The sequence below is a fragment of the Gopherus flavomarginatus genome, chromosome 17 (assembly GCF_025201925.1).
Source record: "Gopherus flavomarginatus isolate rGopFla2 chromosome 17, rGopFla2.mat.asm, whole genome shotgun sequence".
Lineage (NCBI taxonomy): Eukaryota > Metazoa > Chordata > Testudines > Testudinidae > Gopherus > Gopherus flavomarginatus.
The window spans coordinates 15738687-15809437 of NC_066633.1; the positions used below are offsets into that span (position 1 = coordinate 15738687).

The following is a 70751-nucleotide window of genomic DNA, read 5'->3' on the forward strand; positions in this document are numbered from 1 at the left end:
AGCGGCATGGAGGGAAGCAAGATCTAGAGAGGAGGAAACTTCTGCCCACAGCCAGGGCTGCTCCACAGAGTCTATTTCAGTCCAGTGGCTGCCTATGCAGGGCACTTACCCAGGCAGAAGGTGGGATGTTACATCGTTTCATGGTGGAACTGCACTAGTTCCACTGCAGAGGAGCCCTCCACAGCCATGGAGGAAGGGGTGAGTCTGCCTCAATGGGTCTCTAACAATGGGACATTCCCTCAGCGTCTGGGAGCAACAGTGAGCTCCAGGCCTCTCTCCGTCCCAGCACCTAGCCCTGGGAGGTGCAGGTTCGGAACCCAGTTGGTGCTGATAATTTCCTTTGAGGGTCTGAACTCTCCAGTTAAGTGGCATTGTCATTCTCGGTTTCCATCTGGGACTGGGGGCCAGATTCTCTGGCCCAGCCATGCTGGGCTCCTGGCCTCCTCCAGAGTGAGACAGACAGACAGACAAGCAAGACACACCAGTTGACACTAACCGTCAGGTTAGCTGAAGCATGCTGATGGCCTGACAGGCCGGTTTTACTGACCCAAGCCAAAGCAGTAGGGCAAAACCCGCTGGCCATATTCCCAAGAAGAGAAGAGGGGGAGAACTTGGTGGAGGGAGGAAGGTTTATCAATGGATTGTTTTGAAATACGTATGGCATTAATGAGGCCATTTAGAAACTGAATAATATGGTGGGGGTTTCTTAGGTGGGCAGTTACTGCCCTCGAAAAGTTCAAGCTTTACCCTCAGATCCTCCTGGGCCACAATCTTAAAAGCACACAGAAGCCTCTCACTCAGAGCCAAATCCCACTCGCTGTCACAGCAGTGTAAATCTAGTCACTCGTCTGCAGTCAGTGGAAGCAGTAGGATTACTCCAGATTTACACCACTTTAAGTGACAGCAGAATGTAGTCTGACACAATCACCCACTAACACATTCAGTTAAGGAGCCAGGACCCCCTAGGGACACCCATGCCCCAAAAGGGGACAGTGGGTTGGCTTAGTGCACAAGAAGGGGTAATTTGAAGGGACAGAAAAGCATTCCCATGGAACTGATCCTGGAACCTCAATCACAGAGGGTCAGACAACAGAGATTCCAAGAGAAGGAAAGGGCTGATTTCAGGGGCTCTGACCTTCAGCCACAAACATGACAGCTTTGGGAGAAAGTGAGAAGCAACAGTGGGAGAGTGGAGTTGAGGAGCAAAAAGTGCTGTGCTCGAGGAATGTAGCCCTCAGGCAGAGACATCCGAACATTCAGTCTGGGATCATGGAGCAGGAGCAGCAGATAGACCTCAGAGCCGGTATCTGAGCACCTCACAGTCAATAGCTTTCCTCCTCCCAGCACCCCTGGAAGGTCCGATTCCCAGTGGGGAACCGACGTGTAGGGGGAGATTTTGGCAAACCAGTAAAGTGCCTGAAACCACTATTGCCTATTGCTAGAAGCAGCCAAGTCAGCAGGCCGTAAGGTGGCCATGCAGCAGGTTTAGCTTAACCAAGGAAGGAGGGGAGTGGGTTTTGGTGCCACAGAAAGGGCAGCTTTACCCCACGTCCTTCCTGATAAGAATTGTGTTGAAATTGCTGATACATGCATTTTAGAAGAGCAGGAATGTCTATTGGGGCCTCAACGCCGCAAATTCTGGGAAAACCCCACACTTGGTTAATCAATATTCAGAAGGAAGCCTCTTGCTTGACCATTGAAACTGCTTGCGTAACAAGTTTTCTTTAAGGGACATGGCATTCTGTTATTAATATATAAATAACGGGGAAACGTTTGAGGTAGTTGGACTCTTCAGGACTGGACTCTCCCTCTGGATGCATCTTGTGTTCCCCAGTGACAGATGGGCTGCACTGTGCCCCTCGAGAGTCACACTCAGCTTCGGTAATTATCGAGGGTTGGGGATGTGTTACTAACCTGTTGCGGACGTGTGTAAGTGCTTGAGCCTAAGGTTTAGCTTTAAGTGAAAACACTCTTGTCCTGTTTGTGCCAGCCATCTATCGGTCATATGACCATGTCTCCTCTCATTTATTTCCTGACACCACCTAGCACAGAGTAAAAGTTACCAAGAGAGTTGGGTAGAAAGAACTCCGGGTAACAGAGGCACAGGGGTCATTTGCCCAAGGTCACACAGGAAGGCCGTGACAGAGCTGCAAATTGAACCGTGTGAAGTTCCTCAGAGTACCAGTCAGCACCCTCTCCACTAGGCCATCCATCTCCTTCTATGACAGGGCCATTAGCCCTCATTCCATCCAGCCCTGAGCAGCCCTGCAGCTTGACAATACAGAGACCTGACTTTCCAGGGGATTCACACCAGAGAGGCTGCCATTCCAGCCCCACTCCAGCAGGCATCAAGACGCCACCCAGCTGCCCTGCTTGTGTCCATTCCAGGGTAATAAGCGAGGCGATGCGCAACCACTGGCCCCTTGTGGTTACATGAAGCTGAATATCCAGATAACAGAAAAATCACCTGCACTTATTACAGTCTAATCAGGCCTGCTCTATTGTCCTCCGGCTAATGTATGCAGCAGTGAGTCTAAGGGATCTTTGAAGGAATGAATTGTCAGCTCGCGGAAGCGAACGATGACAGAGGAATTATTGTTAATCCCATGCTGGGGCCGGACTACTCCAGAAGACTTAACGAATGGTGGTGGTGAGGTTTAATAAAAAGGAGACGATCTTCTTTTCTTAAGCGCCGGTGCAGATTCGTTTTCCTCTCCTGGCTGGCATTGCACCAAACAGTGACCAGGGCTCTGAAAAGAATGAAAAGAGGAACAGGGGGAAAACAACAAAGAGAAAAGATAAGGACGGGCAATTAGACTTGCACTGAGGGTCCATGTTACCCGCTCCGGGAGTGTTGGCGCCAGTTAAATCTTCATCTCCCCACAATACGCCATTGTTATTTACCTAGTACTCAAGATATTAAGATAAGCGACCATGCCATTACCAGCTGGAGTCACCAAGAACAGAAAAGAGAGAGACAGCTTGTGACTGGCACTTGATCATGTAACAGCTGGATCTTATTCGAAGGCCCAGTGGCTGTGGTTATGGGGCCAGCCCCTTCATTGGTGTAAATGAGCAGAGTTACACTGAAATGAATACCACTACTCTCATTCGCACCAGCTGACGTGCTGGCCCCTGGTCTGTAATTAATGGCTTCAGAGCAACATTAGCAGAAGGGGAAAAAACAAAAGAAAACAAAATTCTCCTTCTGGGTCCACAACCAAGATGTTGCTGATGGAAAGACAGGAGCAGCCACTTTGTGTTCTGGTTTCCATAGCCCCTTCAAACACCCACCTTGGTAGTTTCTGGAGCGTCCCAGGACTTGCCTCCTTTGGCACATCAAGCAAAAAGGGATAGGAGCAGAGGCTAGCGTGTAGCTACTCCTGTAGCAGGAATTCATCCCAGCTGAAATGTACCCGTGGGCAGAGGCCCTGCACAAGATCTGTGTGCCACTTAATCTCTAATTCGAGGTCATAAGTGGCACCTAGGCCCTTTTCCTGAATTTCACCCCTTTCGCACCGTGACAATGTAGGGTAAATGGAGTAGGCCTGATGCCCTTCATGTGTGGGCTCGAGTCAGAAAAGCACTTAAGCGTGTGCCTATGTTTAAGCACATCAGCAGTCCCATTGGAGTCACTTGGGGAAAATCATGTGCTTAAAACTTAGGCACGTGCTTAATTACCTTGCTGAATCGTGGCCTACAGGAAATGGGTGCAGTATGGCAGCAGTGGAGCAAAGTTTCCACAAACTCTCGTGCCAATGTGCCTAAGCCCAGACCTGGGGAGACCAGCGCTAAGAGAAGAGGGGGAGTTTGGTCTTCTGCCCTCTGTGCCAAGCCCACAAGCAGGTACTGAGCGATAGGCGCTGTGGAAATGTAATGCCACCGGTGCCAGGCAGTGCTAATGGTTATTATGTCCTATGTGATGCGCAGACTAGGCCTCGTGCTACCGGCCTCTGGAAAGCTTTCCTATGGTGTCTTTCTTTTCCCCGAATACTTTGTGAATATGGCTTGATGCTGGAACCTGGATCATACCACTGGGAACACCGGCTTAGGGAGCAGGAGGTCAGCGGAGGGCGGGAAGGATGCAGGAACATATTCTGTTCTTGGGGCTGTTTATGCTGAAGTGGGGTTTGGCTTGAATGAGCAGCTGCCCATCCCCAGTGGGTTTTAGAACTTTGTATAATTATACAGCTGTACCTAGAGTTTGGGCTGGTGCACCTTACAGAAATGGGAATAATTGACTGTACTTCAACTGAGTTCTATAAGTATCATTGAGTTCTGTCCTTCTAAACGGGCCTGTTGATACCGCTGTGAGAAACCAAAAGCTGAACATGCCTCAGGTGGCAAAGGGTGCACACGCCTGGCAATGCACAAGAGGTACCCGCTGGGGTGGGATGCCTTTGCCCTTCAGTACCCGGACTCTCCAGAGGATGCTGCTTGTCATTTGATTCCAGCCACCAGCCTGGCAAAGCGAGGCCTGACAGAGATCCTGAACGACACCATCTCCAGCATCTTCCATGTCGGCAGAAATGGTCTTGTAACTGGACGGCTCCCACCACGCCTCAGGGATCGAACGGACACCCAGCTTGGGTTCAGGGCAACATCAAGTTCCCGAAGGTGGAATCTGCTGAGAATGGAGGTGTCATGGAGTCACCGGGCGATGCTCTGGAACTGCTCCCCACCAAGCCAGTCAGGACTTTGGGGAGCCTCCTCTCCCTTGGAGCAGACTTGTTCAGGGCAAGAAGCTCACACAGCTTCACCTCCTGGGTCTCTCCTTGGAGCATTCAGCATCCTCTGCCCCTCCGTGCGCTTCCCACAGCGAGTCCACCCCAGCGGGGTCCTGGGGAAGCCACCGGGTTCTGGACCCCCACTTTGCAGTCAGACGTGACCCTCAGCCAGCCAGTAAAACAGAGGTTTATTCGATGACAGGGTCTAAAACAGAGCTTGTAGATACAGCGAACCGGACCCCTCAGCCGGGTCCATTCTGGGGGGCAGTGAGCCAGACCCCCAGGTCTGCCCTCCACCCTTGACCCCAGCCAGCTCCAGACCAAAAACCCCTCCCAGCCCCTCCTCTCTCCTCAGCTCCTTTCCCGGGCCAGGAGGTCACCTGATCCCTTTGTCTCCAACACCTTCAGCTGGCACCTTTGCAGAGGAGGGGCCCAGGCCATCAGTTGCTAGGAGACAGAGGGTCAGGCATTTAGGTGCACTGGCCCTTTGCTCTGCCAGATACTTAAGAACTGCCATGGGGACACTGAGGCACCAACACAGTACTCAGAGAAAACATTAAGAACTTTCCCAGTTCGTCACATCTCTCCCCCCTTTGAGACCGAACTGAGCGAGGTCACTCCAGCCAGTGACCTGGGGAAGTTCGAACCCACCAACGTTCCCATGGATGCCCCAGCATCTCTCCCATTCCTTGGTGTGAGTTACACCAGGACAGTCCAGTCTCAAGCCCTCCCTTAGATCAGGTGTGCTTGATGGCACTTGCAGGCCACATGTGGGAAGGTTTATGCGGCTTGAACCCTTTTGCTACCCCAATACCCCTGGGGTTCAAACTGGGACGGGGTCTTCTCCCCGCACGCTGGGCTGCGATTCGGGCTCTCTTGCTTAAGAGCCCCCATCTTGGCCTTGGCCAGCTCTGGGCTTGGGCAGCTGCTTTCCACTTCGTGGCCCAGATACAACACCTCTGCCATCCCCAACTTACACTTTCCAGCTTTTACCGTCAGTCCCACCTCCTTGAGGCAGCCCATCCCCCTTTTCACCTGGGACACCTGTTCCTCCCAGGTCTGGCTAAAGATGCACATGTTATCAGTGTCTGCCAGGGCCAAGTTCTCCATCTCCCTCTGCTTGTTTAGAATCTCCCCAGGCCTAGGCATGGCGTCGGCATCGGACACTGTGATGGCTTTAAGCTTCTGATAGCCCCCATAAAACCAGATCATCCTGTCTCCCTTGGGGATCAGCCCCACGGGTGAGGCCCATGGGCTGTAAAATGGCTGGATCCCATCTAAAGGCAGCATGTCCCTGACCTCTCTCTCCAGGTTCTGGGCTGCTTTCCCAGTGACTCTGAACGGGGAACACTTGATGGGGAGATTGGCTCCCATCTCAGGGAAGAGATCCCCCAGGGGGTCTTCCCCCTTCTCCATCCAATCCTCCCCCTTCAGGTCCAGGGGTCCCCTCACTCTCCTCCCATCCAGCAGCTCAAATGGGAAGAGCCCTGTGGATTCCTGGAGCACCACCAGCTGCCTCCCGATTCCCCCCAGTTCTACTTCCCCTTGGGGAGCCCATTCCCGGTACAGGAATCCCTTCTCCTGCAGGACTCTGTCCCTGCAGCCTTCCCCAAGGGGGTTTGCAGCGCTGTGGCCAGCAAGTTCTCTCAGCTTCTCCAAGGAGGGATCCTTCTGCAGCTCAGTCTGGGATTCAGCGGCTGGGGCAAGGAGTGGGACCTGCTCCCTCTCACTGGCTGGGCCTGGGGTCACAGCCCCCCTGAGCCCTGTCCCTGGTAGCTCCCTCCCTGCTGTGTAATCACTTCCCAGCAGCACGTCTGGACCAGGCAAACCTGTTTGGCAGCCGACCTGCCTTTCCTGGGTATGTCCCCACCCAGTTGGGGTCTCAGCTCCCCCCGTGCTCAGCGCTGCCCTTGCTGTCCCAGTGGGGCAAGGCAGCGAGCTCTTTGCTCTGGTCACAGCATCAGAGCCAGTGTGAGCCCCGTCTCCGGTGTGCAGGGGGGCGGGGAGCATCTTTCCCTCCCACTCAGCCCCAGGGGGCTGGTTACAGGTAGGCAGGTATCCTGAGCCCTGCAGCCCCTCCTCCGTGCCAGCCAGGTCATTTGCATTTTCACTGACCATTTCCATCCTAGCCAATTGGTTCCCTGGATTTGAATTCAAACCCTCGGCCATTACAGGAGCGGGGCCTGGATCCTGTCCCATGGGGAGACAGTCAGCCCCCAACACGGCCTCCCAGCCGATATCCTGGAGAACCCCAACGACCAGCCAGCCTGACCCCTTCTGGGTCTGCACAGGGATCTGGGCCATAGGCAGGGCGAGGGGCTTCACCCCAGGGAACTTCACCCATGTCCCACAGTCCCTCTGCATCTGGGGCTGCACCACCACAGTTCTCTCTGTCCCAGGGTCTCGCCCCGGCAGGCGTGTTTCCCCACTGACCCCTGGGCAGCCCCCTATGTCTCTCTGCTCCACCATCACCAGTCCACGCTGCTGCTGCTTCTCATGCAGCTTTTCCTCAGGCTCTTGCTTTCTCTCACGGTCCTCTCGCTCTCTCAGGCTCTGCTCCCATCCCATCCGTCTCCAATCTCCCGATGAGGAACCCAATCGTGAAGATCCTCGTCTGATTGGGGACCAGACTCCCAGGGATGCCTGGCTGATGCTCCAGCTGCTCTCAGATCCTCTTGTAGCCTCATCTGGGCCAGGAATCTGCTCCTCAGAGCGGTGCTTTTCCTCCAACTGCACGATTAACTGTGCCTTGGTGAATTTCCCCATGTGTAACCCTCTCTTTGTGCACAGGATCACAATGTCCTTCTCAAGGAGATGGTGATAGGCCATCACTTCACTGTTCCCAAGTGGCTCTGGACTCACAGGCCTGTGTGCTCTTGGCTCCCCCATGGTTTCCAGGAAGAATCCCTGGTGTGCCAGCCCTTCTCGTGATCACCACCTCTTTGCCAGGGTCGAGCTGCAGACTCCTCCGCCCCTGGGACCGCTCCTGCAATCCCCAGGGGAACCCTGCTACTGCAAAAATCCTTCTCTCTCCCAGGGTCGAGTGGCAAGCTCCTCCGCCCCGAGACTGCTCGCTGCAGTCCTCAGAGGGACCCTGTTACTCCAACAGTCCTTCTCGCTGGTCACACACTCCCAGAGGTTAACCGCCCCCTGAAACCGTCCCACTCTGAGCCTTCAGCACGCCTGGTCCTCATTATCCCTCTTTGTTTTACTGCTCCCCAGTCACTTACTGCAAGCAGCGCCATTCAGGGGGTGCAGTATATCCCACCTCTGCCACCAGTTGTCATGGAGTCACCGGGCGATGCTCTGGAACTGCTCCCCACCAAGCCAGTCAGGACTTTGGGGAGCCTCCTCTCCCTTGGAGCAGACTTGTTCAGGGCAAGAAGCTCACACAGCTTCACCTCCTGGGTCTCTCCTTGGAGCATTCAGCATCCTCTGCCCCTCCGTGCGCTTCCCACAGCGAGTCCACCCCAGCGGGGTCCTGGGGAAGCCACCGGGTTCTGGACCCCCACTTTGCAGTCAGACGTGACCCTCAGCCAGCCAGTAAAACAGAGGTTTATTCGATGACAGGGTCTAAAACAGAGCTTGTAGATACAGCGAACCGGACCCCTCAGCCGGGTCCATTCTGGGGGGCAGTGAGCCAGACCCCCAGGTCTGCCCTCCACCCTTGACCCCAGCCAGCTCCAGACCAAAAACCCCTCCCAGCCCCTCCTCTCTCCTCAGCTCCTTTCCCGGGCCAGGAGGTCACCTGATCCCTTTGTCTCCAACACCTTCAGCTGGCACCTTTGCAGAGGAGGGGCCCAGGCCATCAGTTGCTAGGAGACAGAGGGTCAGGCATTTAGGTGCACTGGCCCTTTGCTCTGCCAGATACTTAAGAACTGCCATGGGGACACTGAGGCACCAACACAGTACTCAGAGAAAACATTAAGAACTTTCCCAGTTCGTCACAGGAGGCACAAATGTGAAGCTGTGGATGCTGCTTCTGCTTCTCTAATGAGCGTGAGCGATCCGAATGAGAGACAGATGAAATCATTCTGATTGCCGTTTCCAAGGTCAGACGTAACAGGAGTGGGGGCTGTTCGGAACATGTGTGAGGTTTTTTGCAATGAACACAGCGTGGACTGCACACATAAGTGAGCTTCGGGACAAGAGTTTCATTTGCATTTAAATAGATTTAAAGGGTGACTCGGTCTCTCTCTCTTTCCATTCACCACGTGGATAGGAGCAGGCTGATTAATGCAGGTAATGAAAAATAGCCCAGGCTAATCTATTCTGCTGTAACTGCTGATATTGATGGAGAGAAACATGCAAACAACCATATTATTTTATACTGTTTAGGACTGGAATTTATAAAGGGCAGGGCCTGCTGAGACAGACATTCCAATGCCAGCCACTACTAGCAGGACTCAGCATAGGGAATGGGGTAGGAGCACTAAGTGAAAAGTTCTTCGCTCCTGAAAACTCAGCCATGTAGACACAGTGGGACGGGCTTCAGCATGGGCTGTACAAGCTGGACGGGGACCTTAGGTACGTACTTGCTTTACTAGCCCACGCTGCTGCAGCTACATGGCTGTTTTTAGTAATGCGGATGGAGGTATGTTTATCTATGCAGCAATCACGCCTCGGATTGCAATGTCAACGTACCCTAAGAGGAGACCTCTGAAAAGAGACTTGTGCAGGGACTGTTGCCTGGAAGGTGCTCACACAAAATCCAGGATTCAGATAAAGCAGCAGCCTGCTTAATGTTTTAAACAGCATTTCAGCCACTCCGATTAACCATAACAAAACAGGAATGAAAAACATGGGCTTAGATGCAGTTTCATCCATATACTGGGTTCAGTAGCACATCAGCCCTCTGCCTAGGGGTGATTTCAGGCTTGGGGCAGGAGGGTCCAGGTTCTTTTCGCTACCGGTGGCTGTGGTGTCAGCATTCATGCAGCCACAGAATCGTTACATTTACACTGGCTCCCACTTAAATCCCACAATTATTCTGTAAGTTCTTCATTTGATCTTCATGACCCTTGATGAGCCATCCCATCGTATCTGAGTTTCTTTTCCTTGTGCGATCCCCGTGGATTGCTGTGGTCTGAGATGGCACGCTATCGAATTTGTCCTACATACAACCTTGGGCAGTGGGAGCCAGGGGTGGTTAGTAACCAGCCCCCTGCTGTAGAACATACTTTCCTGCCGTTAGTCATAGTTGTCAGCCCGTGTTAGGCTATCAAGCACGTTAAAAAATTGCACATTCGCTGCTGCATTCCATTGCTTTCAGCCATGGACCGTTTATATCGACTCACTGTGCTTGCTCCAGGATTTTTTGCAAAGGGCGCTGTATAGGGTCCATTTGGGGGTTGTGCCTGATAAATGGGTTTGTGCCCTTCATGTGATTTGTCACCCAACTCCAGCTTCAGAGGGTTACATTTCAGAAAGTGTCAGTCACTCCCAAGAAACCAGCTTTCCTTTGCAAACCAAGGCTGATGGTATGATGCTGGCAGACCAGGTGCCAGCTCGGGCCATGGGCCCCAGCTCTCCACTGGATACTAACAAGTTCATACCTGAACTCAGTCTGGCTCTCCTGGTATTGTTAAAATAGGCATTAGAACGATAAGAATGTGCTTAGTGTTTAGACTGTATGGAACACCTTGTAAATTGGTGCATGTACTAATCTCACTTATAACATCTGAATCCCATATTACAAGGTGATATTTGAGGGTTTGCCTTGTAAGCCTCTGTAGTTGTGTCAATCACCAGACAGGAAAGAGACATTAACTAGTGTGAAATGCTGGTCTCCAACAGAAGGTGGCATGTCCTGCCTGACAAGGAAGGCCCATTGCCAGCAGCTGGACTAGAGTAAAACATTAAAGAGGACAAAATACTTTGCTGGTTACTCTCCCCCACCCCATGAAGATGAGTCTTGCAAGTGAATTCCTCCCATCTGCTGAGTTTGCAGCTCACAGCAGAAGGGGAGAAGGGTATAAGCCCCTTTCCCTGACCTAAAGATAGAGTTCCTCTTTGTTATGTGGCTTGAACTAATCTAAGCAGACTAAGATTACTAGGCATAAGCAAAAGATCTCTAGTGTTTCGATTGGGTTAGCCCTCAAGGACATATAGAGCTTGCTCATTATAGAAGCTTCTGTTACTTTTTGAAACTTAAGATCAGAACTCATTTGTGTACGTATGTTTACCTGCTTGAACCTTGTAAATAACTCGCATTTCCTTTTCCTATTAATAAATCTGTAAATAGTTTATTATAGGATTGGCTACAAGCATTTGGTGTGAGATCTAAGCTGCAGCTGACCTTGAGTAAGTGACTGGGTCTTTGGGACTAGGAGTAACCTGAATATTGCGGCAATTTGTGGTGTAAGGGACCATCTATCACTAAGATAAGCTTACCCAGGTGACGAGACAGATTGGATACCCTAGGGACTGTCTCTGACGCCTTGTTCAGGCTGTTATAGTGTCCGAGGAGTTTACACTTGATAATTGGGTGCTGAAATGTAAGTATCGAATTCACACCCAATTTGGAGTTTGTGTCCTGCTTCTTAACAGACTGCCCAGAGGGTTGTCCTCATGCTCCGGAGCCACAGCAGGACAGCCTGACAGGTAGGCTTTGCTATGGCACTGGAAATTCAAAGGATAAATCTGCAAGAAGGACCATTCGCCCTGCACTGCTCCTGCAGCCAGCCAGAGCCAAGGCTGGTCTCAAGGCAATGGGATTCTTATTGTGTAACTTCTCTCCTACAGCCTGGCGATCACAAATATTTCATGATGCCAAGGGCCTGGCTCAAATCGGAGATCTTACTAGAGAAATCACCTTCCCAGTGATGATTAGAACATAAGAACGGCCATACTGGGTCAGACCAAAGGTCCATCTAGCCCAGTATCCTGTCTACCGACAGTGGCCAATGCCAGGTGCCCCAGAGGGAATGAACAGAACAGGTAATGATCAAGTGATCCATCCCCTGTCACTCATTCCCAGCTTCTGGCAAACACAGGCTAGCAACACCACCCCTGCCCATCCTGGCTAATAGCCATTGATGAACCTATCCTCCATGAATTTATCTTTTTTGAACCCTGTTATAGTCTTGTCCTTCACAACATCCTCTGGCAAAGAATTCCACAGGTTTACTGTGCGCTGTTGATTGGCACAGCCTGAGCAGGCCTTAGCATTTTGGGGGGTCACCCCTGCCAAACTATTTTTTGCCACTTCCTTTGGATACATGAGCAATACACCTTTAGGAGACACCCAAATTTCCGTGTGTGTGTGTGTGTGTGTGTGTGTGTGTGTGTGTGTGTGTGTGTGTGTGTGTGTGTGTGTGTGTGTGTGTGTGTGTGTGTGAGAGAGAGAACTCTACCATGCAAACAGTGGCTTTGCCGGTCCACAGTAGGTATGTGCGCTGGTCCAGATACAAATCCCCAATGGATATGAGACCTAAGAACCTAGGTTCAATGGGAAACACTATCGGAACTCAGCGCCTGACTCTGTACCCACTGATGTAAATGATAACACTCCTGTTGCCTTCAAGGGTCCATGGTCAGCTCTGTAGCCAGCTCATCACCAGTTACTTGCACCATCTAGCAAAGGGATGGGCAGCCTTTCCTGCCCAAGTGCCACAAGCACAAAATACTTTCCAAGTGAGGGGACAGGCACTGCAGGGCTAGCAGGACTGTCTTCTTCTCCATTCTTATGAGATGCACCAGGAGTGTAGGCAAAGCTGGAGCTGCTCTGGGAGAAGGAAAGCAAAATTAACTCATCCTTGTTGTGGCTTCAGCAGGGACCCCAGGCCCTTCTGGCTGCTTGCCTGGAAAAGGGTACAGGGAGGAAAAAGAGAGGCTCCCCAGCATAGCCAATTACCCAGTAGTTAGGAGACTCACCCAGGATGTAGGAGACCCACGTTTGGACCCTGCTGTACTTGATTCCTGACCAGCTCTACTTTGTATGCTATTCCCTGGCCCACACACTGTAGGTTGGTTAATGCATTTGCAATGGATCAGCTGCAAACCTTTGCTTGCTGTCAGGAGTCTCTCCAGGGAAGCTCATGTCACAGCCAGACTGGCTCCTTGACCTAACAGCACTGGTATTCCCCATAAAAAAGACCCTGTGATCCCCCAGAATTGATATTCACTCCAGCCACTGAGAAGCAGCTACCATACACCCGGGTCTACTGTCTCCTCCACTCTCTGCCGCACAGGAAATGAATTTGCCACGTTCTCAGAAGCCCAGCACTACTGAAGCCATGTGATAGTACAGACAGCAGTCACGTTTCCTGAGAGAGGACAGACAATTTTCCAACTTGCAAAAACAAAATAAAATGAAAAAAAAAAATCAAACAACCCCTCAAACTTGTGTGTGACACTGTCTCGAATGCTCAGAAAGCTCTGGTGAGCCGCAGCCTGTCTCTAGCCCCTAGCCTTTTCGGTCTGCTTACCCCTTCCAGAAGCCTTCACACACGCTCGCAGCCAGCAGGACAATCTAACTGGGGTATCCTAGGGCCACGTCCATAGCTGAGTCTGTGTGGGTGATGCCACGTGACTGGAGGAGAGGGGAGTGGCGGTCAACCGGCCTGCCTTTAAATTGACGATCTGGGAGGTTCTGACAACCACATCCCCAGCAACTATTCTGCCAAACTTAGCTCGATATCCAATAAATTCTCACCGTCGAAACAGCACGTCTGTCCTACACCCTTATTATCATTCCCTGGACCACTTGCAGGCTTTCAGAAACCCATCATTACAATTATAATCAAGAATCATAGGACACTGTGATTTGAACCTGCCATACATTTACACTGTGAATTGTTTGTAGAGGAGACACAGAGAGAGGGAGAGAGACCTGCAGCTTCAGTGCCGTTCCATTCAGGTGCAGTAACTCCCACGCCATTTGATTTACCCCCTTTCATTTTCTAATTTAAATTGTAGCTGCTGAAAACCAGACTCATATTTACTTTGTCCTCTGCGCTCTTCTTTAGCCTCGAACTGAGGAACCTTGAGAAATGCCTTTGTTCGCTGCACCTTGAAATTTATCCTCTGTGCAGAACCCCTCCTCTGGCTTCCCGTGCCTCCCCCCATGGCGAGGAGGCAGGTTTGTTTGACAAGGTGCAGTGCTCCCGGGCTGTCGGTCATGCCTGAAGTAAGAGACACAGCACTCTGGAAATGACTGCAACAGTACTTAGCAAATGCAAAACGGAGACAAATTCCCTGCAGGATGCAAATGCAGTGCCAGTCCAGTTTTATTAGTGTCTTTTGCACACAGTCCCTCTCTTGAAACACAAAGACACTGTCATTTGTTACCAGGGCCGCCCAAAGGATTCAGGGGCCTGGGGCAAAGCAATTTTGGGGGCCTTTTCCATAAAAAAAAAGTTGCAATATTATAGAATACTATATTCTCATGGGGGCCATCGTGGGGCCTGTGGCAAATTGCCCCACGTGCCCTGCCCCGGGCCGCCCTGTTTGTTACAGGCCGAGGCTCGGCTACAGCATTATATTAAACGTCAAAGCTGCTCCCACTGAACAAAAGACAGAACTTCCCAAACAAGGATCCACCTCGTATAACTTAACAGTGGAACATTGGACAGTGATTCCTATAGCGATGTGTCAACAGCCCACTTCATCCCTCCGGCTCCCAAAGCCAAATTCAGAACTGGGCTGAGCAGCGACATGGATGGCAGAGAGCTCACTTCCTGCCCCAGTCACACCTCCGCTGCCCCAGCATACCGGGGAGGAGAGGGTGTATCAAGACCAGGTAGAGCAGAACTCTGCTATTTTTGATCTTCCACTGGGGTAAGGCCCATTACACCAGCGGTGGAAGTAAGAGCAGGCCCCCTGAGGCCCTTCCTTCTGCTGAGGCCAAGTGGCTTGGACAGAGAGCTACCGCCAACGCTCTGCAGCTGCCACTCTTGGAGAATCAGGGCCAATCCCTTAAAAAAGAGCATATTTGGCCAGTGCCCATGACACTGTGAGTGGACAGTAGCTCAGGACTGAGTCTCAGGCAAGAGCACCCCTTAGGAAAGCACTACCACCGCGCTGTTGCCTCTCATCCCAAGGCCAGACCAGCTTCGAATGGCTGCAGCCACAGATGGCCGTCGGGCCAGTCTGTCCACGTGGAAGCATCCCAGCTATACCTGACACCTTGGTTCGCAAGCTCTCCCTTACAGGAGGCTGCTGAACAAAGGGCCTAGAGCAGGGGAAGGCAAACTATGGCCTAGGGGCCCTTCAGATGTTTTAATCCAGCCCTCAAGCTCCTGCTGGAGAGCGGGGTCAGGGGCTTGCTCCACAAAGCTCCCAGGAGCAGCGGCACGTCCTCACTCTGGCTCCAACGCTTAGGGGCAACCACGGGGCTCCGCACGCTGCCTCTGCCCCAAGAGCTGCCCCCGCAGCTCCCATTGGACAGTAAATGAGGTGAATGGGGGCGGCGTCTGCAGATGAGGCAGCATGCAGAGCTGCCTGGCCGCGCCTCCACGTAGGAGCCAGAGGGAGGACATGCCACTGCTTCCAAGAGCTGCTTGAAGTAAGTGCTGCCTGGAGCCTGCACCCCAACCCTCTCCTGTGCCCCAAACCCTTCCCCAACCCTGATCCCCTTCCCACCCTCTGAACCCCTCGGTTCCACCCTGCTGCACCCCAGGGCTCACCTCCACACCCGCACCCCTACCCCAGCCAGGAGCCCCTTCCTGCACCCTGAACTCCTCATTTCTGGTACCACCCCAGAACCCACATCCCCCAGCCAGAGCTCTCATCCCCAGCCATACCCCAACCCCCAATTTCGTGAGCATTCATGGCCCACCATACAATTTCCATACCCAGATGTGGCCCTCGGGCCAAAACGTTTGTCCACCCCTGGCCTAGAGTTTTGCTGGTTCCCCACTCTCGTATTTCAGGAGAATTAAATTCCTCCAGCTCCAAAGGAAACAACTCCTGGAGACCCAGCTCCTCAACCCCAGTTTTCAGTCAGGGCCAGGCAGAGAGAGCAAGGAACTGGGAAGCACCATCATAGTTTGTTCCCATTAGTTTCCTCCCCTTCCTGGTTCTGTTTTGCCATCTAGCAAGGCTGTTCTCAGCTGCCTCCAGAAGAGGTGCCTGCTTATTTCCCTGTCCTTCCACTCAAGGTAGGTGTTCCTCTTCAGGTAGCGGGACAGCCCCAGCTTGTGTCTCAGCAGCGCCTTATCCACATCCTCTAGGACAATCAGGATGATGCCAGCTCTGCCCTCCACGAACTGCCAGGACTGGGCAATCTCAAACTCAAAGCTGCACCACTTGCTCTCCATGAAGTGGTTGGAGATGACGGCAATGACTTTCCTGCTGCTCAGGAACCCTTCATGGATGATGTTGGAGGCAACGGGCACCCCTGGTGTGAAGTCCCGGTAATGGAGGCAGAGTTGGAAGGGGGGCACACCCTTCTCCAAGGTCTCGACCAGTTCCTCTCTCACCCACTCAATGTCCTTGCTGGAGTGGATGACAAAGGCGTCGTAGATGTCGTCCCTGTCTGCGTACCGCCTGCACCCGCTGAGCAGCACCAGCCCATAGTACAGGTTGAAGTAGTATTTGTAAATGAGGAACAAGAACACAACTCCAGCGAGGGCCGTGCCCACATAGACGGCCACCAGAATGGCACTGAGTTGACAGGAGGAGAGGTCAAAGTTCAGCATACTCACGTTCTTCAGGTGCTCAGGGCTGTTGCAGACCATCAGCTCAGTGCTCCAGAGCAGCTCCCCATGCTCCTTAGCCCACTTCAGGAAACTCAGGTGGTTGCAGGAGCAGTCCAACAGGTTGTAAGAGAGGTCCAGGTGGACCAAGCTGCTCGGCAGGCTCTCCAGAGCCTTTTCTGTCAAGACAGTCAGCTGGTTGCTGCTAAAGTCCAGGACAGTGAGGGCCTGGAGAGGCTTGTAGGCTGAGTGGTCAAAGGTCAGCAGCCTGTTGTGGCTGATGTTTAGCTTTTGCAATTTACCAAGGGAAGAGAATGTGCTCAGAGACACCTGTATCAATTTACAGCTGGAAACATCCAGGGTGAGCAGCTGGGTCAGTTTCATGAAGCTGTCACCCAGGTTGTTGTCCTTAAAGGAGTTGCCAGCCATCTTGAGCACTTGCAGGGAGTCTAAGCCACAGAACGCATACTGGGACTCGACATGAGTGTTGGTGTAGGAAATATCAAGGTAGAGGAGTTTCCCAAGGGACAGAAAGACAGGGACGGTGCCAAGACTATTCAGCTTCGAGTGCTGAAAGTCCAGAGACACCAGCTCATTGAGAGGCAAGCCTCCGGACATGCTGATTACGGAGTTGAAGCTCAAGTTCAAGTGCTTCAACTTTGGAGTCTCATCCAGGTAAAAGGAGCAGCACTGAATGAAGCTGAGCCGGTTCTCACTCAGATCCAGGACCTCCAGGTTAGGCAGATCCATAAATTTTTGCCGGAAGCCAGTGAGGTATTTGCTCTTGGTGATCCGAAGCACTCTCAGTTCTTTGAAGGAGGACAGCTTCAGGGCAGGCACCTCACTAAACTTGCAGATCCTGCATTCCAGCTGGTGTATTCTGGAGGCAGTCGGGACCGCTGACACCTGGTTGAGGTAGATATCCACCAGCCGAACAGTGGAGGTGTTGACCAGGCAGTCGAAGAGAGTGTCTGTGCAATTCTCAAACCTCTGGAAGCAAATGAACACAAACTCCTGCAGCTGAACCTGACACAGTCCATCCAGGAGCCCATTACTAAAGTCCTCCACTCTCGCAATGTTTCTGAACTCTCCAAGGACTAGTCTGTTGACCTGTAAGCCAGCAAGGCCTTGGATGCAAGCCTTCATAACACTGGTGTTCTCAAAACAAGCCCTCAGAGACAGCTCATGAAGATGAATCCCCTCAAAGGAGCCCAGCTGAATGTATTTTATATCATTCATAGACAGCACTAATGTTAGGTTGCGCCCCTTCTCTCCTTGCAAAACATCCAGGTCTCCTATGAAGATAGATGAGATCTTGTTTGATTTAAGGCTCAGGAACTGGAGAAAAGTCAGGTTGGAGAAATATTTGGGGAGCTTCAAAGAGTCTACATTGTTCTTGGCCACATTCAGCTCCTGCAGAGTTTGTAAGTGTCCTATGGGCAGGTCAGCTAGTGAGGATATGTTGTCTTCCACAGCTACCAGCTTCTGCAGAGATGTCAAACTATAGAAGGCTTTTGATCCCAAATGCCAGAGGGGATTTGCAGTCAAAATCAAAGTGAGCAAGTTATGAAGATCCTCAAAAGCATAGTCTTCAATTGTCTGGATGTGACACCTGTTATGCAAGAAAAGAGAACAATATACATGAAGCATTTTTGTCACTTCTGTCACACACACGCACATGCGCATGGGTACTACGTTACTGCACTGGGGACAGACGCCGTGTCATTATGCCAGGTGCAGGTGGGTATGGAGCATTACCAAGCTAGGCAGCTTTGCAGTAGGGTGACCAGACATCCCGATAAAGTCGGGACCATCCCGATATTTAGGCATTTGTCCCGCGTCCCGACCGATGTTTGGGCAGGACGCAATTTGTCTCGAGATATGCGGTACTCAGGTTTTTTCCTTTTTTGTGCTCCACCGCCTGCACTCCCCCCCCCTTTTTTTTTTGCTCTGCCAGCAACCCCCTCCCCCCCCATGTGTCCCAATATTTTCTTCCTCTAATCTAGTCACCCTACTTTTCAGACACAACATTATCAAACCCAGGGCAATATTATCATACCAGATCTATGTGTGAACACAGCATTATCGCCAGAGATGCAGACCTGCCCAACCAGGCAAAATGAAATCAGCTTAGCGGAAAGGAAATGAATGCTGACATACAGAAGACGTCTCTCATATCTCTTCTGCCCTGCCTAAATCTGGAATCAAATTTGAAAGCAAGGGATTTTCAGAGCTGGCTACTGTGAGGCAGAGTACAGGCTTCCTTTACCGCCTCTCAGTCCTAATCAAAAGCACCCATTGACATTCCAGGGTTTCGTCACCACCAAAAGGTCTTAAAACAGAGGCTGAGCTTGTACAGGGCCCCCAGGAGATCTGGGTACCTCATTCCATTTCATTTTCATGGGAACTGGACTCATTTTCCGCAGGCAGCTCTGACAATCTCAGCCTTCATTTCTGGAATGAAAGGAAACCTTAAACTCAGAAGAGTGCCACAGAGTTACCAACAATCCATGGGAAGACCCTCAATCTACATCATGGTGCATAATGTTGTTTGTGACTGAATCTGCTTGGGGCAGTCTCCAGGATTTGAACCCAGAACCTTCAGTGCTAAAAGCATGAGCCTCTATCGCTTAAACTAACAAATTTAAAAAAAGCGCAGCTGGCAGCAACAGCAGACTCATAAACCTCTTATGTGATTCAGGCATGAAATGTGGAAAATAATCCGCATATTCCTAGTATGGGTTACATGCTAACCTCCCCTATGGAACCTCATCCTGAATGTCTATGGTCTAGTGGGGTTCAAACCCCATGTTGGACACCCATTCTATAAGAATAATACTATCTTGCTCTCCTATAGTGTTTTACATCTACGGATCTATCTCAAAGCACTTTACAAAGGAGGACGGTATCATTATCTCCATTTTACAGAGGGGAACACTGAGGCACAAAGTGGTGACGTGACTTGCCTTTGGTCTCCCAGCAGGCCAGTGCCAAAGCTGGAAATAGAACCCTGGTCTCCTGAGTCCTAGTCTAACGCTTCATTCACTAGGCAACACTGCCTCCATCACTAAATCTCGTATATGACCCATACATTCTATAACCAATCCCACTTGGTTCAGCAGCTGGGTTTAAGCCTGGGAGCTTCAGCACCATACACATGAACCTCTAGCATTTGGCCTAAGGGGTTCAGGTCTGGACTGAGCAGTCCATCCCTATTCAGCAAAGGTAAGCACAGACTTAGTGCTTTGCTGGATAGGAGGTGTACTTAGGCATATGCTAAAAAAAAAATGTTGCTGAATTGGAGCTTTAGCCCTTCAGTTCCAGCAGCAGAGGCTCATAAGGAGTCGGGTGCATGTATTGTAGTCTGAGGTGAAAGCTGAGCTCCGATTGCTAGTCTAAAGGAAACTGACCCTAGAACAACTTAGAACACAGCTTCAGCTCCTAGCATCCGGAGAGGAAGGAGAGGCCGACTGCTCCTCCAGGCAATGAGAGTTAGTGAGGGATTAGCATGTAGGGATACAGGGTTCTACCCTGAACCTCAAAACCTTCATGCTGTGGCTCTGTCTACACTTAAAATGCTCCCCCGCTCCGTGTAGACACTCACTATACAACGGGAGGGGTTCTCCTGTCGCTGTAGTTCATGTGCCTCACCAGCTGGCAGTAGCTATGGACTCGTCTACGTTATGAATTAGATTGACCCAGCTACGTCACTCAGGGGTCTGAAACATCCACTCCCTGAGCACCGCAGTTCGGCTGACCTCAGACAGCGGTGGGTCGACGGAAGAATTCTCCCGTTGACATAGCTACCAGCCCTTGGGGAAGTGGATTAATTACGCTGACAGGAGAACCCCTCCCATTGACGCAGACAGTGTCAACCCTTGAACCGCTGCAATGTCATGCCTGTGCTGCAGGAGAGCTCAAGAGGAGACAAGCCCTGGGCTGATGGAAGGATTTTTCCGTTGACCTAGCGCTGTCCACCCCGGGGGTCAGCTGGGATCTATGTTTCACACAGGGGTGGATCTTCCACTCCCCTGAGAGACGTAGCAATGTCCAGGTAAGTTATCAGCAGAGATCGGCCCTGAAACAGCTCATTGGGCTGGAGGGAGATGGGCCCGGGGCTCTGGAACAATTTTTTGTAGTGGGAGTGCTGAGAGTCATTGAACCAAACTACAAACCCTGTATGTAATGGAAACCACTTCAAGCCAGGGGGTGTAGCGGCACTCCCCAGCACCTCTAGTTCCAGCCCCTGTGGACCCAGTGACAGATTTCTCTTATGCTCAGAGCGGAATTCATCCCAGAGCAGATCTCCCTCATGCGAGGGCAAAGACGCCACTTGAAACTACAGCTCAGATCTCCTGTGAGCCTCTACTGGGTGGAGAGTCTGAAATGGGCCATCGCAGCTGGAGAGAATTCCCTCATCAGAGGAGATGTGCCAGTAAGTGCATGGTCTTAATTACCGTGCAAGCTCTGTGAGGTGGGGAGCTTTCCTTCTGATGTGTCTGTAGAGTGCTGCAGGTATCCACGCCTCTATGTAAATAATAGTCATCATTATTATTAACAGAATTCACCACTCCCATTGAATCTATAAAGTGCATTTCAGCTCTATAGGAGTGGTGTCCCTGAGGCTCCACATTTACTGTCTCCGGGTGATCTCCAGGTGAAATGTGCCCTATTTGCTTCTAAAAAGATGCCTATTTCTTCACTTGCAGTCCACAAAATGCCACGTGCAACTCACACTCTATCTTGTGCATTGTCACCCAGAATGCAGGCTGTGTAAGACAAATACAGGCTTCACTTACTTGTGAAACACACCTCCAGATTATGTCCTCAGTGACACCCGTGCAACTACTTTACTGCCCATGTGCTGTCAAAACAAGGGGCAGCTGATTGGAACTCAGGAAACAACTCTGCTGCTGATGCACAAGAAGGAATGGACTCCGGCCCATCATCTCTTAGCGGAGTTGTCTCTGACAGTCTAACAGAAGTAGTAAAGCAGAACGCACCCAGGGAGCAGATCCTTTTAGCAAGAAGCTGCTACTTTCTGCACAGTCAACGCTTCAGAGCTTCTGCCTGGGCATCTCCCAGAAATGAACGCAAGTGAAATGAAGAGCAGGAGCTGCACCTTAGAACAGCGTCACTGTGATAGCACTGGACATGAGCCTAAATTATGGAGCAGGATTAGACCCCTTTTTAGCCAGAACCACCCTTTGAGCCACACAGACACAAGAGCAAAAATAACAGTGCCTGTCCCTATGTCAGTGCACTGGCGAGTCTGAAACAGGATCAATCAATGTGACGCAAAAGCCCTGTCTGCATCCAGTAGGACAACACCAATGTGAAAGGTTCCATACCTAGTGAGGTCCAGAAACCTCAATGCAGGGACTGCTGAGAAATAATTTGAGGTCAGTGACTCCAGCGGGTTGAAACTCAGATCCAAGTTCTGGGTGGAAGGTGGGATTTCAGCTGGAACTCCAGAGAGGTTCAACTCCATGCATCTGTAAGTTATGTTGGTGATCTCCTGCAATATCCACAGAGCCAATCCACAGATCAACATCTAGATTCCCCAAAGTGCTGGAAAGTTAAACAGCTGGCAGGCTAAATATCTCTGTAACAGACAGATCCTCCGGGCCGCACTGAGCAACAGGAGGCAACATCATGTACCGTCCAAGCATCTGCATCTATTCTTGTAACAGCATTTCTGCTTCCCAAACCAGTAACCAAGATAATTGCAAGTGTAATCGGGTGCAAGTGCTCTGGGATTGTGCCTATTTATGTCAGAGGCAAATCTGGACCAAACCTTTTAAAAACCAGATTCTTTGTGATGCTGGTAATACACCAGGGAACAGATATACTCTCAGACTGTAATAATCCAAAATCAGCATTAAACTTAATTCTTAAAGAACATTGAATGTATTTCTTATAGAGCTCATTTATTTATAAAGGTGACATCTAGAAACAAACAACCAATTTAGCAACAAGTTGCTGACCAGTGGCTGCAAAAACAATTCTGCAACATATTACAGTAATCACTTAAAATATCACAACTTGCAGTAGTAACACTACAGGGTCTGAGGGCTGGTCTGCACTACAGAGTTAGGTTGACCCAAGACAGCTTACATCAACCTAACTATGGAAGTGTTCACACTTCAATTTCACTCCCACCAACACACCTGCACTGCTAAGCCGACTTTATAACTCCATGTCTGCGAGCAGCGTAGAATCAAGGTTGATGTAGCTGGGTCGACACAGCGTCAGTGTAGACACCGTGTTGCTTATGTCGACTGTTACTGGCTTTCAGCAGTCATCTCACAATGCCCTACACTGACTGCACAATCAATACAAGTGCTCCTGGTGAGGACTTGCACCGCTGACACAGGGAACAAAGGGCAAACAGGCACGAGCAATGTAATTACTGTGGTAGCTGTATGCTGACATAAGTTAGGTCGACTTAATTTTGTAGCATAGGCATGGCCTGAGTCTATTGCTGTAGGAGAATGGGATTTGTTGGCTTCTCCTGGGGTTAATAACTGCCCCTTAGCAATACCAAGCATATGGAAACAAAGCTACAATAGGTCAAAGCTACTTTTTCTGGTGCTGGGAGTTGGTTTAGACCAGGATTTCCATGGTGGCGTATGCTTTCTGCAAAGCTGCAAAATACTGCTGGCAAAAGACAACACACTCCACAGGAAGATGAGCACCCAGCACATCAGAGACAAATTTGAATAGGCTGGGGAAAGCTGCTCTTGAGAAAAAAAAAGATTTGGTTATTTAGAGATCACGTACCTCCACACAGGGGTTGAGGCTGCTGGCCATTAACTGCGACAGGAAAAGCGTGGCCAGAGACTGCACAAAACAGGTTGGAAAGGAGAGACCTTCTCTCCCGAACATCTTCAGGAGGTGACCATCCGATGGAAAGAACCATACGTGAAAATGAAAGACTCTAGCAGGACTCTCACTCCACCATCAGTGCCCAGAACCTTTTCCCAACAGCAAAGCGAGGAGGGGGAAGTGAAACTGAAAACAAGTCAGCTCTGAGACATGCTCTGAGAACAACACTCTTCCGTTCCATTGCTTTTAAAGAAGAGGAAGTTACAGGAATGCATGACCTCATGGGCAAGAAGCCCAGAGGCGCCTGGGTCCCATCAGAGCAATCATTTGATGCCTCAGCTTAACACAAAGTAAAAGGGAACCCACCCCTTTGGAACTCATCTTTCCTGGGGGAGAAAAGGCATCCATCCCACACACTAATACATTCGAATGCACTAGGTGCATCCAGTGCTGGCACTGGGTTTCCCCTCACAACCTCTGCCTGCCCGTCGCACCATACAGACTGGGGAGAGGGGTTATACCGGCCATACACAATGCTCCCAACTCAAGCAGAGCAGAGGTCTTCCAGAAATGAGTATGATGGTGCCAGACATGTATAGGGAGCAAAACACGCTGGGTAGGGTGGGAAGTGACCCAGTCGTAAGGAGACTGCTGGTGTGGATTCACACAAAGGAGATTTCACCTGGCTGGGATGGTCCTTAGGGCACAAAGCATCGGGCTTATCCTTTGTTAAACCCTGCTGCTTGTTCAGATGTATCTACAGCTGTTGGCCAAACTGAGGGCTCTTCATCTCATGCTTTCTGCCCCCAGGATGTTAGAGGTCTTTTCTCCTTCTTCCATTCCCCCAATTCTGGACAGCCCTACAGATGTGATTTGTACCAGGATAAAGCAGCTCTGGCCAAACCAGCATTAAGACGCTGTGCCTTCTCGGATGCTGATTCTTGGGAAGAGTCGAAAGTCAGGCCTGGCAGTGCTGGATTCAGACCATTTCCTCCTATCTTGATAAACATATACCCTGTCCGAGGACTCCACTGACAGATTTCAAAGCACTTTGTAAATATTAACTAAAGGTTTTTCTACCCGGGGACATCCAGAAACATTAATCCAAATTATCTAAAGGTGTGAATTTGAAATGAATTAGTTAAACCGCATTCCACCCCATTAAAAAATTGAACTAAACAAAATTAAGTCCACATTAATTCTGAATGAGGTTGTTCACAAAGGAGTTTAATGTGGTTTAACTAATCCACTTCAAATTCACAGTTTAGGTTAATTTCTTGGAGGCCCCCATGTAGATGAGCCAAAATGGTCACAAAACCCCCTGTGAAAGAGAGAAGTGTTATTGTTCCCACGTTTGTTGATGGCTTGTCTACACTCAAATGCTACACAACTTCAAAAAGATCTCACAAAACTAAGTGATTGGGCAACAAAATGGCAAATTAAATTTAATGTGGATAAATGTAAAGTAATGCACACTGGAAAAAATAACCCCAACTATATATACACAATATGATGGGGGCTAATTTAGCTACGAGTCAGAAAAAAGATCTTGGCGTCATCTTGGATAGTTCTCTGAAGATGTCCACGCAGTGCGCAGAGGTGGTCAAAAAAGCAAACAGGATGTTAGGAATCATTAAAAAGGGGATAAAGAATAAGACTGAGAATATATTATTGCCCTTATATAAATCCATGGTACCCCCACATCTTGAATACTGTGTACAGATGTGGTCTCCTCACCTCAAAAAAGATATTCTAGCACTAGAAAAGGTTCAGAAAAGGACAACTAAAATGATTAGGGGTTTGGAGAGGGTCCCAGATGAGGAAAGATTAAAATGGCTAGGCCTCTTCAGCTTGGAAAAGAGGAAACTAAGGGGGGATATGATAGAGGTATATAAAATCATGAGTGATGTGGAGAAAGTGGATAAGGAAAAGTTATTTACTTATTCCCATAATACAAGAACTAGGGGTCACCAAATGAAATTAATAGGTAGCAGGTTTAAAACAAATAAAAGGAAGTTCTTCTTAACACAGTGCACAGTCAACTTGTGAAACTCCTTACATGAGGAGGTTGTGAAGGCTGGGACTATAATAATGTTTAAAAGGGAACTGGATAAATTCATGGTGGCTAAGTCCATAAATGGCTATTAGCCAGGAAGGGTAAAGAATGGTATCCCTAGCCTCTGTTCATCAGAGGATGAAGCTGGATGGCAGGAGGGAGATCACTTGATCATTACCTGTTAGGTTCACTCCCTCTGGGACACCTGGCATTGGCCACTGTCAGTAGACAGATACAGGGCTAGATGGACCTTTGGTCTGACCCGGTACGGCCATTCTTATGTTAACTGCTGTACTGGCATGGATAGAGTGTCTGAGCCCTCAAGGCAGAGCTTAGCCAGCAAAACGAATTATTTTGCCAGCACAGTTAAACTACTCCCCCAAATGACAAACGATGCCACACGAGGTCTCATTCCATGGTCACCAGGACATTTGCCGGTATAGCTATCACAGTTGGGTATGTGTGATTTCCCCCCCACCCCACCCACACACTCTTGGCTGACACAGCTGAGCTGCCAAAACTTTGGCGTTTAGATCAAAGGGGAGAGGGATAGCTCAGTGGTTTGAGCATTGGCCTGCTAAACCCAGGGTTGTGAGTTCAATCCTTGAGGGGGCCATTTAGGGATCTGGGGCAAAAATCTGTCTGGGAACTAGTCCTGCTTTAAGCAGGGGGTTGGACTAGATGACCTCCTGAGGTCCCTTCCAACCCTGATATTCTATGATCAAGGCTCAGAGGTTACTCAGAACATCAGTGGCAGAGCTAGGAACAGGAGTCCTCGCTGAGCACTGCATGTGCTAACCACTAGCCCACGCTCTTCCAGATCCTGCATTGTCTCTCAGTGGCTGCACAGGCAAGGCCTTTTCCTCCTTGAGAACACTTATCACCTCACCTGTTCTTGGGGTCTGAGACGAGAATGAACAATCCTGCCACCTGGAGGCCAAACGACACAGCGCTCCTTGTGACAGGAGCAGTGCAGCAACACCTCCCTTTGAGATTGTTCAGTCGTGTGTTTCAGGGTTTTCCTTCAAATGGTGTTCCTCCATCAGGTCCCCACAGTGTTGGGCATTGTGCCGCGCAGCAGGCCGGGCCAGCCCTACAAAGCTTACAATCTAAATAGCCAGGGCACACACAAGGCAGAGCAAGAGGGCTAACGCCCAAGCAGAGGAAACAAGGCCATGGTTTTGGTGCATGTGTGGTTTGAATTGGGAGGGGATCAGAAGAGCGAAGGGACATGGTGGGGAAGGGAGAAAGAGAGGCAGGTGTGGAATGAAGCTGAGGGGAACAGACAGTGCGGGAGGGAGAGGATTGGAGCAAAGAGCCAGTCAGCAGAGATCAGAGCAAGTCCAGTTCAAACTCGACAACATGGTCTGAATGGCCAAAGGTCTCTGCCTTGGCTGCTTCTGAGCTGCTCTGACCGGCTGGAACATCTGGCTGACCCCTCAATGCACTTCTTCCCCATGTCGAGGGCCGAGTGGGAGGGAAGGCACCACCTGGGTCACAGTGACCTCGGGGGGGAAGAGGGGTCTCCCCTGTACGGTTCTGGTCTATTATGACAGTGTTGGGGGGCTGGGTGTTCTGGCAAGGCCCCAGAGCAGCAGACCATGCTGTGTTTCTGCAGTGCTCAGTTGCGGAGGTGAGTGGCTCTACAGAGGACGTGGAGATGGAGAAAGAAGTCTGCCCAGGCACAGTGAATTATAAATACCTCTGTACACAGCACTAAGTGCGACACTCCGTTCTCCAGGGAAATCACCGCGGGCAGGAAAGCAACAGGGGAGAAAACCACTCTGGGCATCCCGCAGGCAAAGGTGAGCTTGGCTCCAGTCTTCTTGGTCTTTGGTATAGCTATGCCCTGCTTGGCAGTCTTGGGGGGTGGCGGGGAATAAACAGGCTCCGCTGCACAGTGGGGACTGGCCCAGGAGCTCCGGAGGAAGATTCAGCCCTGCACCGGAACTCAGGCTCGCGCAGGGACAGAGGAGAGGCTGCTCGTGCCTTCTCTGTGCCTCTGCTGCTGGCGACCACGTTTCGAGGTGAATTTCTTCCCTAGGGTCTGATCCAGAGCCAATGGAAGTCAGTGGAAATATTCTCATTGACTTTTGTGGGCTTTGAATCTGGCCTCTAGCAAGGAATATTACAAGGGATTTGACCTGTGACCTACTGATACGAAGACAGTAGCACTAAGTTAGAGGAGAATCGTCCTACGTCAGATGTATTTGCCCTATTCCTGGCCTCCAACAATGACCATCATATGTTTTCCTGGATTCTACCCTCTCCCTGACAGTGGGAACTGCTCAGCTATGGCAGGAAATCCTGGCTCATCCCTGGCTATGTTTCATAGGGAGGTTACCTCCCTAGTGGTGCTTATTCAAATAAAGCCCTTCTGCTGTTTACCTAGTCCCCACTGTGCAATAAGCCAGGTACAAGCAGAGAGTTATAAGCCACGGGGGAGTGGCCCATGGACAGAGCCGCTGTGGACATGCCGCTTCATTGGGTAGAGGGGGAGCACAGAAGCATGGTGGGAGGAGTTGTTGCCCAGGGAAGAGGACGCACAGAGATCTCATCTCGAATAAAGGCGAGATGAGTTCCTGTTTTGCACCTTTGTTTCTGGGGGCCTTCACAGCAAGCCAGACCTGGAGCCAATGCTTAAACCGATCAAAATAAAACACATCCTGTCATTTGCTGACAGATCCTTACCTCTCCAGCTCCGGCGCTGGCAGCTTGACTCAGCTCCGCCAGCGTGCATTCGTGTTTTTGTAGGAGTCCGAATCCTCCGCTTAGCAATGCTTGGCCTGTTCCATCTGCCTACCAGCGACTTCTTCCCCAAACCCAGCTTAGCAGCCAACCTCTCAGGCTCTTCCCCCTCGCCTCCGACCCAGGGCACCTTTCCCCCTGTTGGTTTTGTTTTGAATCGTACCAACTCACCGGGGTGACACATTTCAGTTCGATGTATACGGGGTACACGGCTGTACACAGCGGCTTGGCTCACAGAGGATAAGTAGGACCAAAAGAAAGGAAGTTAACGCTGGACAACGCAAGATGCAGAGACATGCCGGGGGAAGATGGAGCAGAGTCAAAGCCAAGGAAGTTACCAAGGCGAAAGGGAGTGTAGATAGCCACACACAGAGTGCTGCACACAAGCTGCAGGGAGGGGCTGGAGGAGGCTAAAGGCTTGTCTACCGGTTAGATATCTTTATCCAACTACAAGTGTCCACCCTGGCAGTTACTGGGATCACTGTATCAGTTTAAACGCACCCCTTAGGACAGGTTACACCAAGAAACCTTACCCACACAGGCAAGGCCTTCTAGTGAGGCCAGGTCGGGGGACTGGGGGGGGGGGGAGAGCTGGAGAAAGGTGAGCGAGCAGGGTGTGGTAGCTGTACTGGGCATGGGGAAAGGTGAGTCCAGCAATGAGTGGGGCTGGGGAAAGGTGAAAATGGCAGTGAGGGAGCACGGGAAAAGTGGGGAGGAGGTGGTGGAGGCCTGGAGGGGAGGTTGAAAGGGTAAGTGGGGGGCTGAGAGCCAGTAGGTGGGATTTTGGTGTCCGAGCCAGTCATGGGCTAACACTGCACAGGAGTTTTACAGGTGAGATATGAAGCAAGGAGGAATTCTAGCAAAAAATGATAGCGGGATTGCAACTTCCCAGCTCTGGCAGGGTGAGCAATGGGACAGGGGCTGGCTATGCAGTCATGGCAGGTTGAGAGGGGCAAGCAAAGCCATCAAGAGTGTGCAGAGAAGAGGGGAAGTAACTGTAGATCCAGGAGCAGCAAAGTGTTTGTAGCGACACTGCGTACGTTGATCCACGTTAGTCCCCACCAGACAACCCCTCCCTACAGCCCTGGTGCCAATCAGAGACACTCCCAGGCCTGCTTACAACCAGTTGTCTTTATTTCCAAACAAACAAAAAAAAAAAACTTGTCAGCATGGTCCCACTGCCAGTAACTTTCCCCAGCGTTTCAAAGATCACCTGAGACACCAGATCCTCTGAGGGTTCAGCAGAGTCCTTCTCCAAGCCAGTGGGACCAGCTCCTTCTCACTTGAGGCTCTGAAGAAAGGGGCTGAGAACTGTAAAGAACCTGGTTTAAGATTATCCCTCAGTGCCCCAGTGGGGGGCCTTAACCTCTCAACTCAAGGGTTAATACAAGTGACTAGCAGGCAAAGCAGGGAGGGCTGTTTCCAAAAGGTGTGGGAAGCATGATATGACACACTTCCTTCTCCACCAAGGAAGCCATGGATCAGTGATTAGAGGTGAAGGTCGCAGGCCATCATGGCAAAGGCCCTGCAGTCAAACGCCAAAGGACCATGGCTCATTGCCCACCAGATACAGGACAGGATAACGCCGCCCTGTCCGATACAGTTCAGAACAACAACAAAGAACAAATGCCAATGGTGGCCCAACACTGGTGCATGGAGCAACGGCTCCTGGAACATCATGCAGCGTCACCCCAACTCAGGGGCCCTAGGACCAGGAGGAAGGACGCAACAAGTCGGAAATCATCCCCTGCTCCATCATTTTCAGCAGCCACGCCTGCTCCGCACTGATGTCGTGCATCACAAACTGCAGAGAGAAGTACTGTTGGTACAGATCATTTCTTACAGCACCCAGAATTGTGTGCTGAACATCGCCCAGCACAGACAGAAAGCAGGCTGGACCCACGGCTGGTGTAAATCAGTCTCAGTGGAGCGACTCCAATTGAGACCAGCTGGGGATCTGACCAAAGATCCCTACCCCATGAAATTTACAGGCTAACATCAGTATGGTGCCATGCTTCGAGCACTGGACTGGGAGCCAGGTGATACTGGGTTCTATTCCCAGTACTGCCAGTGACTCACTGCATAGCCTTGGGAAAGTCACTTCATCTCTGTTTTTCGTCTCTCCATCCTGTCTGTAAGCTCTTTGGGGCAGGGAATGTCTCTTGCAGTGTGTGTACACTGCCCACACAAGACGGGCCCCTTCTCAGTTGCAGACTTTAGGTCGGTGGTTCTCAAAGTCGGTCCGCTGCTTGTTCAGGGAAAGCCCCTGGCAGGCCAGGCTGCTGTGTTTACCTGCCTGGTCCACAGGTTCAGCCGATCACGGTTCCCAGTGGCCGCAGTTCTCTGCTCCAGGCCAATGGGAGCTGCTGGAAACAGCAGCCAGCACATCCCTCGGCCCACGCCATATCCTGCAGCTCCCAGTGGGAGCCGCCATCGGCAGAACCTGCAGACACAGCAGGTAAACAAGCCGGCCTGGCCCGCCAGGGGCTTTCCCTGCACAAGCGACGGACTGGCTTTGAGAACCACTGCTCTAGGTGCCATTGCTATTAATGATATAACTTTAATAAAAGGGGGTAAAAAGTCAGGAGGGAAGGGAGAGGGTCAGGAATGGCAAGGGTTAACAGCACTACGGTAATGCAATCATGCAGCACGGCGGGGTAAGGGTGGTTGGGTTTCTGTATTTTAAACAAATGAATGGCTCATCTGGCTAATTTCTTGCAGGTGGCATGGAAAAAGTGAGACTTAAGCAGGGATTTGCATGAGGTCAGGAAGGTGCTTTGCAGGCCCCGGTGCATGAGCATGAAGATGGGCACCAGGGAAGAGCAGACAAATGAGACAGTGAAGGCAACAGGAGGGGAAACCAGCTCTCAGAGGCAGTAGCAAGACTCCCGTTGATTTCAATGGGCATTGAATTGGACCCATATTACCATTCCAAATGCTGTACTGGAGTATACAGAGTCTGTACCTGAAGCCCTCTCAAAGAGCTCCCAGCAGCTACTCCAGACCCAGCCTCTCCCAGCCTGCGTCGTCACAAGGAACAAGTTAACATAACGAGGATAATCTTACCATACCCTGGCTGAGATGCTCTGTGTCATAGTAGTGTACTGGCGTGGTATTGTCACCATTGTTAGGGTACCCAAACCCTATAATGTTAACCTCATGGCAGATATGGAGGGCTAAGTTCAGAGCGATGATTCCAGTGGTGGAATATTTCTGGAGAAAAGGATATGACAGATTTTCAAATTACATTATGCATTTTGATCTCAACTTTTACCATAGCAGCCCCAAGCAACCTGGCTTCATTTGGGCCAAACTGCCCTCTCCACCCCCCACTTAGCAGAAAAATACCAAGACAGACAGAAGGGCAGAGTTTACAGGCCTTACCGTTTCTCTGACAAAACCACAAGGTACATCTTTTTAAAGTGATGCTGTGCAGAACAGGGCGGCCTGTAGCGAGACCAGGCCCTTTGGAAAAGTCAAATGTTAATCACAGTGGAGATCTGTGAGCTTTTGGAAGGAATCCAGCAGCCACTGCAGGTCTGCACATGCTATGCGCACGCATTTAATCTGCCCCTATCGGACTCCTGGGTATGCCCAGTCTGGGTACGTACTATCTCTGCTTGGCATGTTAGTGTTGTACTAAATTTGAACCCGTGCATTAAATTCCAGCCTAAAAGTTACAAAAGTGCAGCCAGTCATTTGAAGGCAACATCGGCCTTCACAAACGAACACCTGCCCTTAAAAAAATAAGTGAGGCCAAGCAGAACAGCCACGATGCTCAGCTCAGGAGAAAACGTACCATCCGTTCTCCGGTCTCTAAGTACACACTTAGCACTTCCCGCACGGACAGTAGAACTTGCCACGCGGATACATTGTAGCACACGGGTTTGGGGATCCGGAGACTTGGGTCCCAGTCCCAATCCCAACCCTGGCCTGACCTTGGGCAAGTCATTTAGACACTCTTCCACCCCCCAAAAATGGCGATTACAATGCTTCCCTTCCCTTCCCAGTGGTGGCTGAATTAATTAATGGCTGCCAAGCGTTTTGAGGATCAGGACGAAAGACAAAGAATGAGGATACTTATTAACTGGATAATCCTCAGTGCCCCAATGAGTGGGGAAACTAATGCTAGAGGAGTTGGCATCAGAGCCAGGATTACACTTGAGCTCTCCTGCACACCTCGCTGCTTTAACGGATACAAACCTAAATTCCTCTCTTCTTGCAGAGGGCCCATCTGATGGGGAAAGAGAACCGAATACACACAGTTTGGCTAAGCACTGACCGAGCTGGGGAGAGACACTGTTCAGCCTGGCATGGCAAGGAATGGTGGGATGAAATTAAAAAGGGAAATTTAGGCTGAATGTCAGTAATATCTGGACACAGACCCAGTGGATGGGGTAGAAACCCCCATCGCCCATTTAGAGCGAGGCCGGCCATGGCAACAGAAATCCTGCTAAAGGCATGCACCCGGCTCTGGCAGGCAGATGGACTGGACGATCAAAGGGGTCTTTCCCCTCCACTCCTCCATCTCCTTCTGCGATTCTGCTTTGGGCAGTACTGTATTGCGGTGAATAGGAAGGCACAGAGTTAAAGGGAGCAAGTACACACTGGAGCTTTCTCCCTGCCAGACGGTCAGGGCCATACCCTGCCCGTCTTCTCCAGCTGAAGCAATTTGTATGTTGCTTCGTAGGTGACGTAAGGGTGCAGAATCCGCAGGTGAGAGGCTTTCCACTTCCATTCACTGGGAGGCCTACGCCAAAACCCCTCTACAGTCTGTAGGGGAGAGAGAGCGGGAGAGAGAGATTTGGATCCAGCTGCAATATCCCAGCCTGTTGACTCATTAAGAAGCTGCAGAGCGTAGGAAGGCAGGTAGTTAGTACATAACGACGGCTACAGGAATTAGCACAGAGAGATCACATACAGATAGCAGACATAAGTAACCTGACAAGACAGGCCAGTACCAACAGGTAACAGGGCAAGTGGTTAGTAACTAAGGGAAAGATTTTCAATGGTGCAATTGAGAGTGAGGCATCCCACTGCCACTGAATTTCAGTGGGAATTGGGTGTCCGACTATAGAAATCCCAGCCTGAATCTACCCTGGTGCTGTCCAGACTCTGCCACCCATGTTCACATTGAGTAACAGTTTGCTACAGGGTTAGAATCACCCGGACTCTCTGCTGAGTACGGATGGCAAATTCTGGTTCCTTCTCCTGCTCCCAACGCCACCAGCCTTCTAGGATTAGGTCCCATGTAGACAGTCTTCCCATTTCATGATAGATGAGTTGAGAGCCAGACTGGACCAGAAGCTTGGGGTCACCCCACTGCACGTGGCAGGTTGCTTATGTGCACCCCGTGATATGGAAGAGCACAGAGCCCTGAAACCTCTTCACTCCCCCTCATCTCATGCCACCTGGCCAAGCATCTCCTGATAGCCCTTTGAGATGCCTCACCTTATTCCTTGTCTGCAGCAGCATCTCCTTCACCCAGGTAAAATCCAGGCTCTTGAATGCAATAAGCACCATCAGCGTTTCATTGTCGTTGTTATCCAGAGGGTTGGGCAGCGCAGACTCGGGGAAGAAAAGACGGATGCTGGTTTTCTCACCCACATCTTCCTTGTGCTCTTTTACTGGAGCATTGTTTAACCTGAGGGGTGAAAGGCAGAGCACTCAGAACATGCCAGATATACAGGTCGTCATGGAACAGGTCATGTGCCACTGCCGGACGGAACCCAGGGCCAGACTTGTTCACGTGTGGGGGTTTATTTTATTTTACTACTTCGTTATTTTCAACACCTCACAGCCTCAATTGGTATCATGGCTCCAGTGTGCTAGGCACTGCACGCACATGTAGCAAGAAATGGTCCATGATCCGAAAAGCTACATAAAGACAGACAAAGGGTGGCGGAAGGCAGTATGATTTTAGCCCCATTTTGCAGATGGGGAATGGATGCACAGAGAAATTAAGTGACTTTCACTCAGGAAATGGATGGCATTGCCAGAAATTCAACCCAGATCTCCTGAATCCCAAAGGAAGGCCTTGACCACAAGACCATTCTCCCTTCTACTGACTGAGCAAATGGAAGAGGTCAAAGGATTCATCTACATTGCAATAAAAGACCTGAGGCAGGGGCGTGGCTGGCCCAGGTCAGCTGACTCAGGTTTGCGGGACTCAGGCTGTGGGGCTAAAAATTGCAGTACTGATGGGATTTTTATTGTAGTGTAGCTGTACTCACTGAGCCTCCACAGAAAAGGCCTGCGATTGTGGAGACTGAACTCTGACAACCACAGCATCTACTTGTGTGTTTGGCCAAAGTCATGAGGCTTCCTGAATGCAGGGGTCAAAGTGGTTATCCTTCCCATACAAAAAGAGCTAAGTACATGTACATCAATCCATCGGTTCCCCTCTGCGTGTTGGTCCCAGGGAGCATCCAGTACCTGATGATGATGTTGTGCGAGTCAATCACTGCCCCGAGGCCTCGGCCACGAATGGAGTTACTGTTGCCAACCACAATGCACCTTCGGCACTGAAGACTAGACAGAGGAGCCGACAGAATGAATGTGAGGCCCTGTTCGGCCCAGTTCCTCTCCCTCTAGAGCAATATCCCCCAGGGCTTGTCTGGCCTACTGGGGTCTCCCCACGTGACTGCAGAGCAGAGGAAACCTGGAACTCAGCCCAGCACCAGGAGAGTTCAGCTGCTCCTGCTGTGCTCAGATACTAGGAGCGGGGTTGGCATGGTACGGAGCGAGGCCAGTCTAACCCACAGAGCCCGTCTATTAGCTGGTTAGCCCTGCAACACAGGGATGCTGCACTCCGCTCGGCTGGATGTGGGCCATGCCCCAGTGAGAGGAACAGGGCCTCAGCATGCTAAGAAACCTGTGTGCGGCCTCAGCTAAGCTGGTAGAAGGGGAAGGCAGCAATGGCAAGACAGTCTGTACTGAAAGGGCCACACGACACTGGTGGGAAAGGGAAGCAATCCGGTGGCTAACAGCTGCCCCGCAGATGGACCATGCTTCACAGCCAGTAGTGGATGAGCACCACAGACATATGAACATACCTCTGTGTGCCCTGAGCCCCCCTGCCCTGGGAGGAGGTAGATGGTGATGGGAGAGGGGAGAGAGAGTAGGGTGTAAGAAATTACAGGGCGGTGGCTAGTGACCTTTCTGAGACCCTGGGAGCCAAGGCAGCCCAGAAGGGCAAGTTAGAAGGGCCTCCAGGGAGAGTAGGAGGGGCCTTCTGGGAGGCAAGGAGAGGGAGCAGGGTGTCAGCAGAAGGGATGGATTGGACGGGAGGTAAGAATGGGAAAACTTTAACGTGCCTCAGATACAAAGGTTCCAAACCAAGCTGCTAACCTCTTTTTTGAAGTTTCCCCACCACTAACAGCCACCATTGTCCCCCCAGCACACAGCACCAGCCCAGCCCCCCTACCGCTCAATGGACTTTGGCATCCCCTGCTGCGGGAGGAGCTGTAATGTGTGGAACGCATGAAGAACTGGACGGAAAGGAGAAAGGGGTTAAAACAATGACACAAGAACTAGGGGTCACCAAATGAAATGAACAGGTAGCAGGTTTAAAACAAACAAAAGGAAGCATTTCTTCACACAACGCACAGTCAACCTGTGGAACTCCTTGCCAGAGGACGTTGTGAAGGACAAGACTATAACAGGGTTCAAAAAAGAACTAGATACGTTCATGCAGGTAAATTAGCGGTAAATACTACTACTAAAGAACTATTAGCGGTAAACATGCCAAACGGACTGTGATGGGATGTTAGATGGGGTGGGATCTGAGTTACTACAGAGAATTCTTTCCTGGGTTCTGGCTGGTGAGTCTTGCTCACATGCTCAGGGTTTAGCTGATTTGAGGTCAGGAAGGAATTTTCCTCCAGGGTAGATTGGCAGAAGCCATGGAGATTTTTCGCCTTCCTCTGCAGCATGGGTCATTTGTTGGAAGATTCTCTGCATCTTGAAGTCTTTAACCAAGGTTTGAGGACTTCAATGGCTCAGACACATGTTTGCTATAGGAGTGGGTAGGTGAGATTCTGTGGCCTGCGTTGTGCAGGAGGTCAGACTAGATGATCATACTGGTCCCTTCTGACCTTAAGGTCTATGACCCTATGATTCATCAATGGCTATTAGCCAAGATGGGCCGGGATGATGTCCCTAACCTCTCTTTAGCAGACACTGGGAATGGGTGACAAGGGATGGATCATTTGATGATTCCCTGTTCCATTCATTCCCTCTGGGGCACCTGGCACTGGTCACTGTCAGAAGTCAGGATACTGGGCTAGATGGACCTTTGTGCTGACCCAGTAGGGCTGTTCTTATGATCTTTATCATCTGCCTGGGCCAAGTGATCCTTTCCCAAAGACACGACCCTCTGGTTTCATCCACTCCTCCTCCCATTTGCCGAATATTCTCCACCTCCTGTGTGTGTCTACACAGAGACTCGGTGCACGGCACGCTGGAGTGTAACTCTACAGCACAGTAGCCTGCCATGTGCTGCGTGGCCGCACGGACCCTGCACTGCGCTCTGATCTACTGCTGTTCCAAACTGCAGTCCCCAAAGCGCACCAGGGAATTCGAATGCGCGGCAGGAGGGGCGACACGGCCACTGAGTACACAGCGGGCTGCAGATTTACACCCCAGCTTATCGGGCACTGAGTCTCTGTACAGACAAGCCCTAGGGCAGATGAGTGTCAGGCTTCTCTATTCATTATAGAGTGGCACAGACATAGACAGCACATTGCACTAGGTGTACCGGCCAAACATGCAGCCTCTTGCCCCAAAGAAATTGTATCGCTGTCACCTTTGCCCTCTCTTCTGCCTATTCCCCGCTGCTGCCTATGGCTTTCACTCCTCGTGTCACTGCACCAGGTAGTCGGCAAACTCTCTGGGGCAGGGATCATATTTTGCCTAGGTTTCCCATCAAGTGTCCTGGCACACAAATAATCAGGGCACACGGTGGGACAGTTCAGAAGGGTCCCGATACCAGCCCAGTGAGGGGTCAATGGGGCTGTGACCACAGACTGCAATGGAAGCTTTAACCGTCCAGCACTCATCAGTTCTATTCATGGGCCTGCTGGCCCTGGCTGGAGAATGGAATTAGAGAGTTTCCTCCTTCCTTCCTCTCTGCCATTCCCCAGGCTCATCCTCAAAGGGCCAGATCCACTCCTCCAGCCTGACCACCTACCCAGGAAATCCTGCGGTTCGGCTCTGAGCAGCCCTGGCATATTTCTATCCTAGCCCTACCCCCCATCTTCCACATCTCCGAGCGGCTGCATAATGGAGAGGCTTTTCTGATGCCCAATGGGCCCCCACAGCCCCGTGAGGTAACCGCGAGCAAAGGGCATGCTTGGGGAGGAGGAGACCGATACCCGAGCTATTCAGTCCGAAGGGAAGCCTGTGCAAGTGGAGAAGGTCGTTTAGTTGTCTCCTGGCAGGGGTGTCGTCCTGCCAGAATAACTCCTTGCTGGTCAGGAAAGGCTTCCAGTCAGGCTCGAACCTAGCAAGAGAGAGCCAGGGTGTTAGTACCGCAGCAGGGTCCAGGGAGGAAAGGCCAGTCACAGCTTCTGCACATGGGCTGAGCATCCAGGATCACGCAGGGCAGTGGTTCTCAACCAGGGGCAGGCAGACATGGAGGTACACAGAGTATGTCAGCTCATCTAGGTGTGCACCTAATTTTACAACAGGCGACATAAAAAGCACTAGTGAAGTCAGGACAAACTAAAATTTCATACAGATACTGACTTATTTATACAGCTCTTTATACTGTACACTGAGATGTAAGTGTAATATTTATATTCCAGTTGATTTATTTCATAATTATATAGCAAACATCAGAAAGTCAGCGACTGTTCAGGAACAGTGATGCTGTGACATTTTTGTATTGTGAGGTCTGATTTTGTAAGCAAGTCGTTTTCAAATGAGGTGAAACTTGGGAGTCCACAAGACAAATCAGACCCCTGAAAGGGGAACAGTCATCTGGAAAGGCAGAAAGCCACTGACTTAGCGCACTCGGATGCTTCTGCGCTTGCCCCAAGCACTTCTAGAAAAGGAACCACATCCCTCCCTGCTAGGCCTGGCTGGTTCCGCCCCACGTCTCAGCCCAGCCTGCGATGGTGAAATCCCCTCTGAGTTCCCATACTCCACTTCCCCAATTTATTCCCCTTGCCTTGACCTGCCAACGGCTTGGAAATGCTGAGTCATCTTTCAATTTCTCTGCCCTGGGGCGAAGTGGGGTCTGCTTTTCCTCTTGTGGTTTCTCAGTGTGTCTCACATCTGCTTGTTCACAGCGGTACCAGCACTCGCCATGGACTAAGCCACATCTCCCTTCCTGTCTGCTGGATTCCCCACACACCGGGGACTGCCCTGCCCCTCCACATACACTGATCAGAGCTTCAAACCCTCCCTCGCCAACATCCCCAGGACAAATCAAAAGCAACTAACAAACCTGCCAAGAATGGGCTTTCTCCATGCAAAATGCTTTCTGCAAATGTTGATGTCCTTCCTGTGAAACAGATACAGCTCATTTATCCACAGTCCTTCTAAGTGCCTCCACCCCCTTTCTAGCCCATCATGAGTCTGCTCCAGAACTATCCATTAGCACACCCCACGACCTGCCAGGGATCCCACACTATGGGAAGCTTTTAGGTTTACAATCGAGTCCTTCTATGATTTTTTTCCCTGCTACTTTTCTCTTCCTTTCCTCTCCTTCCACCCTGTAGACGAGCAGACTCACCCCTGCGGTGCCTCCTGCTGGTGTCTTCCAGGAATTAGCTCGATTCAGCTCCAGAGCACACCCTGCAGGTTGGTGATCCAACTGTCTTCTGGCCCCAGTGTCCCTCCCTGGACCCAGTGCCCTTTTACATGGGGTGCTGCCCCCTGGCAGTAACCGCTTTCTCTCAGGGTCTACCCTCTATTCCCACCTCACCTCAGTATATGGCTACTGCCACTCATTGTCTAGCCCCACACCCTGGGGCAGACTGCAGTATCAGCCTACTCATCACTGGCAAGGAGGGTTTGGACCTGCTGCCTTTGCCTACCCCTGGGCTGCCTCCTGCAACCCCCAGTGCCTATTAGCCCAATGCTAGGCCACAGCTTGGGGCTTTCCAGGCTAGAGCTCCCCAGCTCCTCTGCCTTTCCCCAGCCCTGCTTCACTCAGGTACCTTATGTCCAGCTCCCTGCAGCCAGGCCCATCTCCCTCTATAGTTAGAGAGAGACTGTCTGCCTCTGGCTTCTCTGCCTTCTTATAGGGGCCAGCTTGGCCTGATTGGAGCATGGCCACATCTGAGCCTACTTTCCTCAATCAGCCCAGGCTTAGTAGCTCCCAGCCACAACCTTTCCCCTAGGGCTGTTTTAAGCCCTTCAGGGCAGGAGCAGGGGACCACCCCGCTACACACCCCATTCTCCATGCCACCCAATTCAGACCATCTCCTCGCCAGGTGGAACACGGCTCTCCCAAACTTTCTAGGGTTCCCCATGCCCCACAGCAAGCGGTCTCCATTGTCGCAGTACAGAAAGGTCTGAGCTATAGGTGAAGTGTGTTTCTGGCTACTGAGCTCCCTCTAGGAACCTAACATCACGCAGATCGGTCCCGGGGAAGTAGAGTGACTTACTCAAAGGGAATGTCAGGCATCATCCTCCTGCAGTACTGGAAAACTTGCACACTGAGCACTGTCGAAGGAAATGGACACAAGACGGACACGTTGAAACAGAGAAGCAATGGTCTCAGCTTAGCAGCAACACCACAGGTGGGCGCACCTGCCACCCGGCCCCCGAAACGCACATCAGACTGGTGAGATTTTCAACCACATATGGCTGAAGACTGCAGATCCTGTTCCAGAGCAGGAGAGCCCCTGAGTGGCTAGATCAGAACTAGTCCCTCACCGGCCAGGACTTTCTGTTAATAATCCTTCATATTTCTACAGCAATGTCCACTCCAGGCCCTCCCTGCACTTTGCAAACATTACGACTTGCAGCAGCCCCATAGGGTGGGTATTATTCCCCCATCTGTAAAATGGCAACACAGCAGTGCAGAGAGGTGAAGTGACTTGTCAAAGCCCTTCACTGAGTTAGCAGCAGAACTAGAAAGAAGACGACCCATAAGCTCTGACTCCCAGCCCAATGCTTTAAGCCACAGACTCCCTTCCAGGGCCAGGAATAGAACCCCTGAGTGCTGAGTCTCAGGCCCCTCCCCACTCTAACCATGGGGCACTATAGAGAGCAGCACTGTTACATCGCAACCCTGACTGCGCCCCCTGCTGGGCACCATTGGCAAGGGCTTCGTTTACGCTGAGCCCAGCTCTCGCTCTCTCTCATTGTCTCTTCAAGGGCCTTATATCTGCACAGATTAGGGGATGCAGAGAGCAGGCGCCTTCCAACCTCTCATGTTTCTATGACAGGGAGTCATTTGTCCCCCCAGCCCATCCACCAGCCAGACCTGGAAAAAAACCCAACAGCCACAACCCCAATCCTGCCCCCAAAATGCGGGTGCAAAACAGAGGAGCGCAGAACAGAGAAAAAAATTGTTTTGTTCTTTCTTTGTACAGCACCTAGCACAGTGAGACTCTGATCCATCTCTGGGGCCCCGAGTTGCTATGTAATGCAAATAATAAACAATAATGTTTCACCTGCTTGCAAACCAGTGTCCCTGCCTGAGAAAACCACGGGCCCAGCCCTGACATTCCTTGTGCACCGCTGAAATCAGTAGGAGTTTGGGGGGAGAAAGACAGACAGGATTAGCTCCTGTACAGATGGGTAGGAAAGACATTAACACCAAAAGAACGTTAGACATCTTGTCTCCTTTGCGTTGCCTTTCTCCTTGGAGCTGTACTCCACGTGGCCAGTAAAACCCAGGCATCTCATACGTTGATTGCAGCAGCGCCCAGGAATCAGCCAAGATGGGGGACTCCACTGCGCTAAGTGCTGTACGAACACAGAACGATAACTCAGCCGTCCCTTCTCTGTGCTTCCGAGATGCATGAAGCTGCAGATAGAGGGGAAAGTAGCCAGTTCGCCCCCTCCAAGGGCAGTATACAGGCTCAGGTGTGAGGGGTATCTGATACTGCACTGGAGCATGGCCAGAAATAAAGAGACATGGAGGTTACAACCCTGAAGAGTTGGGTGTAGGGACAGGGATTGGGGGGGTGGGGAATTCCCCTCATCTCATCCCGTCTCCTCCATTCCATTAAAGGTATCAGTGCAAGCACTAGTACTTGTTCACACACCAGCTGGGGAGGGGAATCAAGCCTCCCTGTTATCTCCCATCCATCAGCAGGAAAGGAGGGAGCACATCCTCTAAGTAGGAAGGATGAGGGAACAGAAGAGGTGAAGGAGGGCAGCCACAAGAGGGATCCAATGAAGGGGGACAGACACTGCTGTCCCAGCCCCCTCAACACATCCATTCCCAGCCTCACTGGAAGGCAAGGGGCAGGCACAACCTCACATCACCCTCTTTCTAGCCCTGGGTGAAGAAGGGGAAATTGTGTGTAATATTTTTACGGACATTGTGTGTGACTCAGTTTACCTACTGAGTATAAAGGGGGAGCGAGGCATAGCTGGATATCACAAAGGCAAGAGGCCTGTCCGGATTGGAACCAGATACGTCCGGCTGGAATCCACCCATATACGTGGAAGGTCCTGCAGAGGCAGCGGCAGCTTCAGCTACAAAAAATTCCCTTTGCACGCCTGGCAGCCCGGGAGAGGGAGCACAGCATGGCTGTGGCTGGACACAAAGGAGTTTTAAGGCTGCTGCTGTAAAGATAGAGACACTGGGCCAGCGAGAGGGCGAGTGAGCCAAGATGGATTCTAGGAGAGCATGGAACATAGGGTATAGGCAGAAGCAGCTGTCCCCCGCCGCCATAGGTTTGGCTTCCCCATACTTGTTGACCTGAGCGTGCTCCGATGCTGTATTCCAGCTGGCTAATAAATACCACCTTGTGAAAAGGCTGCACAGCCTCCCTGCGAATTCCCTCTGGGTGCATGGCTCCCTGAAGGGGTAGCAGTCTCTGCAGGGGTCTGAACTCATTTGGACTCACTGCAGGAGCACTCAATGAGCACCAAAGGCCAGGCTCAGGTCCCCGGGACCGCGTGGCTCCCCCTTGTAAAAAGCTGAGCCTAGGGCCTGGCAAACATGAATTGTGCTCCCAAAGGGACCTCAGGAAGGTGAGAGAGCGGGACACTGAGTAGCAGTGTCTCCCAGGTGCCTGCCAGCCCCAAATACTCCATCTCTGCCTCCAGAGTAAGCTCCAAAGCGGGTGAGATCTACTGGGGAAAGCTGCACCCAGCCAGCCGGCCTTTGTCTTTGTAACAGACCATACCGGCTCCTCTGCTGTTTGCTGAGTACCCAGAATAAGCTATCAACCTGCAGTGGAGCTGGCCGCTTCTCGCCTTCTGTTGGAGCCCGTGGTTCTCTTGTTAGCTCAGCACTGCCATAGAGCCTGAAGTTACCAAGAGACGTGTCCTCCCCAGCAGAACACCCCTGCCCCCATCAAGCCAGGCCTAGGGGAACTGAGCAGCACAGGAATAGATGCCAGGGAAAAGGCCTAGCAAACATGGTCACAGGCCTTGCTGTTCGATTGTGGTGGCCAAGAGTCAGTTGCATTTGTAAGAGTGGGTAGCAAAAACACTAAGGCCATCTCTGGAGGATGTCGCCGGGGGCTGTTGTTACATCAGCTCAGCAGGAGCAAATGGTCCAGCGCAGGTGTTCCCAGGCTGGAGTGTTTAGTGCCCAGCTTTAGACACCCAGGGCCTGATTTCAGGAAAAGCAGCTGAAGTCCATTGGGGAGACAACAGGATATCACAGTGGCACTCAGCTACCACAGTGATAAGCACAGTAGGGAAACCAGAACAGAGCATGGGCTCGGTGCTCCTAAAACTCAGGCTCTGAGGTGGGCGTGTGTATGTATATAACGACAGGCACCAAAACCTGCAGGCCATTTGGGGAGAACTTATCTATAAGGCTGCATGTGTGTCACAACCATGACTTCCACATGGGAAATCCACATGAAATCCTGGTCCCGCTGAAGTCAATGGGAGTTTTGCCACTGATTTCAGTGAGGCCAGGATTTCACCCATGACTTTCACAGATTTTGCGAGTAAAAACATCGAGATCTTTGACAACCCAGCCAGCCTTCTGCTGAGCAAAACTCCTCCAGGAATCTTTACAAAGCTGGCTGTAAATCATCTCCAAACGAGCCAAGTGGAATATGGATTTTCAGATTTTTTTTTAAAAAACCTATTTGTTAAGCACAATTTTGATTGTAAAACAAAAGATTTTAATTTGACTTTTCTCATAATGCCCCAAATCAAACAACACAACAGTCATTAAACTATTGGGCACCAGGAGGACTTCTTTCAAACTGAAGGTCTGATGGATGCATTTTTAGCCCGGAAGCTGCAATGATTTTCCCAAGCCAAACCACCAGCCTTTCTAGTGAAAACAGGACTGCCTTACTTTGCGGAAGGGGTTCACAAGCACTGGTCCTCCTGGTGATTTCACTGGACCACCCACCGATCCACTAGGGTGACCAGATATCCTGATTTTATGTGGACAGTCACAATATTCAGGGCTTTGTCTTACATAGGCACCTACTATCCCCCATCCCGTCCTGTCTGGTCACTCTACTTTCCACCCCCACACATACACATTCTAACTCTAAATCTGCAGGAGGCTCCTCATCAGTCCAGGGGCCTACCGAACACAGATCATGCTACTGCACGGCCTAAGCTGCTGTTTTCAGGTACTTACAATTTTGAAGAAGTTACAACTTGGACTGAAATTATCCAGAGTTATTCACAGCACAAAGGTAATATTTTGGGGGGAGAACACAGTGAAATTCAACCTGATTGATTTGAGCGAAGTGTGGGAAACAATAAAGAAGATTTTCACATTTAAAAAAAAAATCAGAAGCCCTTCTTCCCCACCACACAGGCAAATACAGCTCAAGTGACTCAATTTTCTAAAAATAACCTAGATCCGAGAATATACACAGTCCTGCCCAAGAACTGCAGCTTTACCAGGTTCGGTGCTTACAATTGGGAGTAGTTCCACTGAGGAAAGCATCATTGCTCGCAGTAGTAAATGCTTGGAAGGCTTCGCAAGATGAGGTGCTTGGTTTGGAAAAGCACGACCGGCTGAGAAATATGCAGGCGCAAACTTGACTAGCAGCACGTTAGGGCCACACGGCTGAGACCTGACTCACCCTGGGAGCACTGACCCACGCAAGTGTCCCCCTGAAGTCAAAGAATTCATGAGATTCAAAGCACTCAGTGTGCACCGGCCCCTTGCCGGACCATGGCAAAGGCTGGTGCACACTGCACCATTCTCCATCCCGTCCGACATCTTTGGGCCTGATTCTCCACATACTCATTCCCATCACGCTGCCGTAAACCCAATGGGAGCCAGAGGAGCCTCAGGCCTGTTCTGCTTCGCCAAGAGTAGAGGTGGTTCCACAGATCTCACAGACATCAAACTTTCTGAAGCTGTTTAGCTCTGCACGTAGCTGATCTATGTAACCCCATTTCCTGTTACCACTACCATGCTCCACCCACCCTCGTCCCTTCTACCCACTTTGCCACACTCAGCTGTTGGGTCCTGTCTATTTAAAGTGCAAGCTCTTCAGGGCATAGGCTGTCTCTCACTATATAGCACCCAGCACGGTGGGACTTTGATCCTGGTGATCACACGCAAATAACAAGTGGGGCAGGGGATGGGATGGCAAGACTCAGCATGAGATCAAGCTCTCTTACCCACACTCAGCAGAAGCATCAGCACTTTCCACAGCTTCTTGAGAATGACAAAGGCAAATCTGCGTTGCAATTTGGAGCACACGTGTCCCTCAAGATTCATATCGGCAGCTCCCGCGTTCCCGGCCTGCAAAGAAAACCAACGGAGGTGACCCACTAATTCATCAATCAAAAGGACTGGTGAACCAAGATATTAGACTCTGCACAGAATGGTAGGCAGGGATCCTTCTCAAGCGCCCGTGGGACAGCTGCCTGCATTTGCCCTGGCTACATTGACCCGGCATTCCGGGTAATGTCTAGCAATTGAGACTCTGGGACATGCCACACTCTGCTTCACCCTGCTGAGATTCCCCAGGTAAATGGAAGAAAGGCTGTGTCGAAAGACTCATCTACCTCCCTTTTGCTTTGGGCTGTTCCATGCACGCTGGGCATGGGGCGGGTGGATTAGAAGGGGATGTTGTTTTTAACAGTTACCCTAAAACGACACAGTGAAAGGGGACGTCACCGACAGGAGTAACCTAACTGCTGCCAAGAGGTTAGTTTTTCTCCCCATGGCCCCGAAGCTTGCTCCGCCAATGATGATACTTCCCTCCAAAGAGCAGAGGGCATGGCACCTTTGCAAGCAAGGCAGTTCTGTGAGCAATCCCAGCAAGCCGCAGGGTTTGCAGCATTTAGGCCTCTGAGCTTGACTGACAGCCTTAATTATACAGGGACAGCGATGCGGCTGGAGCAGACACGCGCGAGCTCAGGCCAGGAAAGCCACGATGATGCACTCCCTCTCTTTAAGGGACGGCGCAGGAAGGAAGAACTCTGCTTCCTCCATCTGAAGGCCATCATCTAATTAGCCCCGTTGAGCAGGTGATACAAACTCAAGCACAGCAGGAGAAAGCGGCAGCCTGTAACTGATGGTGCCTTAAATTCATCCCCACACTCGGCGGCTGGAACCGGGCCTTGCGAGGCTGATTTTCTCGGGCAAAACCAGCTCTTCCAAAGCTGCCCATTGGCCACCGCAGAGACCCTTCGGCTGCGCTGGCATCTGCTGCTCTCCAGGCCCTGCTGGTGGGATTAGCCAACTTTTCGGTGGTTACCTTAGGAGCGAGCGCATCGGTGCTCTTCCTCCCCAGGGAGCCTGGGGTTCGCACTGCAGGAGTAGGTGAGATCTGACTGTCTCAGCCTATTGCACTGTTCCTGCCAGACAGCCGTCCGTCTGGTCCAGGTGCAGGTGGGCATTTGCTTTGGAAGGCGTCAGTGAAAGGTAATCGTTTCAAAGAAGGAAGGTTAAGTGCTTCCTTGCCAGGAGTCTGAGATGCATCATGTGAAGGGGATGGGCAAACAGCCCCCAGCAAACTGATCTGAATTGCACTCCTGCAGCTCAGCTCTGGTTAAGGGCCGCTCAGAACTGATTGAGCATCTGTGTTTCTTTATCGGTCAGTCACAGGTCAAAAGTTGCTCATTTAAAAAAAAATAAGTTGGGGGGGAGAGGAGAAATCAACCAACCAGACTGAGATCTTTCCTTCTCCTGGATCACCACCAGGGGTTGCAGACCAGACTGTGCATCACTGCCCTCAAATTAAGCCCCCGATGACACCTGTGCAGTGCCATCACCTGCATGGGGTGTGCAGATGTATAACTGACATGGCCTTAGTACTCAGGTCTGTCAACACAGCACGGGCGGGACCAATCTCCGTCTCACTCGCCTGCAGCTGCGCGCGTTCTGCAGGGCAAAGCGGAGTGAAGAGCTGACGAAAGTTATCCGTCTGTCACTACAGTCAGCAGGCATAACGCTGAGTATGGAGAGTCCTCCTTCCCTTCCCTCTCTCACGCCCCCTCTCAGAGCAGCCTGGCTGCGCAGATCCTGCCTAGCAGCAGTGCCCTGACTCTCCCCAGCCCAGAACTATCTTGGGGGACTCTGACCCTGCTGAACCTCCCTGCTGGGTGCCAGGTGCCGCTACAGTCCACAGCTTATGTGCCAGGAGCCTGTCTGGTACTAAGGCAAACCGGATGTGGCTTTGCCCTGTATCAGACCGGGGATACCCTACTGAATAGTGCTCCACTCTGCCGGCGAGATCTTGCACATACTGTGCGTGCGAGGTCACGCTGGTGAGGACAGGACGGGGAGCTCTTCAAAACGGCATCCTGCACGGCATGCACCGTGTGTGCAAGATCACACCAAAGGGCGGCCTCCCACCGTTCCTGAAGTACCGGAACGGCCGGTATGCCAGGTACTTGGGAGTGGCTACCCTGCCTCCACCAGTGCCGAGCATCCATACTGCTCCTTTAGCATGCTAGCTCGAACTCTGCTAGTGCGAGTCTGTCTCCCTAGGCTTGCTCTCAGCTGCCATGTAGACACACCCTACATGAGCCCATCTGAAATCCGCTGGAGCCCGGCCCTCTTCTTCCTCCCTGCAGGGACAGAAAGAGGGGAAGCATTCACTGGGGGAAGGCATCTAGTTTCCTGCCTATGCTGGCCTAAAGGGGCCCCCTCCCCAGTCCCATGCAGAGGGCTATGGTTTTGGGGTCCTGGTCACTCTCGGGGGAAGAGAGCTGCTGGGGTTTTCAACTCCTTCCCCTGGATCAGCTCCTCTCCTCTGCTCTGCCGGATGGGTTCTTCCTACGGCAACCGGCCTGGGAGCTGGGGAGAGGGATAGGGGGTGCCCACTGGGTGCTCCTGGCAATGTGGCCGAGGCTGATTGAAGATAGTCTGCCACGTGTGTGGGGGGAAGAGCAGTGACTTGCCCACCCTTCCTTACTCACCCTACATATTCCCCCTTTAGAAGTAATAATTATAATAATCACGGTACAGCCTAGGAGCCCGAGTCGTGGACCAAGGCCCCATGGTGCTAGGTGCTGTACAAATCCAGAACAAAGACGGCCCCTGCCCCAAGGGACTTACAGTCTAAGCACGGCTAGTGTAGCACCCTGATGATTCCTCTCCCTCCTGCTTGTTCAAACCCATCCAATCTCTGCTGGCCATTACGGTCCCATCGCCGCCTTGACCCTGCAAGGAGCTGCTTTCAGGGTGCTCCCCAGGCCCCACCACACCCACGTGGAGCATCACTATCCTATAAGTGGCTCTGCACAGGCACAGGGGGCTGCGCCACAGGGAACTCCTTGCAGGATCAGGGGCTAGCTGCTTTCATCTTCCCTCAAGCCAATGCCTTCACTCCTTCCCATCCGCCCCAGTCTGACCGGTTGTGTTGCCATTCCGGTTAGGGGATATGTTCTCAGCAATGCCGTGCTCAGAGCAGAATACACCATTCCCCGCTCTCTGTAGAAAGGGGCCAGTGAGTCAGTGCCTCAAAGCCTTATTGAGTTCTCTAGCAATACAGTACGACAGCACACTCAGACCTCAGTCCCACACTCGGTGACTTCAACACATTAATGGCTCCACAGAACGTGGAGGTCAGACAGGTCAAGAAGTCGTCTTTCCTGGCTTCAGAGAAATGCAGCCGAGCTTCATAGCTCTCAAGAAGCAAGGTGTTCAGCACAGGCTGCTTCCTAGTATGTAGTAAAACAGTATTAAAAAGAAAAAAAAATCAAGCAAGCTACTGCCAGTCCGGAGAAGTCTGTCTCTTTCTCCAGCGCTCCACCAGCAGGTGCTGGGCCTAGGTTTATTTTCACAGAGGGGTTTTCGTTTTTGTTTTTTGTTTGTTTTTTTCCTCCCTTTTAATTAAAGTATTTGTCACTGCAGCAGGAAATGTAAACTGTACAGCCGCCCAGATATATATTTAAAAAAGAGAGAGAGAAATAATTTAGCAAAAGCAATTTTCTTCAAGCATACACAGAAGGCACTTCTCGCCCTCACCCCAGAAACCACCACAAACAAAAACAAAAAGACTGTCCCTTTAAAAAAATTTTTTTTATTTTTCTTTAATTCCATGTATATGGATTGAGGACCAAATTTTGCAGAGCTCACCTGTTCCCACTTTGGCATCAACAAAAAGTGGCTCTTTTTTCCTCAAAGGCCCAGAGGGTGCTGGGTCCCCAGTAAAGCTGGACATTTTTCAGGAGAAACACTTTTTTGGCGAACAATGCAGAGTTGGCGACACCACAACATTTTGCAAATTCATGTCAGTTTCACCAAATTATTCAAGGAGGGGAAAAAATCCCCCCCCCCAAAAAAAAAAAGTTGAAATGTTTTGAATTTTTGGTTTCCTTTTTGTTTTGCTATTTCCTTCAATTTTGTTTAAAAAATTCAAAACCACTTCTTTTTTAAAAACGCTCAAAATCTAAATGAACTCTTTTGTTCAACTGGAATTTTTATCCCCACTTTTTTTTGGAATTGCTGGTGAAATTAAAAGTTTGTGAGTCACACAGTTCTAGTACTGGATGCTGTAGAAAACCTGGCCCAATGGGAGTGGCCCAGTGGGAGCCGAGCTGTCTTCAAAATCTGGTTCTAACTGTGGGTGTGGAGCCCTTGCAAACCTGGCCCTAAGCACAGAGCAGCAAAATCAGCCTGAAAGAACAGTCATTGGGTGTTCCTTATTTAGAAGGGTCCTTATTCCTTAGACTGGACCTTTGGACCAGTGAAATCGATGGGAGCCTCTGCACTGACAGTGGGGTTTGGATTGGGCCTTCTCTCTAACCATTAGGCTCAAGCTGTCTAGGTTTCCCTTGGAATGCACATTTTCTCGGAAATAAGGGTCTCTGACACGCTGTTCGCACTGCAGGCGCCCAAAGATGCTTTCACCTGCCACTGGGGGAGCTTCCGAATTATTTCTGGTTTGCATCGCAACAGAGCCCAGAAGTCCTACACAGACTGGGGGCTCGGTTGTGCCCGGTGCTGCACGCACACACACAGGAAGGCACGGTCCCTGCCTCGATGAGCTTGCAGTCCCGATGGGAGTTGGATACGTCTTCACAGCTGTATCGCAAAGGTCTGCTGTGCCGGACAAGATGGAGACAAACTAGCCAGAGTTTGGCACTTAGAATATGTCACTCAATTTCAGCCAAGGGTCAGGATGCGAGGACCATCAGCCTCAGGGGCAGGCACAAGGCGGGGCAAGCAGAAGCACAGGCCTCCAAATAATCAGAGGGGGCACAGAGCTCCTCCGGTCCCGGGGCAGTGGCAAGAGCTGACAACTCCTCCAGCCCCAGGTCATGGCAGGGAGAGAGAGAGAGAGCTCCCGTGACCCTGGGGCTGCAGCGGGGCCCAGAACTTTTCCAGGTCCAGCTCCTTCTCTCTCCCCACCACAGCCCCGGGGCTGGAGGCGCTCTGTGACCCCACCACAGCCAAGTGCTTGTGGATACATGTATTCAGATGGCTCCACACCACATGGATTTTCACTGAAATGGTGAGTGTACTGCTGTCTATTTCTATGCACATGATGCGTGTGTTGATATGGTTTAATGTGTATAATATGCACGTGTTTAACGTGCCCCTCCAAAAGCAGTCAAATTTTAATTCCTGCACACGCCCCTGATCGGCCACGTATCCACCTGGAACAGGGGAGGATGGAGCCAGAGAGAACAGCCTTCTCTCCAAAGCATGGGCCCCAGCAGTCCCCTAAGGGTTTAGCTTTTCGCCACTGGGTTGCTGCAATGCAGTGGAGCTCTCCCTGCAGACCCTCGAACATTCGTGCGGCACATGACGGCCAGGCTAGCTAATGGCACAGTTCATAGAGAGCCCGTTACCCCTCCTCTCCTTGCACCACAGTGCCCCCCAGTTCAGGTCCAGGTGCGAGACAAAGTGTCTTCACGGGCCTTGATGGTGGGGGGTCCTGTCTGGATGCCTGCCTCCCCTCATGGGCCAGCCCAGCAGCTCGGATCACATTGACGGCTCTACACTAGTCCGTCTATGGACCACAGAGCTCTTTGTGGAAGGCTCCCAGTGCTGGAAAGCAGCTGTCGCCCCACACAGGGCTTGAGCGACTCGCCCATCACAGCTCGTGGCAAGCCTCTGTGCTGTCCCCGGCATACAACTGCCTCATCGCCAGCCCTTTGGAGAGTATTCTCTGTCTTTCCTGGCTGCATTCGGTGGCAACACTGCCTCCAGGTTAAAGCAGGGCAACTGATTTAAGGAGGTACCTACATAGTCCCTGTTCCCTGAGTATCTGAGCGCGTCGTAAGACTGCTCAGAACACCACTGCCAGAGAGGGTTGGACTGTTATCCCTATCTCACCGAGGGGGCACTGAGGCACAACGTGACTTGCCCGAGGTCACACACGAAGCCCATGGCAGGACAGAGAACTGGACCGGGATCTCTGAAGTCCCAGGCTCATACCCTAACCCCTGGACCAGCCTTCCTCTCCTGGAATGGAAATCAGAGCTCCTGGCTTCTATTCCTCCCTCTGCTACTCACCCGATCTAACCCTGGGCGAATCACCGGCTCACTCTGTGCCTCGGTTTCCCTATCCGTGAAATGGCCATAATAATGATATCCTGCCTAGCTCAGCTAATGGCTGGAAATTTACTTTGAGATCCCTGGGGGCGAGGTGCTATTCTGATTCACCGCCAGCCTATCAAAAATCCCAGGGCCTGAGATTGTGTGCTGCTCTCCATTCTCATGCTGGAGAAAGAGTGAAACAAATCTGTGTGGTCTTCTAGCAGTAACTGAGGAGGTGAGGTACACAGGGATTTTTTTACACCAGCTATTGCACCCTTGCAAGAATAGGCTAGTAAATGACGACACATCCAATCTGACTCCACTCCTCTAGCCTCCACCGCCCCCACCCCAGCCGTCTCTTGCTGCACACAGATAGAAAAATCAACTTCTCGAAAGATTGTCCCTCACATTTCAGCACAGCAGGACAAGCAGAAAACAAATTAAAACCATTCCAATAAGCATCAAAACCATCCACCGCTGGGGGCGGGGGATTGAGAAGACATACCAGCATCACTTTGGTTTAAAAAAAAATCTATTTATATCAAAATAAACCAGCACAAAAGAAGAGAGAGAAAAATCAATCAACTGCATTTAATAACAAACACACAGCGCCGCATGCCGCAAGTCGGAACGCAGCTGGGGAGGAGGACACCTGAAAAATGCAACAATTCTCTCCCTGCACCTCTCTACGGGCCCGGTTACGCTGCAAGCAGAGGTGGGGCTGACATACCCGAGCTGGTTTATACCTGAGCGTAGACATCATTCAACTTCCTCTTGCAATTCCAAAGCTGGTTTCCTCTCCCGGAGGAGAGAGAACGGACCTGTCCCCAGGGCCGGTGCAAGGATGTTTCGTGCCCTAGGCGAAACTTCCACCTTGCGCTCCCCCCCACCCGGCAGCTCCCCACCTCCGCCCTGAGGTGCCCCCCCATAGCAGCTCCCCACTCCCCACCCTCCACCCTGAGGCTCCCCCCAACCCCAGCTCACCCCTGCTCCGTCTCCAGCCCAAGCACGCCATCGCTGTTTCACTTCTCCCGCCTCCCAGGCTTGCAGCACCTAAGCTGATTGGCGCGGCAAGCCTGGGAGGCGGGAGAAGGGAAGCAGCCACGGCGTGCTCGGGGAGGAGGCGGGGCAGGGGTGAGCTGGGGTGGGGAGTTCCCCTGAGTGCTGCCCCGCCCTTACTTGCTGCAGGCGGCCCTCTCCGCGCCCCCCTGCGCCAGCTCCCTCCGCCTAAATGCCGGCAGCAACCAGGGCAGCCGAAGATGAGGCCGCCACGGTCGCTGCCGAAGAAAATGGCACTCCCCAAATCCTAGCACCCTAGGCGACCGCCTAGGTCGCCTAAATGGTTGCATCGGCCCTGCCTGTCCTCACCTCTCAACCCCTGTGAGAACCTGCCAGGGAGCCCTGGCCCTGCTGCATCCGCCCACTCACACACCCTCCGTGACCATCAGCTTCCCACCCCTGATGCTAATACACACCCCCGCTCAGCCTGCGGAAAGACGGCTGGCACAACTAGGCACGTGTGGCACGGACCCATGCACGCGCACACACACACCGCGTCGGTGAAAATAGTCCTCCACCGCTAGCCTTGATGCATGCACCCGTTCCGCCCGTGAAAAGCAGCCTAGCACATCCAGGCACGGCCGCACCAATCCAGTCCCACGCGTCGCTGCGAAAATACGCCCTGTGCAGCGGGCACTGATGCAAAGCAGGGCGCGGAGCATGAAAGGACCCTTGGCTCTGTCCTCACTGCAAGGCCACCTTCACCTCTGTGCCCCGCCCCCCACGCTGTCCCCTTGGAACTGAGCTGGCCTGGGGGAGTTGGACCAGCTTTTTGCCTCCTGCCAAGGGTTACGAAGCTTGATCCTGCCAGACAAATGGGCTGCAGAGACACCCCGGGCCCTTCCGTGGCCTTGCAGTGCCATCGTGTGGCTGCAGCGTGCACACCACGGCAAGCTTCAGGCTCAGTGGAGTGAAGGAGCAAAGAAGGAATCAGCCACAGTAAGAACCTTCCAGGCCTCTGCTGCCCCAGGTCCCGAGTCTCCTGGAGTTTGACTGTAGCACGGGGCTTCCCTGATCCCACCTAGCAGTCATCCCTCCCCCCGCCCCCCGAGGCAGCCAAATGCAGCCCAGAGAGTCCTACTATCTGGGCCCCAGAGATGACAGGTCCCAGCCGACAATGCTCCATTTGGAGCAGAGAAGTCTGGCTGCCTCGTGTGCTCGGGGCTTGTGGATGAGGGGGACTGCAAGCTTGGACGCACGTCCATTCTCTGGGCAATTGGCCAGCATGGCCTTGCTTCTCTCGGCACAGTCTAGGTGACCCTGCCTTAAAAGGAGGCAGCTGCTAACTATGAGATGCTGAGTGTCCCTGAGACGGTCCAGGAGCGCAGCTCTGGGGAACTTCTAGCAGCAATCGGCAAAACCGCAGAGGGTTCAGCTTAGGGATTGCAGGTGCTTCAGCAAAGGTTTAGTGAAGCCCCTCTGTTGTGTGAAGTTGGCCAGACACCTTCCGATTTTGATATCCTGCCCAATTTTGCTGAATCCCAAAGGCTCCGGTTTGAAGAAAGCCTGATCTGGCTCCTGACTTCTCTGCCCTGGTGGGAAATTCCACTCCACTCCACTTCAAGTCTGCCAACTGGTCTCACTTGCTTTTAGTCCAAGGCCCAGTAGCCCTGAGAACCAGCGGACCATTCATGCTATTCCCAAAAGAGCTGAAAATCTCACCTGGAGTTTGCACTACAGCCTGGTCTGTGACCCACAAACCCACCCGTACAGCCACCAGCTGACAGTTCACTCATGCTGTTGCTCCGTCATTGCTTCACATAATGAATTCATCACCGCAACGCATTCCCGCCTCTGCTCTGCCTTGACTCGGGGTTTATCCTTTTACTGTCGGTACTGCATGTCTTTAAGCTGCTGCGTGGGTGACAATATAAAAAACTGAGCAGAGCTGCATAAGGCAGAGGAGGTGGAAGAGACAGGACATGCTCACCATCAGCGGAGATCGCTCTCACACCCAACTGAAGTGGAGCTTCAGAAATGGCCCTGAAACAAAAAAGGGATTTCAATAGCCCAACAGGCTCTTTTCCCTACAATGAGCTGAATCAACTGGGACCTGGCGTAGATGTTGGAGACACCGGATGGCTCATGGCAGATGTGTGATGAGATGTGAAATGGAGCCTCCAGATGAGATGAGCTTGGCACTGTCCTGCTTTGGTCAGGGTAGCTCGCTTGGTCAAGGGGCTGCCTGCAGACCACTAGGATGTGAGTTTCAATAGGAACATTTTGTAGACATGGCAGAGTGAGCTCTTCATAGGCAACCCAGGTGGGGTCTCTCTTACTGAAGGTGGTTGGTCCTTTAAAAACATTCAGGGACCCTGAGGCTTTGTCTGGAGTGGGATACCGGGGCTAACTCAGGCTGCACCAGGGTTCCCTTATTACATTAAGGTTCCTTCTCTTAGCCACCTGCTCACAGCTGTCAAACTCTACCCAGGCTCAACATCTGGATCTACGAACAGATGTGTAACAAGCACAGTTCTCCCGCAAAGCCACCCAGACCTTTCCTCCTACCCAGTGAAAAGGCAACCCCCAAAACAGAATCCCTCAGGAAAGAAATCGATGGGAAAAAAAGCAGGGGCAGGGGGAAGGAGGAAGGCTCAAAAACGTTCTCCAAGTTTTGCCCTCATTTTGGGTTGGAAAGTTTATTGTGATGGAAACTTCCCAACCAGCCCTTCTCTCATCTTAATAAGCCCTGATGCAGCACTGGCAGCTCCGCCACTCATGTCAGCGAGAGACGAGCCAGGGAGTTAAGTGAGTCTCCTGTGTTAATAACGGGCCCTGGGAGAAAGTGCTCATTAACAAGGCTAACAAGTGCCATTGCTGGGACCTTGACAGCACCCAGGGTGACAGCTGCAAAGTGCCCAGATGAGTGATGGCAGCAGCCACTTGCGCTCCCAGCACGGCCCCAGCTGGGTTAGAGAGAGGGGCTGCCCGGGGCAGTACTGAGAGCCGGGAGGAGAGGAATGAATGTCTTCTCACAGGACGGCTCATAGCAGACAATGCTCAGACGGTCCTCGGTGCCATTACCCAGCTCTCTGCATTCCCTTTCCTCTCCTCTCCAAGCCTGCTCTCTATTAATCCTCCCCCCAGCCTGCTGAGGCTCTGCAGAGTGTCGGGGGTGGGGGCAGCAAAGGAGCAAATGTCTCACCATGCCAGGGCACAGCAGCCTTCTCCCTGGAGCCACCACACCTTGGCACCTCCATTAACCCACCCAATGCACTAACTGGGGCCTAGCTCTCTCGGGGCGGCGATCACAGGGCACTAACACAAACCCTGCCCAAGCCCGGACCCCTCCCTTCTCGCACTGACTCCGAGGAGCTGCGGTGGTGCAGTTATTCTGCAAAATCGGGAGCAAACCACCTCCCCATCGCACAGCCCCCTGCACAGCATCCCCTGAGACACGGCCCTGACTACCAAACCCCACTGGCCCTCGCTTATTGCTCCCATGATACCTTCCAGGGCCCAAGGATTCAACAGTTCCTCCAAGAACAAAACTCTGGGTGTACAACGACTGCAGGATTGGGCTCGATGTGAACCCGGGAGAACAGGAACGGGATTGCAGTGGGGAGAACATATGGTCTTGGAGCCTACTAACCCACCCGTGCTGCAGACAGGAAGGGAGCTATTTTTTGTTACAGGAACCCAGTGTCCAACAATGACACTCACCCCACAGGGCAGGAGGACTGTGAAGGATCCCCAGGTGCAAGGGGCATTGGATACCCACCCTATTGGACATGCAGACCCTCTGCCAGCCCAGCTGCAACTCCATGCAGCCGTCTCCCCAGCCCGGCATGTAACACGGCGATACTGATGCGTGAGCAGACGAGAACGTGCACAGGTGAGCTTACCAATTGGCCTTTGCCTCAGTGTCTCTCCCAGCACCCTGCCCTACACAGTCCATTCTCCTGCTGCAGCCCAGAGCTCTCCTGGAGCTGGCCATCAGGCACTGGGCAGCAGCACTCTCCCTGGGATGGACACAATGGGACTGGATCTCTGCATTTCACCTGCAAGCAGCGACAAAACTCACTCTCCTGCCCTGCGAGCCAGCAAGATCCAACCACTCCCAATCAGAGGAGCAAGGGCAGGCTGCCAGCCGAGTTCTCCACTCAGCTTCTGCCCAGGAACCATCTGGCAGCCTGGCCTCTTGCCCGGCAAAGCGCTACCTGGGGACACAAGAGTGTCTCCTCCTGACACTTAGCACTCCCCCAGTCCCCGCAATCACTCGCTGAACTCCATTGCCCGCTGCTCGCCCTTGTCATAAACAGATAGCTAAGGGTTAATGTCTCTTTCACCTGAAGCACCTGACCAGAGGACCAATCAGGAAACCGGATTTTTTCAACTTTGGGTGGGGGGAATTTTGTGTCTGAGGTCTTTTGTGAGTCTTCCTGCTTTCTCTGAGCTTTGGAGAAGTACTTTCTACTTTCTAGTCTTCTGTTTCTAAGTGTAAGGACAAAGAGATCAGATAGTAAGTTCTATGGTTTCTTTTCTTTGGTATTTGCATGAATATAAGTGCTGGAGTGCTTTGATTTGTATTCTTTTTGAATAAGGCTGTTTATTCAATATTCTTTTAAGCAATTTACCCTGTATTGTATCATCTTAATACAGAGAGACTATTTGTATGTATTTTTCTTTCTTTTTATATAAAGCTTTCTTTTAAGACCTGTTGGAGTTTTCTTTACTTCAGGGAAATTGAGTCTGTACTCACCAGGGAATTGGTGGGAGGAAGAAATCAAGGGGAGATCTGTGTGTTGGATTGCTAGCCTGATTTTGCATTCCCTCTGGGGGAATAGGAAAGTACTTTTGGTTTCCAGGACTGGAAACAGAGAGGGGAAGTCACTCTGTGTAGTTTCACAGAGCTTGTGTCTGTGTATCTCTCCAGGAGCACCTGGAGGGGGGAAGGGAAAAAGGATTATTTCCCTTTGTTGTGAGACTCAAGGGATTTGGGTCTTGGGGTCCCCAGGGAAGGTTTTTCAGGGGGACCAGAGTGCCCCAAAACACTCTAATTTTTTGGGTGGTGGCAGCAAGTACCAGGTCCAAGCTGGTAAGTAAGCTTGGAGGTTTTCATGCTAACCCCCATATTTTGGACGCTAAGGTCCAAATCTGGGACTAAGGTTATGATAGCCCTGCCGAGAGCTCTGCTCAGGGTGTTTTACTTAGGCTTGGAAGGATCAGATTGCTAGAAGTAAATGTTGGTAAACGTCCATTTCACCGTATACCCCCAAACCCAGGAAAAACATATTTCCATCAATAGCAGTCACAATGTACAGCTAGGCAAAGTCAGAGACATGCTGCTTGGGATCGGATTGGAGCGTGATTTAAGGAGCTTTACTTTGTATATTTCGACATGGGATGTTGACGATTTGGGTTTCGATGGTTATGCTTTAACTTTTTGAATCTTAGGTGTCATTAATTAATTACCGTCTGCCCCCTACACACACGTTGTCTGACCCTCCCTGCTAATTTCCCACAACTGTGAATATTTCAATGGAGAAAAACAGAAAAATATAATGGTTTAACCCCACCGTTTTGTGTAACTGTGAACATTTAAAAATCGATCAAAAATGCTTTAAAATGAGCATTGATATCATCCATTGAAATGGTCAAAAAATAAAACTCATATTCTGTCAAGCCCAGTTTTCCTCCATCAGGCAGTGGGTACCTGCCTGTGTGCCAACCCAACTATTTGAGGGAAGGACGGGGACCAAGCTAACAGAAAGGGCCAACAGCCATCCAAAGGGATTTTGTTCTGCAGCAGTTTACAAGGTCTGTTTAACCAGGACTTTAGCCCAAGGTAGGAATAGGTGGTGGCTTCTGGGTAGAGGAGAAACTGATCCTTAAGGGACATGGGAGTAACCTTGGCTTAGGGGCAGGCTCTGTCTCTAAGAAAGGCCACTCCACTACAGGCCTGCTCTGTTGTCTTGGGCTGATTACATGGTTTTGTCTCCTAAGGACTCCTCTTTCACTTCCCGTGCCATCAGACCACATCTCCGAGTTAACGGTACCACAGGCCCGGCCGCGTGACTCTGCCATCCTGCAGCAAGGAGAAAAAGCCTGGCCTAGGGGTTAGAGCACAGGGCTGGGCGCCAGGAGGCCCAGCCTGCGCTCTCAGCTCTACCACTGACCTACCATGTGAGCTTTCCCCCAGCTACCAATACAATCCCTTTGCATCCCCCAGATGGCTAGGGAAGGGTTTGGGCTGGGTGGGTTTCTCTGGCCTGTGCTGTGCAGGAGGTCAGACTAGATAATCATAAGGATTCCCGCCCCCAACTCAAAATCTACAACTCGCTGTTGTTATTGCTGCTGATCTCGGCCCCCAAGGCCCATTGTGCCTCCCCCACTCCTGTTCCATCCTCATCGCTCAGGTTCTCAGACGGTGCCAGTCACAGGACAGGAGCCTCTAGGTGTGAACATTTAAAGCCCTCTGAAGGCATCTCGCTGTTAGAAAGAACCGCGCAATCCCAGAGACACTCCCCTATAGAGAAGCAAACATGGGCGCTGGGACACATTTTATAGTGGAGGTGCTGAGAGCCACTAAACCCTGGATATAATGGAAACCGCTCCAAGCCAGAGGGTGCTGCGGCGTCCCCATCCCCCTGTAGTTCCAGCACCTTTGCAAGCAAATCACACCCCTTCAGTACTCTACAGCCACAACGCTGAGCATACCACAGACCCCACTCCCCTTGGGGGTCCCCCTCACTGTAGCCTGGCACCCCGGATGCTCATCTGCGCCATGCACCGTGGCCAGCTTCTGACTCGGGTGCCGTTTACATCCATTGGGCAGTCAAGGATAAAACGTTATCACCTGGCAGGGTAGCATTTTCCTGGCATGACGTCAGTGGCTCTGGGAGAGGAGAAGGGCCTTACTCAGGCAACGTTTGGGCCTGTGGAGGCAGAACGCACAACCGCAGAACTAGGCCAGAGGACCCAACGGCAACACACCTGCGGCTGCTGTTGCACGTGGACCCCACCTTGCCGTGCCAGGCATTGCACACGCAACACAGTGCCTGTCCCCAGGAACGTAGAGTCAAAATGCCCACCAGGCAATGTCCATCCCAAAAGACAGGGCACACCTACCTGCCTGCCTCTCCAGCGCCACCCACGCCCTGAAGAGCATACCTGTGCAGTGCAGGGGAGACAAGTGCTCCAAGCCACCTACAAATTATCCCAGCCACCAGCCACTGCCCTGCAACCTGCTTCCTCCTGGGCTGCTTCCTAGTGGAACAAGATCAGCTGGGCCAATTATGCAGCTAAACTTGGGATGGACAGTGCCATCTACTGGCTGGCTAGCATCATGGCCTCATTAGGACAGACCTTCCAAAACCCGTAATCTGACATAGGAAGTGTTAATTTGCTATGTGAAGTGGTAGTAGCAGGGCTATACAAGGATAGTCTTGTGGGTCAGGTGCTAGACAAGGGTGCAGGGTTCAATTCCTACCTCTACCAAAGATTTCCTGAGCTAGTGACTTTAATTTCCCCTGTTGTGAGGTTTCATTTGTGTTTGGAGATCTTTAAATGGGTCATATCTTCCCTTTCCCCTGCCTTAACAGCACTGTTTAAATTGTCCTCCCAGACAATCTGCAGTGTTAAAACCCTCCTCATTGGGATTGCTAACTCCAAAGTGTTCAAAAATCAAGAGAGTGACTTAAAATCATGACAGCTAAATATAGGGGTGGGGGGGTTGTTTGCCTTCCAAGTACAATGGGCTCAGGCTTTTCTCCACAGCCATGGCGGGCTAGCTTCACTTTTCCTTTCAAATGAAAGCTGAGATTCAACTCCTCCGTTCACATGACTCCAGGAGCTAAAACTTTAAGGATAATACCAAATGACATTGGCTCATGAGAAAATCACAAGAGTCGGCAGCACTGCCCCATAGAGATGAATGGAGGGATTAAAAGGGCTGTTTGTTTCAGACTGCATGTCTGCAGTGCTCTGTTTTGGACTCGGCTGGGAAGGCACTCTTTGCAACCAGAAATTTAGGGCTGAGTTTTCATTATATTATACCCACCATGCAGTCATTTACACTAGAACGGGTCAGAAAATGGCCCTCTCCCATGGAAAATGTTGATCAGAAAATCATTTTTGCCCACCTTTTTCACAGAGATTTTGACTTTTTGGCAACATATTGAGTGCCTATATATTTTAACTGAAAACCATAACATTCCAATTCAGAAATACTCCCACGGTGCCTCATGGGAGTTGTAGTTCAGGAGCCTCATGCTCCCCATTCTCCACAATAGGACAACCACCCTGGGTAGCCCTAGATCTCCCAGGATGCATCACAGTTTGTTTTTCAGATGTTTGGGTTTTTTGATGAAAAAATAAAATGACCTGCAGAAAGCAGCCACGTCCCTGCCCCACTCCCCCAAAAAATCCTGTTTAGTCAAAAACCCAACTGTCTGTCCACAAGCAGTTTTGATAGAAATTTTCCAATCAGTCCTAATTTATAGCAGTGCAAAGTGGTCATAACATGCTAGAAGATCTGAATTATACAGTTTTACACTCACTGTGCACTGATCTCGGTGACAACACAGAGACCAGGGTAATGCAAAGCCAGACCCTTCATATTTTTTTCTCTTTTTTACCCCTCATATATTTTTTCATTGGGCACTTTGAGCCGGAGGAAGATCCCGGTTTCCCAGACCACCCTTCCAGGCACTGGTGCACCTCAGTCCTGCCTCTTCTCAGTCTCTGGCACCCAATTATTATCATAATTGAGTCTCATGAGGGCTGTAATCATTTGGTCTAATTCTGGTTGTCCGGCCTGGTGTGGAGGTGGCTAGGTGATGTTGAGAAGCATGTGATGCACAGGATGTCTACCTGGATGATCGGGAGGTCCCTTCTGGTCTTAAACTCTATGACTCCCACAATCAGTCTGGCCTGGCGAGGAGAGTGAGAAGGGAGGGCATGATCCATTTAATGCTCGTCCTCTCTGCTGAGACAGTTTGTGTGCTGTAGCAAGAGCAAAAGGGGGTCCTGGTCTCTGCTGTGGTAGCATTGTTTGCTCTGAAGACACCTATCATAACCCAGACCATGCTCATAACCTTCCATCACACCAGCCACATAGGATCAGGAACTTATTTTCTCAAGCCTTATTCGGGAAACCACCTAAGGATCTGCTTAACTTTAAATCCCAATGGAACTTAATAATTTACTTAGATACTCTCCTGAACTGGGTACCTCAATCCATCCTCCCCCCTAGACCTACTCTACTCCCTTCCCCTGTCACACTCTCTATCCACTCACCTGCCTTTGGCTGCATATCATATCATTTCAATAAGAGGCGGGGGAACAATCTTCCCGTGGTCCTGAAGCTTAAGATAGCACAATCCAATATCATCCACATATAAACTGCTGGCTTTCTAATTACCTGCTTATGTATCTGGAAAATGTGCTGATCAATTGCACAGAGGGAGCAGACTGCTTTGTGAGCTCACTCATAGTGGGGCGAAGGCAGCAGGACTGCCCGTGCTGCTGAACATCTGGTGGTCTCCGACAGGGACGTACGTTCCACTGGCTCCACTCACAGACAGAGAGAAACGCTGCTTTCATTAGCAGTAAATAGGCTGATTCTCATTCAAACCCTTTGATGAGAGATTAGATCCAGGATCAATGTGGTGTGTTTTTTTTCCTTTAAAAATCTTGTGTATGGAACAGGAATCCAGAGCTAATAGGAAGATGGGCTGTGTGGCTTCGGAACTAAGAAACCTCCTTGGGTTTCATCTCATCTTTGTACCAAAACAGCCAGGTGCAGAGCAGTGGAACCTGCTGCAGTGGCTTATAGAAATGTTTCTTCTCATTTGGTTTGGAGAGTTTGCTTATAAGCGAGGCTATGGGAACTCATTTTGCCTAATTGCAAACCCATGATGATGACTGGCATACAACTTAATTCCACCATGTGTATTATTTCAGGCACACTTAAATCTACTCCTCTACCATGGTTACCAGTTCTCTGCAATATTGCTCCACCCAGTGTTTGCAGAGAGGAAAGTGTAGCAAAGTTTGTGACAAAATTGCGTGATATGTCACATCTACCGTTAATTAAATTGTTTAATCCCCTCATGGCATCCATTGGAGAGAAGTTTACCAGGTGAAGGATTTATGGTAGAGGACGCGTGGCAAGCTTCATGGTCCACAGAGAAAGTGACAAATAATTATCTTGTCTTGCACCCCACTCAACGTCCACCTAGGCTTGATTGACAACAGAGGCAATGGAGCCTTCTCAACCAGTTTCGTACTGGACATGGAATTTGTGCTGCAGCAGAATTTCGGTGGTGTTTTAGAGACAGTCCACTATGTCAACATGGGCACCCACAAAGCATGGCGCACATGGTTGAGGACCGCAAATTTATTCAATTTCCTGGAGGTCTTCATGCCTTGAACATTGTTGATAAGAACGCTGTGGCATGGCTTGACCAATTCACATACACCAAATAATAAACAATAATTGAAACCTCATTCTAGTGCCGTGGGTCTGAAAGACTTTTTCAAGTTTAGGACTCGTGCCCCTATTTCAGCCACGGCAGTAGCTCCCTCAATGCAGATCTCTCGTGCAGATGGGCAAATCTGCTATTTACATTGATCCTCCCTCCTCGAAAGTCAATTGCAACCTATATCTGTTTAACCCATCTACACTAGGAGTTTGCACTGGTGGCAGCTACAGAAATGCAGATAAAGCCTTAAACAGAGGGCTTGTTCCTCACCTTCTGCAGCGGCAGACACAGGAGGAGAGAAGCACCAGAATGAAGACACAGGGACCCTCTATATAGTCTGCTAGTCACCTGTTTGTGCTGGCCAAGCTTTCAGCCAGGTCCTTCGAGGCCAGCTTCACAAAACTGGCTTACCAAGCATTTAAAAATCGTCAGTCAGTCCCTGCCCTCTCCCAAAAAGAATGAGATTTAAAAGCTAATAAATGTTGGGTTTGTTTTACTTTGCCTTCTGAGCCTTTCATGTTTAAGCTTTCCTCCACAACTAGGAGGGCTGAAAAAGTAGGGTTGGATTCACAGAGAGACTTAGCAGCTGCAACATGGAGCATCGATGGCCAGGCCTACATTTTAGGTGCTGCCCGGCCGCATAGTGAATTTCACAGCCCTGAGTCAGGCGCCCTGTGCAATGCATGAGGAGAGTGAGGGGCCTTAGAGCGGGATTCACAGAAGCCCACATGCTGAGCAGGGAGCTGCCTAAGGGAGCCAGTAGGGAATGCCAAAGAGAGGGAAGTGGGCTAAGCCCCATCCCCGAAAAGAGGTTAGGTCCCTCAGTCTACTTGGGAGTCACAGCCATGAACCCTCTCCTGCAGCTGTCAGTAGCAGCAAGCCCCCTTGTAATCCTTAGCCAAGGCTTAGGATACTCATGCAGGAGACCCAGGCCCAATTCCCCCTTTTGTCTGAGGTGGATTTGGGTTTCCCACCTCAGGTGTCAAAATCCCTTGGGAACATAGACTTTTTTTTAATGGAACGTCAGCTTCTCCCATAATCACAGGACTCTAGGAGCTGGGGCTTTATGAAAAGAGCAGGGATTTTTGTGAGAAGAATGTTCCAAAACCCACCACTTAGTCCCATGAGGGAGGTAAATATCCTCACCAGATAGGGGATGGTGCTGTTAAGCAGCTTGCCCAAGGAAATGTACCGTAGAGCTGGCAATAGAATCCACATCTCCTGACTGTCATTCCTGTGCTTTAACCCAGAGACTCAGCTTCTTCCTTTGCTACAGCACCTGTTGCTCCCCGCACAGATGTCTGTGCTCCAGCCCACACTGATGTTGGGAGTGCTCCAAACTGCAGTCTCAGACTTCAGCGTTACCCAAGTTCCATAGCAGGTTACAGGCACATGTCCAGGTGTTACGTCCCAAGGGAAGTGGGCAGCAGAGACCTACTAGGACATAACACAGAATCTCATTGTAACCCATTGGTGAGCATGCGTGATGGGTCCCCCTCTGTGCCTGACCTGCAGAGGATGTGAATCAATTACAGCCCCAGCTAGGAAGCTTCAGCTCGAGCTATAGCAGCTCACGGTTTCAGCTCTGGAGATCCCCCAGTCAATCCCTGATGTGTTGTACAAAATGTCAGCCATCAGCTCATCACCGAGGAAAACTACCTAGCTTGGGGCATCAGCACCAGTGGCTGGGAAGACCCACGTGACTCAGGATCTGGGATTTTAAGACCACCTCCAGAAGATAAGAACTTTTCCAGTGCGGACAGCACAGGAGAAAGACTCTTTTCAAGGTGCAACCCAATTAAGATCTCTTGTGAGGGAACTGGAATTAAAAGTAGAGGAAGATGGCAATGGTGAAGCTAAGGCTGCATTAAAACTTCCTGAGGCTTAGGGCAGGTTCTTATTAAAGGGTAATCCTGTCAGGTACCATAGGTGGAAAACCAAATTCCGTTTCATTGGCTCCAGACACTCAGTCTGGCAGAGAGCAGCACTGCAGATTGCAAGTGTCTGTTTCCTTTTCTTTGTTTCCTTGTTGTCTCTTTCAAACAATCTGCCAATTCATCATGAAGAAATTAAATATTTTATAGCTGGTTTGATGATGACGACAGGTACCAGATTGATAGGTTCTGGCAGAGAAAATGTGCTGCTCTTTCTTTACCCTCGCAGCAATGAGTTGCATGTGCTGGAGAGAGGGTTGAAATCTCCAAGCTGTCCAGGCCTGACCCAAAAAAGGGTTTTAAAAATAGGTGCAATCTGGAGGCATTTTGGTGCCAAAAAAGGTCATCTTTTTTCCATCGACAGGGTGAGTGGGAGTGGAGAATCCGTAGCATCACTATCAGCGATGTTAAGTTTGTCATGCATTTACACTAACTCCCTTTATACATCTGTGATGGGGTGTACAAACCCCACACTGGGCAAAAAGAGGGTAAGGGATTATTTTGGGCTCAGCCAGCCCCACCCCGCCACACCTGTAGCAAATGCTCCATCTGCTGGAGGAATTAAAAGGCAGGGAATTAGCTCATTTGGGTGGCAGAGTCAGAGGTGAGCAGACCTGCAGTCCACAGCTTCAACATTGCAGGGTCTGACACAGCTGCCCAAAGGGGCCCTCCCTGAGGGAGGGGAGGACCCACCCCAGAGACAACCAGAGAAGGAAGTATCCCGTGAACCGTGGACTAAGATGAGGCTCAGGGAGGACAGCCTTAAGCAGCCTTGGTTGCCAGACTACTAGTAACCCAAAGGGCTCTGAGTCAGAGCCTGGTGATGTGGGAGGACCCGGGCTCCCCGCCCCACAACCCCCTGGGCAGTCAGGAGTTGCGGCCGTGACTGCAAGGCCACGCTCCCCAGACAGACCCCAGGTGAGGACCCTTACAACATCTCACCCATCAAGGACATTCTTTTGACCTGGAGAAACCAGGAACAATGCTCACCTAACCCCTGGAGAAGAGCAATGGTTTGTGGCTAAGGAACTGAACTGGGATTCAGGAGATGTGCATTCAGCTCCCAGCTCTCCCCCGGGCTCCCTGGACGACCTTAGGTAAGTCACTTCATCCCTCTGGGCCTCAGTTTCACACTGTCAAACTCTCCGTTGTCAGCCTCACCCACTGAGGTGATAGGCAGGACAGGACTGTCTCATTATGTGTACAGAGCCTAGCACATGGGAATCTGACCTCCAGTGTAGCCTCTGGGCATTACTGCGATATGAATAATGATCCTTTGAGTTCTACTTCCCCATGCCCCCGGGCCAGGCTTTGAGGCACTGACATGCCAATGGGATGCTATACATGGAAGCTGCTAGGGAGACTGCCCGCGAAAGGGTTAGCAGTACGAAGGGGTGGCTCTTGCACCTCTTGGCCATCCCGGCAGAATGAAGGAAGTCCCTTTTTCTTCAGATCTGTGTTTGCCTTCATTCCACTGGAGAGTTTGGGGCCTGTAACCGAGGACATGGAGAATGTCACCCATGTCAGAGAAGCAACCCCCCTCCTCCCATCTCCATTTAAACCTTCTCTACGACAGGGGCTGGCATATGAATCCCAACCATATGTTATCAGTGGGGAGTGAACTTGGGGCCTTCTAGGCTAAAGCTGCAGCGTGCAGATCCTCCAATGATGTAAAGCAGTATAACCCCACTGAATAGCCCCTGCTGACCGCCTGGCCCACAGGGCTCCTAGAGACGCGAAGCTAGAACACATTCTTCTAGAACCCCATCTTGGCAAGGTGCTGCCTCCCTCTTGGCTTCCATGAGAAGCTGAGGGTGCTCAAAGGATCTGGCCCCTGACATCCAGAAGGGAAGAATCCAAACACTCCAGAAGCCTGGGTGTTCCAAATCCAGATCCACTTTTTGTGGCTTGAGCCCAGTACAAAGGAGTGGGATGAGTAGCACCCACCCACCCCTACCAACCAACCGCTGAGCAACCTGCCACCTTCTCTGATCAACTCCTCCTTCTCCGCTGCCCTTCCCACAAGCCGGGCTCTCCTAGGGGCAACCTGGCTTATGCTAAGCCAGACCTGAGAGACAGACGAGCCACCTTCCCAGAGCTGACACACTAACTAGATTTAGTACCGTGGCTAAGGCGTGCAATTGGTGGTGATAGCAGGAGAATTACCCTGATAAATATTGGATATGATCTGGAGAGTAATAATAGATTTTTCTAGTCCACAGCATCCAGCAGCAAGGAGAAGGGGAGAAAGGAGCGGCTGAAGGAGAATGTAATTGAGGTGACGGTTCAGCTGCAATGGAGCATGTTCCAAGGGGGATAGAGGAGCGATGGATGGGCAACAGGGCGTCAGGTCTGCGCTTTGCGGGCACGGTCACAGCACAGGAAGGGCGTAGTGTGCAAGTGACACTGTGTGTGAGAGAGAAAATGTGGTGAAGAGCAAGAGGGGAGACACGGAGGGAAAGAAAAAGAGGAGAGAAGGAAAAGGATGAAAGAGAGAGAGGTAGAAAGGAAAGGGGGCAAAGAGAGGAGAATGGGAGAGACGGAGAAAGGTGAGAGGGGCGCAGAGGGAGGGAAATAGGAAGACAGAAGGACAGGGAAGGTGAGGAGGAAAGAGCCAGGCTGGTGGGTGCTGAGGCAGAAGGAGTTTTTCTCTGGTGCTGGTGTGTATGAGAGAGGAGAACATAATGTAAGAGTGGCCAGACTGGGACATCCAGCCCAGTGTCCTGTCCTCTGACAGTGGCCAATGCCAGGTGCCCCAGAGGGAATGAACACAACAGGGAATCCTCAAGTGATCCATCCCTGTTGTCCATTCCCAGCTTCTGGCAAACAGAGGCTAGGGACACCATCCTTGCCCATCCTAGCTAATAGCCATTGATGGACCTATTCTCCATGAACTTATCTAGTTCTTCTTTGAACACTGTTACAGTCTTGGCCTTCAGAACATCCTTTGGGAGGGAGCATCTCAGTGAGAAATCCAGCCTGATAATAAGGTGTGAGGGATCCCTTCCCTCTGCTGTATTCCCTACAAGGGGAGCATTCTAAACATCAGCAACATTTTTAGGTTTTGTGGCTCTCTCCTTCTTCCATCTCCATATCCTGAGGTCAGTGGAGCTATGCCAGTTACACCCACTAAGAATCTGGTCCTGGGCCCAAAGGTATCATCTAGGATAGAACAAAAAGCAATGGGCTTAAACTGCAGCAAGGGAGGCTTACGTTGGACATTAGGAAAAAGTTCCTAACTGTCAGGGTGGCTAAACCCTGAAATAAATTGCCTAGGGAGGTTGTGGAATCTCCATCTCTGGAGATATTTAAGAGTAGATTAGATAAATGTCTATCAGGGATGGTCTAGACAGTATTTAGTCCTGCCAGAGACTGGACTCGATGACCTCTTGAGGTCCCTTCCAGTCCTAGAATCTATGAATCTATGATTCTCCACTGTCTCACAGCAATGTTATGAACGTGAGACAATATGGATACAAATGGCATCACAGCAGCATTAAAACCAGTGTAAGGAAGTATAGTCACCCACTTAAATCCATGTAGCTCTCTGAAGGCAGTGGACAGAGGAACTGGAGTGGGATTCCTAGTCTTGTCTCTTCTCTGGCCTGCTGCATTACCATGGGCACATCATTTCACTCCTCTGTGCTTCCATTTCTTCTCCCACTCTTGGTCGGTCTTTTCTACTTAGACTGGATGCTCTTTCGGGGCAGGGCCTGTCTCTTGCTGTGTTTGCATAGTGCCTGTCACAATGGGCCCTGGCTCTCTGCAACATGAATCAGAGGTGCTATATTCACCGGATGCTCGGCGCCTGACACATCAGGCCATCTTTTTAAAGGTGCAGAATTTGAGGTCTCTGAATGCCAAGTTCATTGCATTCTCTATTCCCATCTTTATTTTGCACTCAGATCATTAGTCAGACTCTGTTCAATGACTTTGGGGCAAGCGTGGTTTCAAGTTAATTCGGAGAGCGCTTCTGAGAACTAAGATCATAGCAAGGAAACTAGCACACTGACATGTTCAAATAGCAGCTACTCCTCCAGGTAAAACATAAAGCTGTTGTAATGATCTCTTCATAAACCCTAATATACACTCAATTACGTACTCTTAAGAGTTCCTTCTTTGTTTCCTCTCCCTTCATGTCATTCATCTAAACAGGTGTCAGATAGAAAGGCAATAACACACAGTAACTCCAATCTATTCTGTTAACATACCGAAGCTATTAATAGTGGTAGTGCTGGCTAATTGCACATGTCCTATCACAGAGGATTGATCAGGGTAGCAAAGTATAGATCAAAAACAATTCAGCATGGTCTTAGGGCAAGTCATTCAAATGGCTTCTGTCCTCCTTACACTTATTCAACCTCTCTGGAAGCCAGTGGGATTAGTGTATGAAAGTGTAAGTGAGGGAAGATCACGGTCTGTGGAGTCAGTCCCTCAAACTCCTGACTTGCAGACTTAGTGCTAAGAAAAATCAGCCTTTCTGTAGTGTATGTTAAGGGAAAACAACAACAAGAAAGAACAAGAGTGAAGTCTCTAGAAGAGAGCACAGAGTGTGCATCTCCTCTGGAACAGGCTGCAGAATTTCTGGGAACAAAATGGCCCTCCTCTCTGAAGGCTGGCAGGGTTCGGAGAAAAGGAAAGGCGCATTACACAGGAAACAAAGACACCCCACAGTCACAAACAAATCGACTCCACTTTTCTTTACACACAACCAGCAGGGCTTTCAGCTGGTGTAGATCAGGATAGCTCCATTGACTTCAGTGGCGCGACGCTGCTTCACATCAGCTGAGGATCTGGGCCACACTGTTTTGCAATGCTGGTCTCACCGTAATACAGTCTTGCAGTCCTGAGTACTTTATTATTTGTATTGCAATGGCACAGAGTGTCCCCAGGCAGGGATCTGGGCCCCACTATGCTGGGCACTGTACACACATATCATGAACAGACAGTCCCTTTCCCAAAGAGTCTATAACCAAAAGCAAACCTCTGAAATCCCTTGTTTGATATTAGCAATCACATAACAAACATCAGACTTCTGGGTAAGGATGGGGTGTGACCCCAGACTGTGTGACCCCGCCAGTCTCTGATTACAAGCTTTCTTCCAGTTTTCTCCAGGCCCCAGCAACCTTCACCGGCTCTTGGCATGAAGAACAACATCACCCTTGTCTCATCGTAAAGGTTAATTTTCCCTTCAAGCAGTTGTCTTCACAAGAATGAATAGTTTAATTTTAAGTGATAGGTCCCAGATAATACAGCTAGAACGTACACTGCCATGCTAGAGACCAAGCTAGACACAAGGTTCTGTCCCCTGTGATGGATTCATTCAAATCTAGAGAGCTGGAGTTGAAAAAAATTCAGTAAAGCCCTCTTGATTTTTCCCCCTTTTCTTTCCATTAAGTTGTCGCCAGCTGCCTTAATTAGATATTGTTCTTAACAAGAATGAAGCACACAAATTAAATCTGCTCCACACTTCATCTCATTTGGCTAGTCAGACAGTTTTACCCAACTGTGTTCTCCTGAAGGGATGGATTCTTCTTTTAGCCACTTTCTCCGCCTCCGACGCAGCTCAGCATACAAAGTTATGGCTCTGGGTTCTGTATTTGGACCCCAGTTCAGTTCACTCTGGGCACACGAATGGCCCCATTTTGCTCTCAGTGGGATTATGCACATGCTTAAAGCTATGTACATAATGAAGTACCTTGCCATTTTAGGGCTTGGCCCATTAACACCCCAACTCTGCCATCCTCAAGGCATCCATCCATATTCAGCGCCATTGATTTCAATGGGTTTGCATTTGGGTACAGGAGTCCAGCCATATAGAAGCAGCTTTGGCCCCAGATTGCAGGATTTGGGGCTACATCTTAACCTGTTGCCCTTGGGTGCCCTGAGCCCCCAGGGAGAAGCATAGCAAGGGGCACCAGGAACTGGGGATGGGCTTTTGGTGTTTCCTGGGACAGTGGAGATGCGGGAGGAGGATGGAGTCTGGGGCTCCCAGAACTGCCTGGCCCCTGGTGGAGATGGTACTCTTCAATCTGACTGCCTCTCTGGATAAGAGCTCTGGGCAGGGTGTGGGGTAGGGAGATCTTAGGGCTGGGTACAGGGGGCAGAGCTCAGAGTGAGACAATGTGGGAGGGGCAGGGAGATGATAGGGCAGGGGTTTGAACTAGATGACCTCCTGAGGTCCCTCCCAACCCTGGTATTCTGTGATTCTGCTTCCTTCCCCTATGGCTTTTATACAGCCCCAGGCTAATTAGGCAGCAGT

The 70751-nt window shown here is 50.9% G+C and overlaps 2 protein-coding genes across 2 annotated transcripts; both read right to left on the reverse strand.

The window, feature by feature from the left end:
- Positions 1-15479: 15479 nt before the first annotated feature.
- Positions 15480-23295, reverse strand: TLR4 (toll like receptor 4). Its single transcript, XM_050926902.1, has 3 exons — positions 23150-23295; positions 21718-21884; positions 15480-17978 (listed from the first exon to the last, which is right to left on the reverse strand). The coding sequence occupies exons 1-3, from the start codon at positions 23252-23254 to the stop codon at positions 15728-15730; spliced, it is 2523 nt and encodes an 840-aa protein (XP_050782859.1). The 5' UTR covers positions 23255-23295; the 3' UTR covers positions 15480-15727.
- A 6408-nt stretch (positions 23296-29703) lies between these two features.
- LOC127036200 (CMP-N-acetylneuraminate-beta-galactosamide-alpha-2,3-sialyltransferase 4-like) lies at positions 29704-44847 on the reverse strand. Its single transcript, XM_050926914.1, has 10 exons — positions 44748-44847; positions 39614-39671; positions 38449-38505; positions 37373-37500; positions 35425-35488; positions 34434-34529; positions 33450-33642; positions 32643-32771; positions 31065-31211; positions 29704-29802 (listed from the first exon to the last, which is right to left on the reverse strand). Exons 1-10 carry the CDS (start codon positions 44845-44847, stop codon positions 29704-29706), a joined length of 1071 nt encoding a protein of 356 aa, XP_050782871.1.
- Between the last annotated feature and the right edge of the window lie 25904 nt (positions 44848-70751).

Coding starts and splice junctions, on each gene's coding strand:
- LOC127036200 (XM_050926914.1), bottom strand. CDS start 44,847: ATGAATCTTGAGGGACACGTGTGCTCCAAATTGCAACGCAGATTTGCC. Junction 37,501..38,448: donor AGAAAGCCCATTCTTGGCAG/GTTTGTTAGTTG, acceptor CTCTCTTGCTAG/GTTCGAGCCTGACTGGAAGC. Junction 32,772..33,449: donor TGCTGCAGACAAGGAATAAG/GTGAGGCATCTC, acceptor TCTCCCCTACAG/ACTGTAGAGGGGTTTTGGCG.
- TLR4 (XM_050926902.1), bottom strand. CDS start 23,254: ATGTTCGGGAGAGAAGGTCTCTCCTTTCCAACCTGTTTTGTGCAGTCT. Junction 21,885..23,149: donor GCCTCAACCCCTGTGTGGAG/GTACGTGATCTC, acceptor TGGATATTGCAG/GAGATCACCAACATAACTTA. Junction 17,979..21,717: donor AGGTTTCTGGACCTCACTAG/GTATGGAACCTT, acceptor CTTGCATAACAG/GTGTCACATCCAGACAATTG.